The sequence below is a fragment of the Apteryx mantelli genome, chromosome 9 (genome assembly GCF_036417845.1).
Source record: "Apteryx mantelli isolate bAptMan1 chromosome 9, bAptMan1.hap1, whole genome shotgun sequence".
Lineage (NCBI taxonomy): Eukaryota > Metazoa > Chordata > Aves > Apterygiformes > Apterygidae > Apteryx > Apteryx mantelli.
The window spans coordinates 31,194,280-31,263,111 of record NC_089986.1 but is presented as its reverse complement, the minus strand read 5'-3'; the positions used below and the strand labels follow the sequence as shown (position 1 = coordinate 31,263,111).

Genomic DNA, 68,832 nt, shown 5'->3' with positions numbered 1-68,832 from the left:
CGATGCAGAACAGGCATTTTGATGGTGTGGGCTTTGTGGGGGTGGAGGAAAGACAGGGAAGGCATTTCTGCTCTCTTGGGCAGAAAACGTTGTCCACTTCACCAGCACAACTCTGACCACATTTGGCCACCCGGAGGGTTGGCAACGTTCGCCTTGAACTCTGCCGAAAGAGGAGAGCAGGAGGAATAACTCGGCAAGGCTGAGCTTTGCACTAACATCCAGCCCCCCACTGCCAGCCAAGCCGAGGCAAAGCCGGGCACAGTCGCGAGCAGCCACGGCCCCACGCAGAAAGAGCCCAAGCAAAGGCGCGGGCTGAAGCCTGCTCTGCACGGCGCTGTGCAAGGCCAGGGCTGCTGCCGGAGGCTGGGGGTCTTCTGGGTGTGGCGCCGAGAGCCCTGTGACGGCAGCAGAGAGCTCCTGTGACTGCCGTGACATCACTGTTGGAGGCAGCCGCACGGGCGGGACGCCCTCACTTTGCCCCGAGCTCCCCGCTGGGCGGCACGCGAGGCGTCCAGGGCCCGGCAGGGCGACCGACGGCTTTGCGTTTGGGGCTTTGCTCTGCGGCCAGCAGCAGCTCTGCCTGGCTGACTCGGGGGCTGTGGACCCCGCGCGGCTGCTGTGCTGCGGCCGGGGGCGCCCAGAGGGTGCCGGCGCTTTGGGCAGCCCTGCAGGTGCACGGGGGGTTCCCCGTTGGGCACGGAGGGACTGACGTGCGCAGGTGAGCTGTGCTGCTGCAAGGCAGGCAGGCAGCGTGGCCGGCAGTGGCGGCTGCGGGCGCTGCTTGGCACTGCCTCGATGCAACACTGCAGGGTGAGGATGGGGGGGGGGGGGAGATGTCACCCCCACAACGTAGCCCGTAGCCCATAGCCTGTAGCCCAGCCGGTCCCTTTGCCACAGCCTTGCTTGCCCTCGCTGGGTGGGGACGACCTTCTGCCGGGACCTCCCCTGCTTGAGGGGAAGTGTTGCTGGGGAAAGCCAGAGCCGGTTGGGGGGGGGGGTCTTTCTGGGGGGTCTTTAGGCTTCCTTGCAAATGGGCCTTGTGCTGCTTCATGGCAGCCTTCAAGAAGCCTGTGCAGCTCTTTGGCTCTCCCCTTCCACAGCTTTGCTGCTTTCTCCTGCCTTCGTCTCGAGGACAGGTCACGAGCTCTAGGTCTCTCTCCTTTGCAGAACATGACAGCATCAGAAGACTTTCGAGGCAACGGCGGCTCTTCCCCGGGCGCCAGCACGAGTCGGCTGCCTCAGGCAACAGCGCCGGATGCCTCTGAAGACCTGCTGTGCCCCATCTGCCTGGACACAGCGGACAACGCCGCCTACGTGGCCTTCTGCATGCACCGCTTCTGCTTTGGCTGCATCCGGCAGTGGTCAGCCACCAGAGCCGAGTGCCCGCTCTGCCAGCGGCCTTTCACCTCCATCCTGCACACGGTGCGAGCTGACAACGACTTTGAGGAGTACCGCCTGGGGCGCTCCCACAGCAGCTCGTCCGCTGGCCATGCAGGAGGGAGATTTCGTTCCCGCTCTGCGGCAAGGAGGAGGCACCGTTCATCAGTGCACCAGCACAGCAGCTCCTCCACCAGTGACATTGCCCACAGCAGCTCCTCCGCTGGCCATGGAGGAGGGAGGTCTCCTTCCCACTCGGCAGCAAGAAGGCGGCACCGTTTGTCAGTGCACCAGCACAGCAGCTCCTCCAGCAGCGACAGGGCCCACAGCAGCTCCTCCACCACTGACAGTGCCCACAGCAGCTCCTCCACCATCAACAGTGCCCACAGCAGCCCCTCCACCACTGACAGTGCCCACAGCAGCTCCTCCACCATCAACAGTGCCCACAGCAGCTCCTCCACCACTGACAGGGCCCACAGCAGCTCCTCCACCACTGACAGTGCCCACAGCAGCTCCTCCACCATCAACAGTGCCCACAGCAGCCCCTCCACCACTGACAGTGCCCACAGCAGCTCCTCCACCATCAACAGTGCCCACAGCAGCTCCTCCACCACTGACAGTGCCCACAGCAGCTCCTCCACCATCAACAGTGCCCACAGCAGCTCCTCCACCAGTGACAGTGGCCACAGCAGCTCGTCCGCTGACCTTCGAGGAGGGAGATTTCGTTCCCGCTCTGCTGCAAGGAGGCGGCACCATTCTTCAGCGCACCGGCACAGCAGCTCCTCCAGCAGCGACAGTGGCCATGCTGCAGCCTCCGAGAGGTCCCGAAGCAGGTCCCCGCCGAGGCACAACCAGGATGGCCACCGCCACCTCCGGCACGCAGCGAGGGGCTACGACCCCGCAGGGAGGAGCAGGCAGCGACGGAGCGGGGCTCACGCCACTGCTCCTGCTGGCCCTTGGGAAAGACCCCCAGGCAGCGGCCGATTGCGGCGCAGGTCGCGCAGCGCTGGCGGCAGCAGGAGACGGGAAGCAGCTTCTCCAGGCTGGCACCAGCACGCCTCCCCGTCGTGGCGCCACCAGGCCCCTGGGCGGGAGGACGCTCCGGGGCCCTCCTACGCCAGCGCTGCACGGGCTCCTGCGCCAACAGCTTCTCGCGGGGAGACCTCGGAGAGCTCTGCCCATGAGTCGGCCAGCTCTGCCCCCGCAGCGCACACCCGGCCCCCGGCGCGGGGCCAAGCACGGCAGGAGCAGCGAAGGAGGCGCAGCAGCAGAAGGCGGCGCAGCAGGCGCCCGGAGCCTTCCCCTGCCCGAGAGAGCCACCGCAGCAGGTCGCCCAGGCGAGGCGTCGAGCAGGCCCCCTCGGGGACGACTGAGCGCCGTCAACAGGGACGACTCCAGCAGAGCTGGGATTCCTCCGGGGAAAGGCGCAGAGCACAGGGCCCATCCCGGTGGAGGTCCCGCAGCCGTCCCAGGCGCAGGCCCTGGTAGCACAGCGTGCAAAAGGAGCAAGCCCAAAGCTTGGCCCTTGCCAGCGCACTCCAGGGCAGCGCAGCGCAGCGAGCCCCGGGAAAGAAAAGGACCTTGAGATGGTGGTGCTAGTGCTGCTGAGTAAAAAGGGTTTTCCTTATGCTTCAAAGGAATCGCCTGTGTTTCATCGTGTGCCCCTTGCCTCTTGTGCTGCCACTGGGCCCTGCTGGGAAGAGTCTGGCTCCGTCTTCCAAACCCCCAGCCCCCAGTGCTGTCCCAAAGCGGGCATTCGTTACTCGGTGTGCAATAAATCAACCTACACACAGAGTCGAGAGATCCTTTTATTTCGAGAGTGCGCAAAATCGGGGGCTAGGTGGTAAATCCACAAAGCTAGCACACCAAGGATTTCTGTATCATTCTAGTTATGCAGTTTTTCTCAGCCAGAAGCTGCCTCTTGTTCCGCCCCTATTCCATGATTGCTTAAATTATTTGCATGTTGCTTACACTGCAGTTCTCACTTAGGCATGCCCAGTGGGGAAGGGTCTCCCCACTCTTAGGGCTCTTCAAGCTAGTGCGTGTGATTTTTAGTATTCTAATGATATTAGAATGAAGATAGTTTACTCTCAGTTAGAACTAGATACTGCTTCTGCTGACTGATTAGATCTATACCTATTCCCTGGATGTTCCTAACGTGAAGGACAAACATCGTCGCCAGTGCTGATTAGGAGTTCCTCCCCTGTTCATTCCTGGCAACCTCAAGGATAGGTCCTCCGCTCCTAAGTCTTCACCATTAAAATTCCTTCCAAAGTGAAAATTGGCAAGTTCAGTTAATAATTCTCCCGACTCAGGTAACAATTCCCCCCTTTGAGGCATGCGAAATATATACATATATCATCGCAAGTCTCACCATTCAGTACTTACTTAAAGTATGAAGAACTAATTTTTTTGCACAACTAAAAGTGATACATGTTAAAACTGGGATTATTATTTACAACAATTAGGGATTGTAATAAGCTAGCTAGCCAACCAGTCAGGGAGAATCCAAATCCATGTAGCAGTTTATTTAGCCAACCATCGCTAATAGAATCTTGGGAGTCTCTACTAGCCTGGGCCACCAGTTTAACCTTCCCAAAGTCCCTTCTTTACTGTCTGGCTCAAAGTATGTTTCTGGTGCAGGCAGACTGCACCTCCTTAGTTACATTCTGGAAGTCTTCAGTTTTAGTGGTTGGACTTTCTCAGATATTCAGGTCCCTTGTGGAGCAAATTTTACTCAGGTATAGTGAATCCGGGAGTTGACACCTCGAACCTTAACAGCGGTATAAGTAGTCAACAATACTCGCTAAGGCCCCTTCCAACGTTCTTTTAAAGGTTCATCCTTCCATGTAGCCGTGGATAAGAACCCTGTCTCCTGGCCGAAACAAATGCACTGCGGTGTCCAGAGGTACAGGAGCTCTCTCATGCAAATATCTGTGAAGGGCAGATAAAACACGCCCTAATGATAGCATATAATTCGTTAACGTCTGATTTCCCCTTAGGTGCATCTGCTCACCTTTCCCTGTTACATTAGTCACCGGATATGGCTTACCATCTAAAATTCAAAGGGGCTTACTCCCTCTCTAACTCTAGGGGTCATTCCAATTCTCAGTAGTGCCCTGGGTAAAACATCAGCCCATTTCGTGTGTGTTTCTTGACAGAGTTTGGCAACTTGTCTTTTCAAAGGCTGATTCATTCTTTCTAGTCTTCCGCTTGATTGGGGTCTCCAAGGAGTATGCCCATCCCGTTGAAATCTTAAGCATTTCGCAACTTCTTGTACTACTTTGGCTACAAAATGGGGACCGTTCTCGGAAGATACACCTTCAGGGATTCCAGCTCTGGGCAGTATTTCCTTTCGTAAGATTCTAACTACTTCCCTTGATCTGTTGGTTCGACACGGGAAAGCTTCTGGCCAACCTGAAAAAGTGTCCACCAGTACCAGCAAGGACCTCTAGTGGCCACACCTAGGCAATTCAGAAAAATCAAGCTGCCAGTATTCGCCAGGAACACGTCCCCTTCTAACTTCTCCGAGAGGAGGTCGTTTTTGTATTTGCGGATTCTTTTTACAGCACACCAAACACTCTTTTACAATCCTGTCAGCATATTTTTGCATTCGTGCACCTATAGCCTATTTCTTGATGCTGGTTAGCATAGCATCGGCTCCCGTATGTGTTTCTTGGTGGCTCCTCTTCATTCATTCTCTCGCCAATGGAGTAGTCACGATCCCTTGGCCCCTCTCAGTAGTCCACCATCCATCTTTAGACTTTGTGCACTTCAGTGATTTGGCTAGTTGATCATCTTTTCAGAGGTTTTTTTTTTTTGGGGGGGGTGGGGGTGGGGGGCAGGTCCATCAAAATCATCTTGGTTGGAACCTGTAACAGTGTCGGAATCTCTGGCCCATATTGAACAGGAGTCCCTTGGGAGGAGAGGAAACCTCTCTCCTTCCATATTGCTCCATGTGCAATGAACCACCCCGAAGGCATATTTAAAACCTGTATAAATAGCAACCTTTGTCCCTTTAGACCGTTCTAAGGCTCGACTTAAAGCAGTCATTTCTGCTTTCTGGGCAGAGGTATTTGGGGGTAAAGCGGATGATTCTGCCTCCCCTTGCAAAGTCACCACTGCATATCACTGCATATCAAGGCAGCTTGGTATTGAATCAATCTGCTTGGTGAAAGCCAGTGATGTCCTTCTGGGTCTAATACCGCGAAAACGGCATGAGGCACCTATCAGTTTCCGTGCCTCTTTAATCAAGAACACTGTTGCGCCAACTGCTCTGAGGCATGCTGGCCATCCTTTACTCACATCATCCAGTTGTTTAGAAAAGTAGGCTACTGGTCGGCTCTTCCATTCTCCCAAGGTCTCTGTCAAAACTCCTATTGCTACGTGTTGTCGCTCACGCGCTTATAACACATCCACATACTGCAGCAAAGGAACAGGAGGATTCCTACCTTGCCAGTCCTCCAGTTCCTTAGCAAGCCCGTTACCAAAGAGCCTTGGGCTCTTCTTAAATCCTTGCGGTAGCACACTCCAGCAAAGTTGAGTTTTCCGACCCGTGCTAGGGCTTTCCCATTCAAAGGCGACTAGGTTTTGACATCAACAGTTACTCGGTTGATTTCTCTTCAATCTTCTCCTGACTGATATTCCTGGGTGTGGGGTTTCTTTGCTGCTAAAATAGGGGGATTAGACTCTGACTGACATTCTTGCAATAATCCATTTTGGACAAAGGCATTTATCAAAGGTTCCAAACCTTGCCTGGCCTCTAACTTAATAGGATATTGTTTTTTTCTTACCGCTTGTGCTCCAGGTTTTAATTCAACTTTTACCGCTGTTGCATTCGCTGCTCGTCCGGGCTTCCCGGTGGCCCATACGAAGGCCTTTACGGCACCCAGGATTGCACTGGGAATTCCCGCCCTTTACAACTGCTTCTCGCTTATCACGCAGAACTGGGCTCTCCAAGCCCTTTCCTTTGGCACATGGAACTGTATCAATTGATCAGAAAAGGTTAGCTGAGCCCTTGGTTCACACAACAAATCTGGTCCGAGGAGAGGCAAGGGGCACTCTGGCAGACAGAAAGACTTATGAGTTCAAGTTGTATCTCCAGTTGTGCATTCCATGGGCTTTAAAAATGGTTTCAAAGCACGCTTTCCCGTGACCCCAACGACTGCCAGATGAGTTTTACTTCAAGGTCCTTTACAACTCGTAAGCACAGAGTACCTTGCTGCAGTGTCTATTAAAAAAGTCTATAGTTTCCTTCCCCAGCTTTCCTGGAAGCAGGGCATCGGCTGGGGACACTTCAAAAAGTTCCCCCGCTTCCCTTCAATCCCAATTGAAGGGTTTCTAGCATAATTAAATGCCCTCCAGGACCCGGCCCCCCTTTCACCATTGCTTTCTGAAATTCCCTCTTCTGGGGGCCTTCTTTCTCCCACCGGACACCGTCTGCACTTTGGGGACGCTCGCTCTTCCAATGCCCTTCTTCTTTACAATACGCACATTGAGTTGGTCCTCATGTTCCCGGTCTTCTAGGGCTGCGGTTATATCCGCGACCCCTTCCTCTTCCTACTAATCCTCCCTTACCTCGTCCTCTGCCTCTTCCAGAATTTCCTGCAACAGCAGCTGCTAGTAGAGAAGCTTGTAACCTTCGATCCTTCTCTTTCTCTTTCAGTTTTTCTCCTTTTCTCTACTTCCTCCCTAGTATTCTATAAGCTATTTCTATTACTTGTGAAATCAACATACCTCCTACCCCATCCACTTGCTGTAGCTTTCGCCTAATGTCTGCTGCTGACTGCCCGATAAACAACATAGGAAACATTTTCCTGTTGGCTTCATCCTCCGGATCCAAATCAGTCCATTTCCTAGCACTTTCACAGAGTCTGTCATAGAATGATGAGGGGTCTTCACGCCCCCCTTGCCTTCTTTCATACAACTTGGACACGTTCTTTAGTCTTGGAACCCTGTGCCTAACTCCCTACAGGATCAACTGTTGATATTGCTTGATCATTGCTTTCCCAGCACCGATATTGGGATCCCATTCTGCTCCTGATTTGGGCATGTGTCTTTCAGGCTCATTATCAACATTTTGTCGTTCGTTTTCCTCCCTAGCCTTTTCCAATATTAAACGTTTCTCCTCCGTAGACAAGAAAGTGTTTAGTAAAGCCTCGACATGGCTCCAATTGGGATTATGTGTAACCATAATTGTTTCTAACAACTGATGCATTTTCTCTGCGTTTTCTCGACAAGACCCTACAGGTTGCTTCCAGTTTAGCAAATCGGGGGCTGTAAAAGGCACACGCACAAATACTGGCAACCCTTCTGGCCCTATCGCTTGCTGAAGCGGTGCCTGCGTTACTGGTCGTTGTGCTCTAGTTCTTCCTGCTATTCCCGTTTCAGCATCCCATGGTGATTCCTCATCACTCTTTGATTCTTCTTTTTTACTTTTAGCTGCTAACATTTGCACTTCCTCTGGTTCCTCAAACTCTTTAATACAACCTTTCCCGATGTCACATACAGAACAACATTCCCACCTCCGTTTCTCCTGCCCCTTTTCAGCCAAGACATATAGACCATTAGAGGCATTAGCCATCAATTTACAGTTTTTCCTCATCTCATAATCATTTTGTAAAGTGAAAAACAAATCCACATATGGTACTTCATCCCATTCTCCCAACCTTCTACAAAACAACATTGACTGCAAAGTAGTATTATAATCCCAAGTTCCATTGTCAGGCCATTTTTCCTCGTCCTCTAAGTTATACATAGGCCACCATTGATTACAATACCGTTTCAATCTGATTTCCATTAGGGCATCCCCACCAAAGTTTTCCAGTTTTTCAGGATGCATCCTAAGGGAGAACAAAGGGCTATCTCAGCAGAGCAAACCCACCCCAGGGCATAATTATTTTCCAGAATTCCTTAACCAAGACTTCGTATGCTCGGCTATTTAGGAAGAGAGCCCCCTGCTGCTTCTTCCTCCATGTCTACCTGTAGAAGCCAACGCTACTACTGCACTCCTTCAATGGAGCGACTTACGTAGAGCTACAGAAACACAAACAACCTTTGTTCCCTCTATCGATATCTCTCTTTCAGCGTTGCACCGTCGTGTCGTTCACTGTCCCGCCACGGAGCTGGAACCACCCGAGTCCCCGATCAAAAGGTCGATGCGTGCTGGAGTCCACGCAGCTCTTGGGCTCCCCGGCAAGCGCAGCGAGTCGAGCCGGGCAAGGCTTGCCCCATCTGTATGTGAGGGCTTATGGGCCTGGCGTCAGCGGCTCAGAGCCTGGGGCTCGGCTCCCAGCGCCTTGGAAGACCTCTCCTGACAGCCCCCCAGCGTGGGCACACACACGACCATCACCGTGCTGAAAGCATCCCCTGTTCCCAGCCACCCCACGACCCTGAGGACACAGATCTCACTCGGCCACCAGCTCCCACACGACCTGCTCCCAGCTCCTACACGCTCAGGGCTCAGAGCAGGGCTCGGGCACAGCAGCAGCCCCATGTGCCCTGCTCCAGGCCCACCAAGGCTTTTCCTTCCTGCACTTGGGGCCAGACGCCTCCTCTCTGGGGCTCCGCTGTGGCTCCCGGCCCCAGCACCAGCCACCACCTCCCCAGCACGGCCGGGCACCCGGGAACGGCCCCCCTGCTGTTGGCAGAGGAGGGAGGACTTGCCAGGGGATGGCGGCCTTTTGCCTGGAGCCAGCAAAAGCTACTGCAGCAGGCACTGCTGGAGGAGGCCACTTGAGATCTGCCCTGCCCTCCCTTTCTCAGCACTTCTAACCTCGACTAGGGAGGCTTTGGGGGTTTTCCCCTTGTGTCAAATACAGCCGCAGACACTCGACAAGTTGTGCTTTTCTTGAAAAAAGAAAAAAGAAAAGGGAAAAAAAGCCCCAACTCCTCAATGCAGAACAGACATTTTGATGGTGCCAGGGTGGCGGGTGGAGGAAAGAGAGGGAAGGTTGTGCTGGACTCTTTGGCACAAAAAGCTGTCCGCTTCACCAGCACACCTCTGACCGCATTTGGTCCCCCTGAGGGCTGGCAACCTTCGCCTTGAACTCTGCCGAAAGAGGAGAGCAGGAGGAATAACTCGGCAAGGCTGAGCTCTGCACTAACATCCAGCCCCCCACTGCCAGCCAAGCCGAGGCAAAGCCGGGCACAGTCGCAAGCAGCCACGGCCCCACGCAGAAAGAGCCCAAGCAAAGGCGCCGGCTGAAGCCTGCTCTGCACGGCGCTGTGCCAGGCCAGGGCTGCTGCCGGAGGCTGGGGGTCTTCTGGGTGTGGCGCCGAGAGCCCTGTGACAGCAGCAGAGAGCTCCTGTGACTGCCGTGACATCACTGTTGGAGGCAGCCGCACGGGCGGGACGCCCTCACTTTGCCCCGAGCTCCCCGCTGGGCGGCACGCGAGGCGTCCAGGGCCCGGCAGGGCGACCGACGGCTTTGCGTTTGGGGCTTTGCTCTGCGGCCAGCAGCAGCTCTGCCTGGCTGACTCGGGGGCTGTGGACCCCGCGCGGCTGCTGTGCTGCGGCCGGGGGCGCCCAGAGGGTGCCGGCGCTTTGGGCAGCCCTGCAGGTGCACGGGGGGTTCCCCGTTGGGCACGGAGGGACTGACGTGCGCAGGTGAGCTGTGCTGCTGCAAGGCAGGCAGGCAGCGTGGCCGGCAGTGGCGGCTGCGGGCGCTGCTTGGCACTGCCTCGATGCAACACTGCAGGGTGAGGATGGGGGGGGGGAGATGTCACCCCCACACCGTAGCCCATAGCCCATAGCCCGTAGCCCAGCCGGTCCCTTTGCCACAGCCTTGCTTGCCCTCGCTGGGTGGGGACGACCTTCTGCCGGGACCTCCCCTGCTTGAGGGGAAGCGTTGCTGGGGAAAGCCAGAGCCGGTTGGGGGGGGGTGTCTTTCTGGGGGGTCTTTAGGCTTCCTTGCAAATGGGCCTTGTGCTGCTTCATGGCAGCCTTCAAGAAGCCTGTGCAGCTCTTTGGCTCTCCCCTTCCACAGCTTTGCTGCTTTCTCCTGCCTTCGTCTCGAGGACAGGTCACGAGCTCTAGGTCTCTCTCCTTTGCAGAACATGACATCGTCAGAAGACTTTCGAGGCAACGGCGGCTCTTCCCCGGGCGCCAGCATGAGTCGGCTGCCTCAGGCAACAGCGCCGGATGCCTCTGAAGACCTGCTGTGCCCCATCTGCCTGGACACAGCGGACAACGCCGCCTACGTGGCCTTCTGCATGCACCGCTTCTGCTTTGGCTGCATCCGGCAGTGGTCAGCCACCAGAGCCGAGTGCCCGCTCTGCCAGCGGCCTTTCACCTCCATCCTGCACACGGTGCGAGCTGACAACGACTTTGAGGAGTACCGCCTGGGGCGCTCCCACAGCAGCTCGTCCGCTGGCCATGCAGGAGGGAGATTTCGTTCCCGCTCTGCGGCAAGGAGGAGGCACCGTTCATCAGTGCACCAGCACAGCAGCTCCTCCACCAGTGACATTGCCCACAGCAGCTCCTCCGCTGGCCATGGAGGAGGGAGATCTCCTTCCCACTCGGCAGCAAGAAGGCGGCACCGTTTGTCAGTGCACCAGCACAGCAGCTCCTCCAGCAGCGACAGGGCCCACAGCAGCTCCTCCACCACTGACAGTGCCCACAGCAGCTCCTCCACCATCAACAGTGCCCACAGCAGCTCCTCCACCACTGACAGTGCCCACAGCAGCTCCTCCACCAGTGACAGTGGCCACAGCAGCTCGTCCGCTGACCTTCGAGGAGGGAGATTTCGTTCCCGCTCTGCTGCAAGGAGGCGGCACCATTCTTCAGCGCACCGGCACAGCAGCTCCTCCAGCAGCGACAGTGGCCATGCTGCGGCCTCCGAGAGGTCCCGAAGCAGGTCCCCGCCGAGGCACAACCAGGATGGCCATCGCCACCTCCGGCACGCAGCGAGGGGCTACGACCCCGCAGGGAGGAGCAGGCAGCGACGGAGCGGGGCTCACGCCACTGCTCCTGCTGGCCCTTGGGAAAGACCCCCAGGCAGCGGCCGATTGCGGCGCAGGTCGCGCAGCGCTGGCGGCAGCAGGAGACGGGAAGCAGCTTCTCCAGGCTGGCACCAGCACGCCTCCCCGTCGTGGCGCCACCAGGCCCCTGGGCGGGAGGACGCTCCGGGGCCCTCCTACGCCAGCGCTGCACGGGCTCCTGCGCCAACAGCTTCTCGCGGGGAGACCTCGGAGAGCTCTGCCCATGAGTCGGCCAGCTCTGCCCCCGCAGCGCACACCCGGCCCCCGGCGCGGGGCCAAGCACGGCAGGAGCAGCGAAGGAGGCGCAGCAGCAGAAGGCGGCGCAGCAGGCGCCCGGAGCCTTCCCCTGCCCGAGAGAGCCACCGCAGCAGGTCGCCCAGGCGAGGCGTCGAGCAGGCCCCCTCGGGGACGACTGAGCGCCGTCAACAGGGACGACTCCAGCAGAGCTGGGATTCCTCCGGGGAAAGGCGCAGAGCACGGGGCCCATCCCGGTGGAGGTCCCGCAGCCGTCCCAGGCGCAGGCCCTGGTAGCACAGCATGCAAAAGGAGCAAGCCCAAAGCTCGGCCCTTGCCAGCGCACTCCAGGGCAGCGCAGCGCAGCGAGCCCCGGGAAAGAAAAGGACCTTGAGATGGTGGTGCTAGTGCTGCTGAGTAAAAAGGGTTTTCCTTATGCTTCAGAGGAATTGCCTGTGTTTCATCGTGTGCCCCTTGCCTCTTGTGCTGTCACTGGGCCCTGCTGGGAAGAGTCTGGCTCTGTCTTCCAAACCCCCAGCCCCCAGCACGTATTTATACACCTGGAGAAGATGCCCCTGAGCCTGCTCTTCTCCAGCCTGAACTGGCCCAGCTCCCTCAGCCACTCCTCAGGCGACCGAGGCTCCAGGCCCTTCCTCAGCTGTGTGGCCCTTGGCTGCACTCGCTGCCGTTCGACCCTGTCTCTCTTGTCCTGGGAGCCCAGAACTGCTTGCAGGACTCCCGTTGTGGTCTCCCCAGTGCTGTCAAGGCAGGTCCTGCTGGGGGGGGGGCTCCAGCACATCAGCCTCCTCCCAAGCTGGCCCTGGGTGCCTCCCCCTACCCCGGGCCCTGGGCTTTCTTGAGCAGGGAGTGGGCAGTGGCCCCGGGTGGTGAGAGCGTGGGGGGACAACTGTGGGGAGCTGCGATCCTGTGGAATGGGAAGTCCGTGGGGCTCATGACTGGAGCTGGACTGGGGACAATGCGACAGCTGGGCTTCCTGTGAGAGCTCTCCCCATAAGCCACCCACTTCTTCCCCCATAGCGCACACCCTGTCCCTGGCGCAGTGCAGCGCAGCGAGCCCCGGGAAAGAAAAGGATCTTGAGATGGTGGTGCCAGTGCCGCTGAGGGGCACTTCAATTCCGGTGCTGAGAATTTCATTATGCACATGCCTCAGACTCTGGTAGTCGCAATGAGGAAGAGCAATCCAGCTGGCACAGACATTTGCCCTTGCTGTGGTCAAACTGCATGGACAGCACCAGGCCCCCTGGTACCTTCCCCCAGGCCTTTGCCTGGCTGGTGAGTTTGCAAGGAGAGCGCCAAAAAGGACTGCCTGTGGACACATCCCTCTTGGAAGGCCGGGAGGAGAACTGGTGGCTAGCAAGGATCTGAAAGACTTTCTCCAAAGGAGAGCACACTTGGAGGAGCCATCCTTTCATAAAGCGATCCTCTCATCTGCCCTTGTGTGCAATCACAGAACCACTGGGGCGGGAAGGGACCTCTGGAGATGGCCTAGCGCAACCCAGCCTGCTCAAAGTAGGGTCACCTAGCAGTCTGCCCAGCACCGTGTCCAAGGAGCTTCTGAGTAGCTCCAAGCAGGGGGACTCCACCAACTCTCCGGGCAAGCTGTGGCACTATTTGATCACCCTCAGAATAAAAAGGTTTCTTCTGACCTTCACAGGGAATTGCCTGTATTGCAGTTTGTGCCCCTTGCCTCTTGCCCTGTCATTTTGCACCACGGAGAGGAATCTGGCTCCATCTTCTTTATTCCTGCCCGTCAGGTGTTTACACAGGAAGCAGATCCCTGCTGAGCCTCCAGCACGCTAAACAAGCCCAGCTCTCTCCGCCTCTCCTCACATTTCAGATGCTGCAGGCCCTTAAACATCTTCATGGCTCTTTGCTGCACTCGCTCCACTCCAGCCATGTCTCTCTGGCCTGGGGAGCCCAGCACGGGACACAGCCCTCCAGACAGGCCTCACCAGGACCCAGCAGAGGGCAAGGATCACTTCCCTCCACCTGCTGGCAATGCTCCTTCCAGTGCTGCCCAGCATGCCGTGCCCTTCCCTGCTGCCAGGGCACAGTGCTGGCTCACATTCGGCTTGGTGTCCACCAGGAGCCCCAGCTCCTCTGCAAAGCTGCTTTCCAGCCCGTTGGCCCCCAGCCTCTCCTGCTGTACGGGCTAATTCTTCCCCAGCGGTAGGATTTGGTATTTCCCTAAGCTCAGCTTCCGGAGGTTCCTGGCAGCCCATTTCTCCAGCCTGTCGCAGGCCCGCCCCATGGCGGCACAGCCAGCAGGTGCCTCAAGCCCTCCTCCCCGTTTGCTATCATCTGCAGACCTGCCGCAGATTGGTTCTCTGTCCCATCCTCCAGGTCATTAACGAAGGTGTTCGGCAGCAGTGGCCCCAGTATCCACCCCTGGGGTCCTCCACCAGCGGCTGGCCTCCAGCTGGCCTCTGCGCCACTGGTCACAAGCCTCTGCGCGCCACAGTTCAGCTGGGTTGCAGTCCAGCTCCCCGTCCTTCTCCCTAAGCCGGACTTCATCACGTCTCTAGGGGGATGTTATGGGAGACAGGCACCGAAAGGCAGACTAAAGTCAAGGCAAACAACACCCACTGCTCTCCCCTCGCCCACCAAGCCAGGCATCTCCTCACAGGAGGCTATGAGGATGGTCAGGTCTGATTTCCCCATCCTAAACCCATGCTGACCACTCCCAGACGCCTTCTGGTCCTTCATATGTTTGCAGCTGGTCTCCACGATGCCTTGCTCCATCGCCTTCGCAGTCATCGAGGTGAGCCTGACCGGTGAGTAGCGTTGTGGCGCAGCGAGGCCCGGCTGTTGCCTGGGGATGGGGAGCTGGGAGCTGAGGGCAATAACACCTGCCGGCAGGGCAGCGGCCTCGCCAGCCAGGCCCTGAGTAGCACCCGAGCGAGGCGAACAGGGCAAAGCCAGGGATCAGGCCAGGATCTACCCAGAGTGCAGAGGGATGAGGCTGGACTGAGGTCAAGCTGGGAAGTGAGTCTGCAGGTGCGGGCCAGGATCAGCGGGACCACAGCTGGGCATGGGCACGGCAGTGGCTGAGCTGGAGACCAGCCGTCCTCCCACACAGCTCAGGCAGGCACTGAAGGCCACGTACTGAGCTGAAATGGGCTCTGGGGCCCATGGGCAGTGTGTGGGGGAGGCCCCAGGTGAGGCCGCTGCAGGCCATGAAGGCCTAGGAGTGCACACAAGGCCCTGGCATGTCCTTCCCTGCACCCTCTTTCTTCCCTTCTTCACAATATGGGTGACATTTGCCTTATGCCAGTCCTCAGGAACCTCACCTGACCACCATGATCTGTCAAAGACAACCAGGAGTGACATCAACCAGCTGTCTCGGCAGTCGTGGGTGCTCCGCGTTACATCTCATTGTCCCATTGTCATTTTATAAAGCCTTCCTGTCATCTCCTCTTGCGTCTAATATATCCCAAGACTCTTCCCAAGTTACCTTTCTTTAAAAACAAACTCCAACCCCCCCCCACCCCAAACTCTTCAATGCTGAATGTGCCTTGTCAGGATGCAGGGACTGGGCATGGTGTTGCTCTTCTTTTTGGCAGGAAAACTTTTCTAGTTCGCAAACCGAAATCCGGATGTATTTTCCTCCACTTTTAGAGGGGAAGCATCCTCAGAGGAAGTAAAAGTTTGCCAGTGTGAAGGGCCTTTAACTACATGCCAGGCACTGCCCAAATTCCCAGCCAGGTGCTTCCCTCCTGAGGGCAGTGCTTTGGGCAGGGGGAGGAAAGCTCGACCAACTCTCCCAGCTTCGGGAACTGGCAGAGGTGAGGGCATAGACATTTGGGACAGGGATCAGTGCACAAATGTGGGCCCTCATTCAAGGATGGGGACATGGTGCAGGCCCCGAGCTCCTCCACTGTTAATTCTGGTGAAACCCACAGTTCAGATTAATATAGCTTAATATATCTGTCTATATATTCACATCTTAACCTAGATGATCTGAATCACACTCTTTCCTTCTTCCTTCACTGGCCATTGCTCTGTGTTGGACAATACAATAGCAACCCAGCAGTATGTAGTATGCACACCTTTTTAACTTCTGTACAACTCCTTATTCTTTGAGTGACATGTTTAATACAAAGCAACTGCATCGGAGAAACTCCACTGAGGTCACAAAGTAAAAATGTTTCCTTCTTTTCCTGCAGACTTAATTTCATTGCGAGTTTGATGGCCTTTTCTTACCAGATCAAATGCTATTTATTTGATAAGATTATTGCTGTGCTGCTAACGTATTTATTTTTGCATCAGAAATCCTGATAGCCCATCAACTTCAGCTATGCTTACAGTTGCAGCTGCGCTTGAAACTTTTGAGTGAATGACTCTGGGAAACTGCCAGTGAATCAGACTTACTCTGAAAGAAGATGAAGCCAGACTCTTCTCAGTGATATCCAGTGACAAGAGGCAACAGGCACAAACTTTCAGTTCTCCTAGGCTGTAGATGGGCTACTAGAAGATGCAGTGGGAACCATCCCAGAGCACCTAGGCTCCATGCTAGGCCCCTGCTGGGCTGCAGTGGTTTTGGCCTGAGCACAAATGAAATAAAAGCTATGGTCTCCAGAGAGCTGTCTAGCTGAAAGTGGATAAGTGTTCCCATTATTGTGTAATGGCACATAATGCATTTCTGGCTCATATTCTTTTGGCAGTGCAGAGTTAATTACAACCGAACTGTTAAACATTGCACTTGGATTTCATTTACTGCCTTATTAATGGCATCTGTTCTCCCAGCCAAATGTCTCAGCTGTTTGCTCTTGTTCAAGGAGACTAGAAAAACTCATTGCATAGGTGGCCTATGCCAGCTTACATGCTTTGGCTAGAAAGAGAGTTAAAGGACATGATCAAAGCACTGTGTTTTCATTTGGACCGTACTTGTTTGTTTAATGCATTGCCCCACCAACGCAATGTGGCGTGGGGGTGGGGACGGGGCACATGGGTTCAGTGACCAGCTCTGAAAGATGTGCCTGATAACTAGCAACACCTCTCTTCCCACCCGTCTCCTGGCACTGACCCATGATCTTTTACCATCCTCACAGCTAGTTAAGAAGGTACAATCTTCTCCAGCAAAAGTCATTTGGGATGATTGGGGCTTGGTGCTGCAGGAGCCCCAGCTCGCTCGGAGCCAGGGCTGCCTGACATACCTGCTGCTTCCTCTGAGTGAGGGCTGAAAAAAACAGAGGCATGTCCAGCTGCGGCAGTATCCAGTGCCTTGGCTTCCTTCCTGGCCTGGCTTTGCTGCTTAGCACAGTTACTAAAGAAGCTGAATGCTGGTTTTGTTAAGCAAATTTTGTGGCAATTACAAGTTAAGTGGCTGTAAATCCAGTTGAGAAGTCACTCCATTTAGGGCATGGAGCATAACAGGAGGAGGAGAGCATCTGAAATGGGGAGGCAGGAATCATCAGCCGTGAAGTCTTTAGTGCCGGTAGTGAACAGTGAGACTCATTCCCCGGAGTCAGGGAGCTGCTGGTCCTTTCAGGCAGCACCCATGCGCAGGCAGGCCCTGCTGTTCCCTGAGCAGCCCCTGCTTGCTGAAATCTGCCAAGAACGGCTCACACACGATTTTCTCCCCCCTGCGTTAGAGTGACAGCAATGAGAGACTGTGCGCTTTGAGACTGGGGGTGGAAATCGCCGCTGCAGGCAGCGAGGAGCGTGACTCAGCCAGTCTAGCAAACTCAGGCTTGCCTTCACGCTGCAGCTTCTCAGCAAGGCCCGGGGACTGCTTCTGCAGTCTGATTAGCTGGGAAGCTGCCAGTCACTGTGCCATCCCCTCCTCTCTGCAGTCAGCTCGCAGGCAGCTCAGCCCTCTTCGCTCGTCACCTGCATCTCAAGTGATAAAATGACCTGCTGGAGGGGGATGAAAAGCTGACTTCCCCGTGACGGGCACAGAGCAGAGGAGCAGGCGATGCAGAAGGAGGACACTGCGGGGAAGGTATGGGTTGTCATGTCCGTGGCTGGGCTGGGGGACGGCAGCAAGGGCGAATGCGGTTCATAGCCAATTTTCAGCACCTGCAGACAGGATTTTGCATCTCTGTCTCCATGGGTGCTGTGACCTCCCTGCTGGAGCTGAGAGGTGACCTGATGCCTGGAGCCGGGGTGAGGCGATCTGTGCTGCCTGCAGTGATGCAGGCTGTCAGGCACTTTGGGGTGCAGCCCTCTTCCCGGGGTGCTTGCCGAGCAGACTGGGGGGTGCAGCACGTGCGATGGGAGAGGCTTTGCCTGTGGCCATGGATCTCCTTATGAACAGGTATTCTGGGAATTTTTTCAGCATAGCTGTGTCCAACCCTAGGGTGCCCATGGAGGACCCAGTGGGAGAGTCCTTCCTGCATGTGCTTATGAACTGCTTGTGAGCATGCCATAAATCCCCACCAGCCCACCTTATGGGGCCAGGAGAGTTAGAAATAAGAATTAGGGGTGTATTTGATTTTATTTAGGCAGCTTTTTCTCAGGCAATTAGATCTGCTTTCAGTAATGTTGATGCAGAAGGCCAGTGAGACTGACAAAAAGCCCTTTCCTCCCTGCTCCTTGGCTGTGGCAGTGCTGAGCCTTAGGGAAAGTCTCCTCACCCACCAGGAGGTCGAGACAGGAATGAAATACAGTATTAGCCGTGATCTTGCTCTGCCGCCCCTGTCTTACAACAGGAAGTCCTCACTGTTCCTCCCAACCTTTATAATTTTGGGTGTGATGCAGAGTGTGGTTTGCAGAAAGTCAGAGTCTTCATTAAACACAGGCCCGCTGACCCCACAGATTCACCACTGCATTACCTGAAGGCTTTGCTTCCTTCATTACCTAATCACAACTCCCCTGAGAGGTACTGGGCACAGTTTCTTTCTTTTCTTTTCTTTAAGATGGAGCTTTTCCACCCTTGCTCAAAAGCCATAGCTGGGGCTTGCTCAACTGAGGACTCAGCAGTTCAGGAGCTCAGAAATGCAGGCTGTGAGTGTTTGGGAGGGCTCAGGAGCTGATTTGTGGCTGTAGCAACAAGAGGTTTGTGGCCTGGTTTTCTGAGGAGGCAAGGCACATGTGATGACAGGCCATAACTTTTAAATCTATTCACCAGTTCAGCCAAATGCCACATAAGGCGGAGCGTAGGGGTTTTGTCATGCCCTGTCTGCAATAGGCTGGGCACAGTGACTGGGAATGTCCCGTCCAGACCTAACTGGAGTTGACTCTCCCAACCCTTCCTGCTTCATTCACCATGCCCTTTCAAATGCGTGAAGTAGACTTACCATGCTGTAGCCTCACTTACCCCTCAGCACACAGCACATCGTGTGGCGGCATGTGCAAGAAAGGGTCATTACAGACAGTGCTATAATGCCTGCTGGGCACACCAGCAGCTGTGATGCTGCTGTTTCATAACCCTCACTATGCACCATGCCTGTGTGCACTCTGGTTTTAGCTCTGGGTTCCTGGATGACCTCTGCAGAGGACATGAGACCCCCATATGGAGGAATTCAGTCAGCACATCAATACAGAGAGAGGGCACCATTTTCCATGCAGAGCCATGCTTGCTCACATGAGAGACCTGCTTTCTGCTCTCTCTGCTGCCAGAAATAATGCAGCTGTCTGAAACGGAGAGCAAGCAAGGAAAGCTGCAGGCTGATCAACCACCAGGCAGCAGAGCTGGCAGGCTTGGGAGCTCTGCACTAGTGGGCAGGATGCAGCAGGCTTGAGGGGCAGAGACTGACAGGCTGATGATGGGACAACATCCCTTCCATGGGCTGGGAGCCTGGGCTGTTAAAGAATGCCCTGTTCACCTGCACAGTGCCATGCTGAGTGAAGCAAGTGTCCCCCAGGATCATAATCAGAAGTTCCTGAAGGTCCAGTTCAGTTCTAAATCACTGTCATCTGCTGTTATTTTCCCAAATGTCGCTTAGAAAGTCCTTGCTTGGCTTTGAGTCTAACAGGTGCACATGAGCTGCTCTGGCTCATTCACCCTCATGAAAGCAACCTTGAGGATAGGCAAATTGGATAATCTGGGGAGAGGTTTGGGGCAAGGGCCTCTGGGACAGCACCTGAGAGCAGTCAGGGACCAGAACCAGCTGCTAGGTGTAGCTGCAGTGTGTCTCTGCAGTCCTGGACGGGATCCTGGCTCATTCGACTGCAGGGCAGCTAGGCAGGGAGGTGATAAAGCTGGAGCCATGCCATTAGGTAAATGAACCAATAATGAATGCTCCCTGTCCTGCAGAGAGGTGTTTGATATGTAGGCCCAGGGATGCACTGAGGCTGGTTTTCCAGTCGGGTAGCTTGGCAATGGCTCAGAGCACCAGGGTGGACAGGACATGGCAGAGCCCTTTAGCCCTTTGTGGGGCCTGCAGCACTCCGGGGGGGACTGCCCACTGCATTAGGACCCTGAATAGGGTGCAACTGCTTTCCCACCCCCTGGACGACTCGGAGGACATGTCCTGGCCGTGTAATGAAGCTACATCTGGTACTTCAGAGCTATGTATTCCCTGGTTCCAGGTTTAAGCTAGACATTCAGGAATTCCTAGCATTTGGTGGTCCCAGTCTGCTCTGGGAAGCCCTGCCACAGCTCTGTCCTAGTAAACTTTTCTTGGGCCTCACAGAGGGAGAAGGCTCCAATACTTTGGGAACAGTGACTGAGCCTGGAAGGGATAGCAGGTATCTGAGGTACCGGGTCCAGTTCCCTGAGCAAAGCAGGTCGAATTTCTTGTGGGTAACAAGGCAGGTATCGGTGTCCATATCTAGTGGCAGATGGCCATCCATAAATTGTGCCTTTCTGTTTTGGAGGGCACCTGACAAAGATGTTTAAACCCCCCAAAGCCTCACTCTCTGTCAGAGGCATGAACACAGAAGTAAACACGTCTGTCTGTAGGCAGCACATCCTGCAGGTTTTTATGGAAATCTCTTCTGTCTTCTTGCTGGCATGAACAGCAGCAGGGGAGTTTAAAATCCAGTCTGAAATGCCAGGCCAGCTTCTCCTTTCTGAGCCACCCCAGAGTGGGCTGTGGCCAAAGAACATCCCACGACCACCACCACCACCAAAGGACTGCCACACAGGGTACTTTCAGTCCACATTTATCTTTTTTCTTTTCCGCTGCACTCAGGATGGAGATTTGCAGGACCTGCCAGCCTAGGAATGCAAGGAAGGGGGCAGAGAGGGGTGAGACATCACTGCCATGGCTGTGCGCAGCCGACGCATCAAGGTTCTACCCTCCGAACTGAACAAGGTGTGCCCTGAGAGAGGAGACAGCCCCACCACGTATCCCAGGAGGATGAGTGACTTTGAGGTGGTCCCCAACCTCCGGCAGAGCAGTAGCAGTGTCTCGAAGAGCAGGCGGAAGGCACATTTCCCCACCGGCAGCAATGAAAATGCAAGGGTAGGAGGCATTGGAACAGGTGGGAGCTGGCCACACACAGTGGAAAAGCATTACCAGGTTATCCCATGAAACATTACTGGTGAATCTCAGGCTGGGGCGGGGGGAGCATTAATAAAAGATCACTTTAGTTTTGGGGATATGCAGAAAATCCCAAACATCTGGGGTATATTTGCATGCCCAGCACTTGTATCTTCATTCCACGGAGGACACATGGCTTTGTCCTTGCACACAGTCATGAACTTTCATCCTTCACATCACAAAAAGTATCCAGATGTTATCCAAGCACCGAGGTGTCTGGGCCCTGGCATATCTTCTGGCCCTTAACAAAAGCCCTTAACACCTGCTGTTCTTTCTACTCCCTCAGGAAAATCTCATCTCATGGATTCCTGAAAACATCCGGAAGAAAGAGTGCATGTACTTTGTTGAAAGCTCCCAGACATCAGACTCTGGGTAAGTCAAACAGTTCCTTCATATCCCTCCCTTGGTAGGAAAGCAGAAGGGGCATTTGGTGAAAAACCTACAGCACTAGAAAATCCCACATTTGCTGCATGGCTGACATCCAGTTTCGCAGTGTGTAGCCCTTCTGATGCTTTTGCATGCAAACATTTCCATTCATACTTCATCCAGACTAGCCTTTATATTTCTATCATAAACCTCAGCAAGTGGAAATAAGAATTTTTGCTTATTTTTTCCCCCCAAACAATGCCTTTGTTTCTGCACAATATCTGAGCTGGAAGGCAAGCTGGGTGGGAGATGCTGGTACCCAAGGTATTCTTAATGAAAATGCCACCACTTCCTACCTGAGCTAACTAGGTGGGCCACCTGGGTTTTGCCCTTTGGAGTTGGCTTGTTTTTGGCAAAGCTGGTTGTGCACATTCCAGGAGGATTGTGTGCGAGTGCGGCTACCTCAGGGAACAGCACATAGAAGATGCTGCCAAGCCTCCCATCTTCCTGGGGAAGGAATGGGACCCCAGCAGGCACATCCAGGAAATGCCGACAGATGCCTTTGGTGATATCTGCTTCACAGGCCTGGGGCAGAAGATGGGAAAGGTGATCTGCTTTTCGCCTCTGTGGTGTGCTGGGAGCCAGTGTTCAGATCTTGTCACTTGGGGTCCATGGCAGATGAAATGCGAGCATTTCTCTCCTGAATGAAAGGAGATGGTTGAAAGCGTGCAAATGTCCCAAAGGCAACACTGACCCAAGCACAGAAAGGAGGTGTGACAGGATCCCTCCTCTTTTCCAACCCTGTATCCAGTCCCTTTATGAAGCCATGAGACTGGCCTTAATGTTGTGAGGCCCATGCCTCAAGGAATGACTGTTCCCTGTCCTAGTCTTTAGGTGTGTCTCAGTCATGCTGAGCCCAGAGAAGTGAAGGGAAACAGAGTCCAGCACCAAGACCTGGGGCAGCAGGAACAGGGCTTTGCTGGAAAATGGTCAGAGAAGCCCCTGGTTCTTTACTGGGACAGGAGAAATTGGGGTGAAAGTGCTCTTTTCCCCTGCCCCTGCTTGTTTTACCCTGAGTACATGTACGATCCCTTTCTGCAGTATGTGCGTGTCTCCTCGGATACGCCCCCACGGATCATCTACCACCTCATGACACAACACTGGGGCCTCGATGTGCCCAACCTCCTCATCTCAGTCACTGGGGGAGCCAAAAACTTCGTCATGAAGCCGAGGCTGAAGAACATCTTCCGGCAAGGGCTAGTCAAAGTGGCCCAGACCACTGGTAAGAGATGTACAGGTGGTCCTGGAGATTGCAGTGGGAGAGGGGCCTGTTGTGTGACTGTGCAAGCTGCAGTGAGTTTGGCTGCTGTGGAATTATCTGAGCTGGTCCAGAAGGACTGTAGGTTCCTGCCTGAAGTACCAGCATCAGGAATAGACTGTCCTTGCTGCAAACAGTCTCATAGGGATTGGGACTGAGAGATGCCTTACTGTGAAGAAGAAGACATCTCTCATGCTGCCAGGGCTTGGTGTATTGGGAAAGGAAGGCATTTTCTGGGGGATAGAGCATTGCTGAGGGCTAGGTCTTCCTACTGCTATGTAGGGGGATGGGAGCAGATCACTGCGAGCAGACCCCCTCCCTTCCCACATCTCTCTCTGACCCCCAGGGGCTTGGATCATCACAGGGGGATCCCACGCCGGTGTGATGAAACAGGTGGGAGAGGCAGTGCGAGACTTCATCCTGAGCAGCAACTACAAGGACAGCGAGATTGTCACCATTGGCATAGCCACCTGGGGGACTGTGTACAACCGGGACACCCTAATCTGTCCCATGGTGAGATGGGCTGAGTTGCAGATGCCTTCATTTTGCCCATGCCTCAGCCACCAGTGAAGTCTTACCAGGGATCCTGATGGGAAGGGGTGCTTCAAGAGTGTCTGTGGCTGGCAACCCTGACAAAATGCAGCTAGATCAGGAGTGATGGTCCCCAGCTGTTGCTCTGCAAGCAGCCCCTCCACCATGCCCAGTCTTCTGCATAGGTGCAGTGCTTCTCCTGGGAGGACCCTTGTGGGTGTGAGAGAGCAGTCTGGGAGGGCAGATGGAGCAGAGACAGAGAGGCACCAGATAAGGCTGACATGAGGATGGGAGAGATAGCAGGCACGGTTGTTTGGCCAGACTGCCCCAGCATGCTAACCTGTTCCCATTCCACATGATGCTTGCTTTGGGCATGCGGTGATCCTCATTAACTCTATCAGACTTCGCCTAGTGTCTCTCCTGTTGCACCTTGCAGGGTGGCTTTCCAGCTGAGTATGTACTAGATGAGGAGAACCAAGGGAGCCTGTCCTGTTTGGATAGCAACCACTCCCACTTCATCCTGGTGGATGATGGGACCCACGGGCGGTACGGTGTGGAAATTTCCCTGAGGACCAGGCTGGAGAAATTCATTTCTGAGCAGACCAAGGTGAAAGGAGGTAACAGCAGCATATCTCCAGGCCTGAGGCAGGGGAGGGAGCGAGGTGGGATGCACTATCCATTGATAAGCACTGCCCATCCAGGCCTCTGGTGAGAGGGGAGGCCGTGAACTGGCTTCCCTGGAGGGTGGAGTTTGCACGGAGTTTGAGAGGATGCTCATGATAAACAGGGAACATGGTTCCTGTCAGGTACCTCAGTGATCCAAATCAAGGAGGATTTTTCTGACAGAGGATGGCTCCAGGACAGCCCTTCCCAGCAGCATGACTGCCAGGAATCTTCTCCTCTCCCTTCTGGCATCTGGCATGCATTGGGCAATGTCTCCACTGTATCTTTTACACCTCACTGCTCAAGGAGGACCTAGCTCAGCTGCAGGGAGGGTCTGCCCTGCACAGAGCTGACCCTGTGCTCTGCTTCTCTGCAGGCGTTGCGATCAAGATCCCCATCGTGTGTGTGGTGCTAGAAGGAGGCCCAGGGACACTCGATGTAAGTACTTTGTCCTGCCCTCTCCCAGCAGAGCTGAGAGGGTGCAATGGTAGGGAATCATCAGGAAAACCTGTGAAATCAGCAGCCAGGGTTGAGTGCAGCAGGACTGCGCCTTCCTCGGAGGTACGGCTCCTCTGGTGTTGGTAAAGAGCTGGTGCAACCATGGTGCTACATTAACTGAAATGCAGTCAGATAGGAGTGCTGCGGTGAAGCAGTGTGTGTGGGGGGGGAGTTCAGGCTCAGTGGGGGGTCTTCTGGTCTCTGGGTGGGACTGGGATCAGTATTCCTGCTCTGTTGCAGACCATCTACAATGCTATCAACAATGGAACTCCCTGTGTGATTGTGGAGGGGTCTGGGCGTGTGGCCGATGTCATTGCACAGGTAGCCAGCCTGCCTGTCCCCAAGATAACCATTGCCTTGATCCAGAAGAAGCTGAGCGTGCTCTTCCATGACACCTATGAGTACTTCACTGAGGGCAAGCTGGTGGAGTGGACCAAGAAGGTGAGCCTCTCATGGGCAGACAGCTCCCCTCCCTGAGCATATGGTGATCAAAGGGGACCCAGGGATTCTTGCCCATGAGCAGCAGGTCTCACCATATGAAGTTTGAGGCTGAGCTTCCCCCCCCAGCACGCTGGCTCCCCTGGCCATGTTCAGCACTGTCCAGGTGGGCACCCTGAGGGCCCAAGCTCTGCCCCTCCAGTGCCTGACCCCTTTGGTCAGAAAGGTGCCATGTGCGACTAACTCCAGCCAGGCTGGGAGACACAGGTCAGGGGGCCTGCAGACAACCCAAGAAGAGCAAGGCTTGCCCCAAGCAGGACAGGGGTGCACAGAGGGCTATGGGAAGCAGCAGGGAGGAGATGTTGCTGTTGCTGCTGTTTAACTTGCCCATGGCTTTCCTTGCAGATCCAAGACATAGTGCGGAGCCGGCAGCTCCTAACAATTTTCAGAGAGGGCAAGTATGGCCAGCAGGATGTGGATGTCGCCATCCTGCAGGCCCTGCTCAAAGGTGAGGGGCTGGGAGTTGCTTGGGTGCATGGGGAGAGGAGAATGGGACAGGGGTCGTGAGGCACCTCCTGCAGCTACCTGGCTTATGGGCTTGCAGAAAGGCTCCCCAAACCTTGCGATGATGAGCCAGGCAACTCATGGGGCTTCCCCAGAGGCAGAAGTGTCTGCGTGTTGCAGGCAGGACAAAGGCACCTCAGCAGTGTTCCCCACCTCCTTCCCTAAATGCATTGGGCCTATGCAGAGACCTTCTGGTGCGTGGTGAAGATGCCATTCTCAGAACCAAGTGCTTGGCTCGGTTAGTCTGCAGGGAATGTGAGGCAGGCTGGGAGATGTAAGGGCTGAGTGAAGAGCCATTTCTCCCAGCGGGCCCACTTTCCACAAGGGTTTCCAGGGAGCATCTTCTTGCTGGGTAAATATCTTCTGTTCTAACCCATGCACTTTGCATGCAGCATCCCGAAACCGGGACCACTTTGGCCATGAGAACTGGGACCACCAGCTGAAGTTAGCTGTGGCCTGGAACAGGGTGGATATTGCTCGGAGTGAGATCTTCACGGATGACCATGAGTGGAGGGTGAGGCGGGCCTCCTCACATACCTGTGCTACTTGCCTGCTGCATGGTTTCCACGAGAGACAAAGAGCTTGGGGGAGTGGAGGGGCAGGGACACATGGGTCAGGTCATTTCTCCCTATTCCTGACCATGCAAAAGCTTGCAAGGGCCTTGATGTAAGGCTGCCTGATCAGGCACCCCTGGCCAGGCAGAGGCCGGGGAGGTAAGGCTGAGCTCCAGGGACAGCTTGGCACTCAGTAAGGTGCCCGCTGAGTGTCTCCCTTCTCACCCCATCCTCCAGCTGCTGTCTCACACCCAGCAATGCCCTGTGCTCTGGAATAACACTGTTCCCCCCCCCCCCCCATATGAACAAGGAGCATGGTGTGGCCCAACTCTGTGGCCCCAGAGCCCCTGACTTCTGCCTCTGGCCTGACAGCCCACAGATCTGCACCCTGTGATGGCAGCTGCCCTGATCTCCAACAAGCCAGAGTTTGTCAAGCTGTTCCTGGAGCAGGGAGTGCGTCTCAAGGAGTTTGTCACCTGGGATACCCTGGTTTACCTCTATGACAACATAGCACCATCCTGCCTGTTCCACAGCAAGCTACAGAAGGTCCTCCTGGAGGAGAAGGAGCACACAGCTGGCTCCAAAATGCCGAGAGTCCAACTGCACCACGTCTCACAGGTGCTGCAGGAGCTGCTAGGCCGCTCCACGCAGTCCCTCTACCCCAAGCCCAAGCCCACGGAGCGGCCCCGGCTCTCTATCCCTGTTCCGCACATCAAGCTCAACGTACGCATCTCCAGGTTATGTGGTGGTAGGGTTGCATTTGGGAGGGGGACTCCAGCTCAGGAAACAGCCCTGGGGGTTGCAGTCAGGTTGCTGACCTCTTACCCACTCAAGAATCCCACTTAAAGTCCCTTAAAGCTCTACCCAGGTGATCTGCCCCACATCCAAGGTGCAGTTCCCACCCCATTATGATGACCCTCATGACCCTGCACCCCTGTCCTGCACCCATGGCACTGTGTGCCTCTGGTGGGCAAGACTCAGAAGGGTGTAGGACAGAGAGGCTCCTTGTGCACTGCACAGGCTGGGCATACTCCTAGCCCTAGAAAAAGTGTCATTTGCTGGACTAGTCCAGCCTTGGTCGCTCCCATTGTCTGCAGGAAAGGCCCTTCCACAGGTGGTGGTGGCAGGCACCCAGGGCTTAGAGAGGGTTTTTTGTGGAGAGGGGCATCTGCTCTCTGCTGCCTGTTGGCAGGTGAACGGGTCTGAATGCTGCATGCCCTGCAGGTTCAGGGGTCAAGTCTCCGGTCCCTCTACAAGCGTTCTGCCAACCGAGTCGCCTTCACCATGGACCCAGTCCGTGACCTGCTCATCTGGACTGTGGTCCAGAACCGCAAGGAGCTGGCAGAAATCATCTGGACGCAGGTACCACAACCCAAGGCTGTTGGTCCCAGCTATAAGGCTCAGATGGAGCCAAACCTCCCAGCCCCAAGAGGCAAGATATCACCTGCTGGGATTCAGGATAGCAGGCGAGTCACCCACAGGCCTGTGGCAGTGCCCAAGCCAAATGGGAGCCAGCTAGCAAGCCTGTGACAGCTCTCCTGCCCATGCATGCTTGAAGTTTAGTCCCAGCTGCATACCATGAGGCAAGATCCCTCCTTTTACAGCAAAAATTCAAGCTGCAGGCAGAGATGACATTCCAGGCTGGAAGCACGTTCTTCCTTACAGAGGCTGAGCAGGGGCTCGGTGCATTGCAGGCTGGGATACCCTGAGGCATGGCTGAAGGGGTAGAGAACGCTTCCTGCCCAGAAATAGCATTGCTGTGCAAAATGCATTGTGGCTAGCTGCCAGCTGGGGAGACATGAGCATGCCATGCACAGCAGTAGGGTCACCTGTCCCATCACCCCCAGCTTCCCATCACAAAAGTGCAATTGTCCCCAGATACCCCACAGCACCGGGTTACCTGCTCCCAGAATGGAGGACTGCTCAGCCCTAGGCATGGAAATCTGTCCTTCCCATGCAGCGATCAGCTTGGGAGACCCTCTTTCCCTGCTGCAGGAGACCTGAAGGGCTCAGCAGGACTCCTGGGGACTTGTAGGATGGGGCCAGAGCCCCACACTCTCTCTGGTCTCTTCTGTTCTAGAGCCAGGACTGCATGGTGGCTGCTCTGGCCTGTAGCAAGATCCTGAAGGAGCTTGCCAAGGAAGAGGAAGACACAGACACCACTGAGGAAATGCTGGCCCTGGCCGAGCAGTATGAGCACAAAGCCATCGGTGAGTGAGAGGGGGACTGGCAGTACAGAACTGCTTTCTTGTCCTGTAGTGCTAGCTAGCTTTGCCCATCTCTGCAGGCTGTATGTTGGGGTGATGGGTGGGGGGGGACAATGCCAAACAGGGACCCCCTAATCATGGCAGGAGTGTGTCAGGGCTGTGCTCCAGCTGACCGTGCAAGTGCAGAGAAGGAAATGCTGAGGGCAGGCCATGCTGCAGTGTTCAGATCCTGCTACAAAGGATGACTCTATGGGCTTATTACTGAGTGCCAAGCTGGCCCTGGAGCTCAGCCATGGCTCCTTGATCTCTGCCTGGCTAGGGGTGTTCACAGAGTGCTACCGCAAGGATGAAGAGAGAGCCCAGAAGCTCCTTACCCGTGTCTCCGAAGCCTGGGGGAAGACAACCTGTCTGCAGTTGGCACTGGAGGCCAAGAACATGAATTTTGTGTCTCATGGGGGTGTGCAGGTGGGTTTCCAATGGTGGTGCATGTGGAAGAAGTGCCTAAGTGTCCCTTGCTCCAGATTAAGGGTTTCTCATTTGCAGAGGTGAGGTTCAGATGGATGGGCTGTGTTCTGTACCCCCATTCCCAGGGCTCAGAGATTGATGCAACACTGCATCCCATGGTAAACTGTGCCAGGGTCTGTGTTGGGCCTGCTAATCTCCTTCCTGCTCTGTGCTGCTGGGGATCACTTGTCCCCAGTACGCCTGCAAAGCTGGCCTGGGCTCCTCAGGGGTCAGCCCCAGCCCAGTGTCTGTCCCTCAGCCAGACTAGCCAACCATGCCATGAGCTGTGCCCTGTGCGGAGAGGGGGCTGTCTGTAACCGTTGCTCCTCTTCCTTCTTGCAGGCCTTTCTAACCAAAGTCTGGTGGGGGAAGATGTGTGTGGACAATGGGCTCTGGCGGGTGATTGTGTGCATGCTGTTCTTCCCACTTCTCTACACCAGCCTCATCACTTTCAGGTACCTCTCACAGCCAGGATGTGTGTGCGTTGAGGCAGGGGTTTCCTCCAAGCCTTACCATTCGGCTGGCTCACTCTGCTTCCACGGGCCATGGTGGTCAGGAGCCTTCTGTTTGTAGAGCCAGTCCAACATGCGCCTGAGAGCACCCTGTGTGCCATCACCTTCAGCCCCGCTGTGGTGTCTGTAGGTCCCCTTGGGAGGCTAAAGTGACCCCAGGACCACATGGGACAGCCTGGTCAGGAGGGTCAGTCTACATGGGGCAGCACACAGGCTGGGAGAAGCTATTGTAATGTCTCCTTGGGCAGCATGTGGCTTGGGGAGCAGATGAGCCAACAAGACGTCCCCAGCAGGCTGGCATGGGAGATCATTATTAGCAACACAAGGCATGGTTGGAGCAGTGCTCCTCAGGTGCTTTGCTGGCACATAGGTCTCAGATGGCTGAGCCAAGCATTCGTCCCTTCCTCCCTTCAGGGAGAAGAAGCCGCAGCCCATGGGCTGCCTGACACGTTTCCGGGCCTTCTTCACGGCACCCGTCGTCATCTTCCACATGAACATCCTGTCTTATTTCACCTTCCTCTTGCTCTTTGCCTATGTCCTGATGGTTGACTTCCAGCCATTGCCATCCTGGCGGGAATACCTCATCTACTTCTGGCTCTTCTCCCTGGTGTGTGAGGAAACCCGCCAGGTACAGAGTGGGCAGGGAGAGGCGGGTTGGGAGGAGGTGACAGGATCCGAGCTCTGCAGCCTAAGGGAAAGCCACCCCTCTGGGTGTTCCTGGAAAGTCTCCTGTGTAGCTCATGTTCGTGTGCTGCCTCTTGTGTACCCATCCGTTCAGAGAGGTGCCAGCAGAAGGAACTGCCAGATCTCTCATGTCTCCCAGGTCACAGAATTTCCTCAGCTACAACTGGTCTGGCCCTGGGTACTTGCAGAAAGACACTGTCTAGAGTTGAATATGTCAGGAGATGAAGGGACAACCTCCTTCCTTGGGCATTTGTTGCCAGGAGCATTTCCAGGCTTTGCTTTACATTTCTTTTTTTCAGTTTTTGCTACAACACCTCTCCGCCTTTCTTCATTAGACAAAGGAGCTCCTTTTCTCAGATACCTCTTTCCAAGCTCCTTTCATGCCCCTGTAGAAAACCCTGTAGGCTAAGGCTGACTCCAGGTAAGCAAGGGAGTCCAGCGATGGTCAGCTGATCTGTGCAGTCCTCATTCTCTACAATGTGCATGAATATCCTACAAGGCTTTCACTAAAATACTAACCTCACTTCTCTTCCCGATAGCTATTACATGACCCAGATGGGTTTGGGATCCTGAAAATGGCTTCCGTGTACTTCAAAGACTTCTGGAATAAGTTGGATGTCTGTGCCATTCTGGTCTTTATCGTAGGGCTGACTTGCAGGTGAGTTGTAGGGCTGTTTTCCTGGCAGCACAAAGGCTCAAGCCACTGTTTTAGGCTACAGGCAGCCCCAAATTGGGGCTGTGGAACTGTGCACATTTTTTAAATTGCAATTTCTTCTTCAAAAGGCCAATGAAGATTTTCATGGTCACATGATTAATTCTGACCAACTTCCCTCTGTTTTCAGCTGCTTTTAGGAGTGATGTTTTCCATGCTGCAGTTCTCACCCAGCACTCTGGGGAAGCTCAGTAGTTTTGCAGAGGTATAATACTGTGAGTTCAGAAGAAAACCTGGTCTGGTGGCACTGAGATGTTTCCTTTTCTCTGTTCTGTGCCCAGGCTGATCCCATCAACTTTGTATCCTGGGCGGATCATACTGTCACTGGCTTTTATTATTTTCTGCTTGCGTCTGATGCACATTTTCACAGTCAGTAAGACACTGGGGCCCAAGATCATCATTGTGAAACGCATGGTGAGAGTTCCCCTCCACTCCACCAGGCCTGGGCTCCCAGCTAGAGCATCCAGACGCCTGCATGGGATGTGCCACCCATGTTATCCTATTTTGGAGAGTAGTTTGCTCCAAGACACAATTTTGCTTTGCCTGTGTCTTTTGCAGATGAAGGATGTCTTCTTCTTCCTCTTCCTGCTAGCAGTGTGGGTGGTGTCTTTTGGGGTTGCCAAGCAGGCCATCCTGATCCACAATGAGGAACGTGTGGACTGGCTTTTTCGTGGAGTCGTCTACCACTCCTACCTGACCATCTTTGGGCAAATCCCCTCTTACATCGATGGTAAGGGACACTGGCCTGTAACAGCATGTGGCATGAGCAGAGTGGATCTGTGACAAGGCTGAGGGGTACCACGCTTATGCAGCAGTCTGCCTAGCTCCTGCCCTGCTTGCCCATGGGAGTCCTTTGCAGGACTCCTCTCCAAGCATAACACAGAGCAGGAGACCAGGAGAGAGCAATGATGGAGCATGGGGCTGGAGCCCTACTCTGGCGCATCCTGAGCGTTCCTGTGATGCCAAACCCAGGGACTGAAGCTGCCCAACTGGTTGAGATACCACATTAGCAAATGCATGAGAGCAGGTGCCCAACTGGCATGAATTGATACAGTTCAGTGTCACAGCTATAAAGCTGGTGGGAGTGAGCAGAGCACTTGGGACAGAGAGGACAAAGCAGATCAAGCTCGGAAACCCTGTGTGTATGGCAGCTGCTAAAATCTCTGCAAGGTGCTGAGCTCCCTTGATGCTGGGTACTGTCAGTACAACATGCTCCCTGAGATACCACAAGGTTTGGCTGTGGCGGAGTTGTGCTGTGCTCGCTTGCAGGGGTCAACTTTAACATCGATCAGTGCAGCCCCAATGGGACGGACCCCTACAAGCCCAAGTGCCCAGAGACCAATAAGGACAGCAAGGAGCCCATCTTCCCAGAGTGGCTGACGGTCATCTTACTGTGCCTGTACCTGCTCTTCACCAACATCCTCCTCCTGAACCTCCTCATTGCCATGTTCAAGTGAGTCTGACCTGGCCCCATGGTCCTGAGGGTGCATCAAGCTAGCTTTGCTTGCAGGCAGGGCCAGGGCACCACATGCTGAGAGAATGCAAGGAGGGGCCTGGGGCACATGCTGACCAGATCTTGAGGGCACTTTGTGGGGGGAGGGAGGAATTTATAGACACAGTGGTAGTATGGGGAGCTGGCCAGGACTGATCAGGGAGATGGGGTAGGAGCTGTGGCAGCATACAGATGGGCCGTATGTCCTCACAGCATGGTTGATGCCCAGGATCTGCCCCTACAGCTACACGTTCCAGCAGGTCCAGGAGCACACGGACCAGATCTGGAAGTTTCAGCGGCATGACCTGATCGAGGAGTACCATGGCCGCCCACCTGCACCTCCCCCCTTCATCCTCCTCAACCACCTGCAGCTCCTGGTCCGGCGGAGCCTGCTCCGCAGGCCAGCCACACGCCACAAGCAGCTCAGTGAGGAACAACACCTCTCCTCCCTTCCTTCACTCCCTCCCCGGGGCATGGCACCGTGCATCAAGGCACACAGCTTGGAGTCTAGGCTGTGGTACCAAGGCCTGAGATGCTCGGGGATCGGACAGTTCCCCGCTCTGAGCACCACCATTCCCTTCCTCTGGCAGAAGAGAAGCTGGAGAAGAATGAAGAAGCTGCCCTCCTCTCCTGGGAGATGTATCTGAAGGAGAACTACCTGCAGCACCGGCAATGTCAGGAGAAGCAGAACATGGAGCAGAAGATCCGAGACATTGCGCAGAGGTATCAGCACTCCCGAGACAGGGAAGTCCTCCTGTCCTAGGGCAGCCTGGGCAGAAAAGAGAAAGATTAGTGCTCTGAGGTGGCTGATGTTGTACTCATGGCTGTGCATCCAGGCAAGGGAGGGAATGCTCACAGGACTCCTGAGGATGTGGATGCAGTAACATGGAGTGGGCTGCTGGGCACCTGCACCAGGCCCAGCTTCTAAGGAGTCTCCTCTTTGTGCTGGCCCTCCAGAGTTGATGTACTAGCAGAGCTGCTGGACTTGGATCAGGTGAAGAGGACAAGGCTGGTGGAGCAGAGATTGGTTGCCCTGGAAGAACAGGTGAGCCAAAAGTTGTGCAACTGCCCTGGAAAGGTGAGGTTGTCTAAGGGGCTGGGTCAACTGAACTACAGCACTGGGATAAAGTCCCTCTGGATCGCCTCTCCCTTAAAACAGTTTGGGTTTCCTTGCCAAAAAAATAGCATCAAAGGAGAACCAGGTTGATGGGAAATGTTCTGTTTGACCCCAAAATGAACAGGGTGAAGGTGGGATGATAGGAAGTGGTGGGATGAGGCCCTGCCTCCACTGGTCACCCAAGCTGCAAGATGTGACTTAGCTCTTCTCCTTGGCCCAGGATGGCTTTCCTGACTCTCTAGGCATGGGATGGGCTCTCAGCCTTGTCCCCATGAAGCTGTTCCATGCAGTGCATCAGGAGCAGGGTTCCTGGGAGCAGGAAGGGACCCTAGCATCTCCTCTGAAGCAGCTGCATCATGGCTGTTGTTTCCATTTCTGTTTCCAGATGCTTTAAAAATTCTTCCCTTAAAGTGGTTTTCCCAGCTAAGTGTCAGGGCACAGTGAGGGTGGCTGCTCCCTCAGGGACAGGGAGCTGAGGATGATAACACAGTTGCAGGCCCAAGATGGCAGTCAGGTTTAATCAAGAGTTAGGCAAGCTCATGGTGATGACGCAGCTCTGAAGTCAAGCCAGGAAGTCGGGTCAGGATCGGGTCTGGTGATGGTAACCAGGGTCAGATACAATTCAGTGATCACCAAGTAGGTCTGTGGTGACCTGGAAGAATGGGACCATGGTGACCATGGTGAATAGGAAGCTCATCCACAGGTCAGGGTCTGGATCAACGGGGCCACAGCCAGGTCCAGGCATGGCAGTAGCTGAGCTGGAGACCAGCCGTCCTCCCACACAGCTCAGGCAGGAACTGAAGGCCATGGGCTGAGCTGAAATGGGCTCCAGGGCCCATTGGCAGACTGTGGGAGGAGGTCCCAGGTGAGGCTGCTGCGGGCCATTAAGACCAGTCAGCGTCCTCAGGGCCCAAGACAGCAAGATCTTCTGCTGACACTGACCAAAATTCAGAAATAGTTTTGTGGTACTCCATTTGTCTAAGCTCCATTTGGTATGTCAAGAGGGGAGCAAGATGGGCTGATCTTCTGGTGTGTGGGGAGTGGTTGTGCTTGGGATCAGAGGCTCTGCTGAGGCACTAAGCAGCCAACCCCATTCACACTGCAGGACTGCCTTGGGCTATCTCAGGCTTAGGCCAGTCCTGCCAAGAGCTTGGGGACCAGGTGCTACAGCCCTGCAGCAAGACACCACAGAGATTTCTATGGTGGGAGAAACAATCAGCACAGAGTCCCACTCCTCTCCTGAAGAGCCCTTTCTGAGCAATTTCTTGTCCAAAGCTGAGCAGTGCAGTGCTGAGAAGGAAATGCCTGTGTGCACCAGTGCCTACTGGCTCTAGTAGCATGGGAAGGGGCTGATGGCCTGTCCTATCCCATACAGATGCATCAGAGCGCTAAAGCCTTGAACTGGATGATGCAGGCCCTACATGGGAATGGCTTCGGTTTAGACAAGGACACGCCGCCTTTGGGTAAGCAGAGCCAGTCTCCACCTGCAGCAGTATGTGAGGAAGCTCTGGGTCTTGCGTTGTCTCCAGCCTGTGACCAGGACAGAGCAGACCCTCGTGTCCCTGTGTTAAACAGCAAAGCACAGACTCCAGGCTCCTTTGGCCCAGGGAGGTTTTGGGGCCACCTTATGTGACAGGTGCCTGGCCTGCCTCCTCCCTCAGTCCACCTGCAGGGCTGAGGTCTCTGTGAGATCATCCAGCCTGTCCTGTGACCATTCCCACCCTACCTCCCCCCCCATTTGGAGCCCTCCATGGAACCCATTACCAAGTCTTTTCATGGCCAGCAACCCCTCAGCAGAGCCACAACCTACAGCACCAATATTGCTTTGACTCAGCACCCTGTTTTGTGGGGTCTTGCTCTCCGTGTCTGCCTTGCAGTCTCCAGCAAAGCCTCGGAGATGAGGGAGTTTGACCTGGAGGACAAAACTGAGGAGATGAAGCCCCCATACCACGTGCTTGCTCGAAACCTCCTATATCCAGGGTCTTGCACTGTCCGCTTCCCTGTGCCAGATGAGAAGGTGCCCTGGGAGGTAGGAGCTCTGACCATGGGGAGCAGGGCCTGGCAGGCTCAGCACTGGCAGGAAGGGGCTTTGGACTGCTCCAGCAGACAGAGGACAGTAGGAGGTGGGAAGGTGTTAAGGGAAACAAACATGTCATTGCACCTACCTCCAAAGTGAAAAGGGTCAAGTTTGGGAGCTCCTGTTCTTGCCTGTCCTGGGACAAGCAGCCTCCTGGGGATGCTGCTAGGACTCAGCAACCCAGAGCTGAGTCTTTGCTTGGCAGAGGGCCTATCTGTGGCCTGAGATACCTTCTTTGGGAAATGCTGCAGTTGAGCTCAGGAAAACAGGGCTGGGACTCACTTGGCATGTCCTGGGCTGCTCCACAAGGGAACAGCCCTGTTTTCACTGTTAGTGGAGCTGCCCCAATCTCTGAGGTCCTGCAGGGCACCCACACTGGGGAATGGCAGTTCCAGTGAGACTCTGCTCCTGGGCAAACAGCTCCTCCAGAGCGCTCACAGAGATAAGGAGGGGAAGCAGGCATCATTCCTGCTGGGATCTGTAGTGCCAGGGATGCCTGGGGATACTCTGTTAGGAGACACAGCCGGGGGGGGGCGGGGGGAGCATCTGCTACCTCATTTCCTGAATCAGGGCCTGCTTTGTGCCCATGTGGGCCAGGGGCAGGATCTGGCACCAGCCTCTGTGGGTGCACAAGTGAGGCACCAGTCCTTAGCCAAGACCCTGAGCTCAGCCCTGGAGAGGGCAGAGCAGGGTCCAGAGCTCTAAATGCCTCCAGGATGGGTGCCAAGAGCTAGACAAAGGAAGGGACTGGGAGAGAAAGTTTTCCTGTGAGTCCTGGTCCCTGTCTGACCCCGGACTGATGCCGTCGCCAGAGTGGGGACATGAGCTGGGCCTGATGCAGCCATATGCTCTGCAGGTGGACTTCCCACTCTACAACCCTCTCTCCTACTCGGCCAACCATAAGGACATGGCTGTGCAGGACCCATTCAGCCTGTGAGTGTTGCCCCCAGCCCTCTCCCTGGAGCTCTGGCCCCTGCCCTTTTCCCCTGCCCTGACTGCTTGCTTCCTGTTGGCCAGGTCCTTGGAGTCTCTCCTGAAGATCAATTACAATGCCATGGATGGGCTGATCAACCGGCAAAGCTTCCATGGCCTCTATGCAGTGCAGGATGGGCTGCCACTGTGAGTATGCTGGCCATGGGGATGGATGGGTGAGGTAGGATTAGGAGGATGGGAAGCATGTGCCCAGGGCTGGCATGCCTGCCTGTACATAGTGCCACCAAGCACCCTTGCAAAATACCATTAAGACCAAGAAATTGCTGTCCTGGTCATGTGTGCCAGGAGGACCTGGGTGCATCAAATTCCTTCCAGCTTCCAAGCAGCTAATGATGGGGCATGGAAATGACACATTTTCCTCAGGGCCTTCCCAAAACATCCCCAGAGGCCCAGAACATCCACAGTGCTGTGCTGGGAAATTCTGGAAAGGGTCTGTGACTTTGATCAACATCACAGGCTGAGATGAGCAATTCTGATGCCTTCCCAGCTTACGTGCTCTCTCCCTGCTAGGAATCCCATGGGCAGGACGGGGCTACGAGGCCGTGGGAGCCTGCACTGCTTTGGACCCAACCATGCCCTGCACCCAGTTGTGACCCGGTGAGTGCATGGAAACAGTGAGGTATCCTGCTCCAGGACTGGGGTGGGGAAGTGATGCCAGGGATACAGATGGAGAAGGGGACACAAAGCCATTACAGGGAGATTTGGGGGGGGGGGGGTCTCTGGCAAAACCCATTGCTGCCCACTCAAAGTGGGAACCTTTGCCAGCATGCTGGGAAAGGGGGAGCCAGGTCCTCCTGCAGCATCACATGGGTCTCTCTCACAGCTGGAGGAGGAATTCGGATGGATCCATTATCAGGAAGAGCTTGAAGAAGATGTTGGAAGTCTTAGTTGCCCGGTACCCCCTGTCGGATGTCTGGGCTCTGCCTGGGGTAAGAGCTAGTAGAAACCAGCTGGCTCAGAAGGGTCCAGGTAGGCTAGGCAGGCATCTGAGCCCAAGGTCTCCTGGCCTAGACAGCTAGATGCACCATGGAAAAAAGGGAAATGGAGATGGGTTTCACAGCCCTCTATCTGGGGAGGTATCTTCTGCCCACAGCAGAGTGCCTGATCATGGGGCCTGTGCTGCCAGGACCTCCCGGGGGAGTTCAGTGATCAGGTTACAGTAACACATTTGCCACCTGCCCCAGCTCTCTAGGTCATGCTTGTGCCTGGAGGCACAACCCTTTTTCCCCTTCGTCCTTAATCAATCAACGCTTCAGTTCTCACTTGTCCTTTGGGACATCTTATTAAGCTATTGGCATAGTGTCCTGTGGCAGCAAATTACAGAGGGTAAAACAGTTAAATACAGATACATTTTCAGGCACAGCTGAGGAGTTTTGCAGGAGGAGGAAGGAAAGGGAGGTCCCTCCACCACTTACTCCCCCTCTAACATAGCTTGTGGTGGCATCTCCTGTTGCCATGGCAATGGAGATGCACCACACTGGCAGCAGTGAGGGAGGGCTGGTTTGGCCCGCAGGCAGGCCCCTCTGGTGACATCTGCTTTGGTGCAGGGGTCACTGGAGCCGGGTGAGATGCTGCCACTGAAGCTCAAGTGGATCCTGCGCCGGGAGTTCTGGCCCCAATTCCAGAACTTGTTGAAACAAGGCACAGAGGTACGGGGCCATGCGGTGTCACGGTGGTACGTGAGGGTTACAGCAGTAGGACAGCAGGGTGCAAACCCTTTTGCCCACACTCACGCCAAGCCCTCAGGCTAGGGTAGAAATAGTTGGTGGAGGTGGAGGAACAGCATAATGGCCTGAGACCATGCCCAGGGTCTGAGATCATGGCTGGGGACCTTGTGGACTTGGGCCACATGTACCACCCCACCACAGATCCCGAGGCAGGCTGGTGGGTGTCTGCACCTGCTGCAATCATTCTCCATGACTGTAGCTCAGAGGACACAAAGTGGGAACAGATCACAGTTCTCCAGCAGAGGCAGAGAAGTGGTGGAGCAATATCCCCCCCCACCCCCAGTCCTTTATGAAACATCCTATAGCTGATGAGGCACCTGGGACCTCTTCGTGCCATCAGAGAAGTGTCCGGGGCTCCGCTAATGCAGCAATCCCCTTCCATGCACAGATACATAAGGGATACCTCGACGACCCCCGCAACACGGACAATGCCTGGGTCGAGACTGTCGCCATCAGCGTGCATTTTGATGATCACAATGATGTGGAGATGAAGCGGATGAATTCGGTAAGGGCTTCTTGCCTCCGTGCCTCCTTGACCCGGTTCCAAGCAGGCATAGGGCAGGTGAGACCACAAGCAAGGCAGATCCTCCCACCAAATCCATTTGGTTCCAGACCCAGAACTTACCTTAATCGAGAGTGGGTCTCTCCAGCTGCATGCAGCAGAACGTGGGGCCAAACATGGGGTAGCATAGCAACAGGGACCCCAAAAAGAACGGGCAGGAGGCTGGGGGCTGGAGGTGCTGCTAGATGTGCCTGGCATGGCCCCTTGCCTGCACATTTGCAGTGTCTTTTGTCCCTTCCAGTTCCTCCAAGGCTGTGACCCAGAGCTGTGCATCCGCTGGCAGGTGCTGGACAAGAGGATGCCCCTGCATGCCAACCAGAAGGAGCTCCTGCGCAAGGTCTCAGCCCTCCTAGGCTCCTACTTCTGAGTCCTTGAGCACAGGCCAGGGCTCCTGCTGCCCTGGATGAGGATCCTGTCTGGGACTTGCAGCTCTGCCCCCAGCTCCCCTGTGAGGCCATGGGCAACTGCTGGAGACCAGATTTCTCATGGTACTTTGGGTCCCTTTGTGAAGGTACATCTCAGGTCTCTGGGAGGAGGAATGCCCCTCCCCTACCACCATACACTGCAGCCATCAAGCTCCTGGGGGCAGGGGCTGTCTGGGCAGTGCCCATGCAGCATGCTGGTCACTGCTGGGGCAGGAATCCTGTGGCCCCATCCTTTGAAGGGGCTGAGCTCAGCCCCAGCCCATCTCTTGGTGCTTCCTCATCAGCCAAGTCACTAGCCCAGGACCTGGGGGCAAGCAGACTCACAGGCTGTTCCTGCAAGGATTTCCTTCTCTTAGCTCTACCTTCTGTTTGCACTGGGGATTCTCCTGCCCCAGCTCCCTTCCACCCAGGGCATCCATCAGGCATCTTTGTTCCCCTGCCTATGCTCTAGGCCCTGGCAGCCCCATTGCCGTGGCTCCATTTCCAGCCAACCCTGACGCAGCAATATGGTCCCAAACTGTGACCCAGTGCTTCTTGTGAAGGTGTGAGTGCCTTGTGGCTTTTATACTTATAGCTTCATACCTTCACGCAGGTCCCCCGCACATCCCATACTGTTACCTGACCCTGCCTGCGTACACTGAGTGCCATGTTGTAGCTGAACTCCTTCCCTCTGTGCGAGTCAAAGCACCAATGTCCTGTGCTAAATGTCACCTGCCTGCCCCATCCCCTTGCACACATGAAGAGAAAGGGGCAGCTTGCTGGGACTCGGGTGGTCCATGTTCTGTGGCCCCTTGGGCAAGTAGGGACCAGAGTGAGGACATTAGTGGGGCTATCTCAGACATCTCTGCTCTTAAGGGGTCCTTCACTTATCTTTTCTGTTGCCTGGTGCAGGGAGAACAAGGCACAGTGGGGACAGTATCCGGGGGCTCTTGATAACCCCAGAACAATCCCATGGTGTCTTATTATGACTGGACTGCTCAGGGAGGTATTTTCATTCCCCTGAATCCTCCCAATGGATTGGACATTAGGCAGCCAGAGCTATTCTTCCCACACTGGTGGCCATCACAGCACAACCGCAGCTTCACTGGTGATGCACTGGGGCTCAGCAAGAGGGTCAGACTGGCAATGCAGTCAAACTAGCTCAATAAACTATGTATTAAATAATTAAAGGCTGTGGTCTGTTATGGCTGTTTAACCAGTGGACATTCCTGGAGGCCACGCTCGGAGCGCACTTCTGGGATGAGCCCAGTTTGCACATTCCTACCTTCAACCTCGTCACACAAATCCAACTTGCTTGCAAACTCATCTGCCGTGCTGGGCACAGAGATGTCTTGGCACATTTGGAGTGAATGGGAGGAGCTGCTGGAAAGAGTGTTGTGCGAAGGCTGCAGCATGGTGCCTTTCTTCATTGCTGTTGGCCTGCTGGGTCTCTGCCCATGGTCTCCTGTTGCCACTGTCCAGAACCAGAGCAGGAGCCCAGAGGGCCAGGTCTGGGGGTGGGGAGTGGCTGGGTGGAGAGAGGAGATCTTGCATTAGAGCAGCCCATAAAGCTTTTAGGTCCTCAGGCCATGCATCAAAGCTGACAGGAACACAGCAACCGCAGGCTAGGATGAATCGCTGAAATCTAATTAGCATCACTCAGTTATAGCACAGATGGGGTCCAAGTGGCCCCTCGCCTACACGTGCTCTCGCTGTGCTGGACCTCACAAAGGAGTCGGGCGCCCCAAAATACATCTTCTGATCCCTTCCCCTGGCCCTGCCCCCGGGCCGTGAGGTAGCAGGGCCGGGCCAGTGCCAACCCTGCCGGTAAATACCCTGCTCCGGGAGGCAACGCGGGCTGCGGCCGCTGAGGCCGGGCCGGGCTGCGCCGCTCTCCCCGGCCTTGCGGTGTCCTCCCCAGGCCCCCGGCCCGAGCCCCCAGCGCCGCCCCGAGGCCCCGGCGCCGCCCCGAGCCCCCAGCGCCGCCCCGGGCCCCCGGTGCCGCCCCGCCGCCGAGGCAAGGACCGCCCGTCCCGGGGGCACGGGCGGGAGCAGCCGCAGCAACAAGTGGGGACGGCGCGTCGCCTCCTGCCGCCACCGCTGCCGCCACCGAGCCGGAGCCGAACGGGAGCCGGAGCCGCACCGGCGCCGAGCCGAGCCGGCCGAGCAGGTAAGAGGCTGCCCGGGAGCCCGGGGCGGCGGGGGGCCGGGCGGTGCCTCGATGGGGGGGGGGTCCCGGTGGCCGGATCCCGGCGGTGCCCGGAGCCCTGCGGGGACCACGCGGGGACCACGCTCACCGGTGCCGGCGCAGCCGAGGCGCACAGCCCGCCCCGCACCCGGGACATTTCGGCTCCCCGCCCCGCCCGGCCAGTCCCCCAACCCCAGCGGGCCCTCGCCCCCAGCCAGGGGCGCTGGGCCGAGGCTGGGCTTTGCTCCCGCACCCCCCTGGCTCTGGCTGGGTCAGTGTCAGGACAGCTGCAGAGGAAAATCTCCCCTGGAAGAGTCAGCTGCAGTCGCGAACCCCCTCCGCAGGCAGGCACCTGAGGGGTGCTGGTACCCAGGGGATACTGGTATTTAAAGGATGCTGTTATCAGAGGGATGCCATTACCAGAAGGATGTGGTACCTGAGGGACGCTGATGCCTTATGAGTGCTGGTACCAAAGGGAGAATGACTTCTCCCACAAGACTTTCTGCATGTTGCTAATCTAATGAGATCTAATGAGATCCCCATGGGCAATTTCATCGCTGGGGAAAAGGCTCCCTGGGTCTGATGGGGTCCCTCCCCACCAACACTCCCCTCCATGGAGATCTTTTTCCCCCCAGCCCAGCTGCAGCAGCAGATGTATAGGTAGCACTGAAGGGAAGAGGAAAGAGGGCCACCTGCTTCATCTCTTGCCTCATCTCCAGCAGGGCTGGGGTGAGGTTTATGATTCCTGGATCACCCCCCTTACTGTTTTATTCAATGGTTCCTCTCTAAGATCCAGCTCCTGGAGTCAGGTATTAAACCATATTGTTCACTTATATATAAAAAATGAAGAAAGGACAAACAGTCACTTCCTAATCCCTCCTTTGGCAAAACCCCTCAGAAACGTGACTCGTACCAGCTCACAGATGGAGAAAGCAAAAGAACTCCAGATCTTGTTATTTAAAAACCTGGTGGTGATTAAGCTGGTCTGATGATCTGGGGAGTCTGAGTCATCAGTTTTTTTAACACTTGGAATTTGGTGAGATCGAAATTTGCTGCTGCCATTTCCCAGCAGCAAATCACATCCCATGTAGAAATTGGCAGTGGGCTCCCAGGCTGTGCCCGTCTCATCACCCCCATTCCACAGCACCCTTTTGTCCATCTGGGTGGGATGTGCAGAGACAGGGTTGAGAAAGGGGTTTTCTCTGTAGCTCTCTGTCCAGGTGCAATTAATCTTAAGCCTAATTAAACTGCCCTGGAAGAGATGGTAGCCAGCATCATTAAGCCCTTGTTTTCTGGGCTCCAGAGCCCAACCTCTCCCTGCTTTTCCAGGGCACGTCATGCATAAGACGTAAGCAGTGTTCAAGGGAAATAATGCCGTGTCACCCCCTGCCCTCCACTTTCCTCCAGCAGTAAGAGAGGCTTTGCAGGAGTGCAGAGGAGATGCCCTGCCGGCCGGGAGCTCCTGCAGCGACCAAGGCATTGTCAGCAGCCATGCCGAGCTGCCCAGGTGCAAGATGACACTCACCATCATACCGGCAGCCAGCGTCGCCCAGGCTTTCTTTTGCCTCCTCCTGTGCGTCTCTTGGGGCAGCTCCTGCCCCCCGAGTTGCCAGTGCACGGAGAGGGCAGGGGCGAAGGCCGTCCTCTGCAGCTCCCGGCACTTGGAGGAGATCCCCAAGGACATCCCCAAAGATGCTGTGTTCCTCAAGCTGGATGCCAACAGCATCACCAGGATCCCCAGCAATGCCTTCAGGCACCTGTCCCACCTGGAGGAGCTTGACCTCTCCAGGAATGCCATTGAGAAGATTGACAGGGCAGCTTTCAAAGGGGTGGCTGCTGGGCTGCGCACCCTCGACCTCTCCAGCAATCGCATCCGCAGCATCCCCAAAGAGGCTTTGCTGATGCTCAACGCCAAGCTCCGGCTAGCCAACAACCCCTGGCACTGTGAGTGCGCCTTGCAAGAGGTCCTGTGGGAGGCACGGCTGGACCCTGACTCCGTCCAGGACATCACCTGCCACACAGCCCCACGGGAGGAGTATGTGGGGAAGCCACTGCTCCAGGTCTTGGATGCTGGTGTCAACTTCTGTAGCGTGCGCCAGAGGACCACGGACGTGGCCATGTTCATCACCATGTTCGGCTGGTTTGCCATGGTCATTGCCTATGTGGTCTGCTATGTCCGGCACAATCGAGAGGACACCCGCAAGCATGTGGAGTACCTGAAATCGTTGCCAAGCACCCAGGACCCTGCAGAAACCATCAGCACTGTTCTGTAGCGCAAGATTGGGGTGCTTTGTTCCCAGCTCCTTTGTGGAGAGCCAGTGGCAGCTTGGTGGGCTTCAAAGCTTCTTTACAGGATTTTCCTGAGGAACTGTATTTTGGCATAAACTCAGCAGCAGCCATCCCTTCCTGTGCAACGTGCAGGCCTTTGCGTGCTTTATATTGCTGCTAGTCCTGGGTCCAGATAAAGTGTGACAGGATATGGCCTGCTCTCTGCGCAGAGCTCCTCAGTAGAGAGCACCCAGTGCCTTTGGAGAGCAAGAGCTCCCAGGCTCGGGCAGGAAAGCAATTCCCAGCCAGGCATATCTCCAGCAATGCCAGTGACCACCCGAGCAAGGATGGAGGCAGGGCCTAGAGCCAACTCCAGCAACCCCAGACCAAGCATGGGAGAGTGACATGGTGGAGGATGCAGATGGGAGGTGCAGGGGACACCCCTGATGCAGACCTGCCTATGGAGTGCAGGGACCAGAGGAGAAAAATCTCCCTGGCGTGGAGCACCCCTCTCCCCCACAAGAGTGCCCACTGCCAGCCACGCTAACGGGGAAAGCAGCCCTAGCCACACTGCTTGCAGTCCACATGGTTTGGAGAGAACAGGTTTATGGGGACACAGATGGCGCCAGAGGCACTTGTGGGGCCCTCTCGCTTTGCTTTGCCTCTTCAAGGAAAGCTGTGGTCCCTGAAGCCTGCGGTGGAGAGGGACAGGCCAGTCCGTGCAGCAGGATCATCCCATCATGGCTCCAACGAGAGACCAGCGTTGCAGAGAGCAGGACGTCATTCCCCAGCCCCCATGGCATCTTGATAGCCCCCACTTGCCACTGGCAGCCTCGGAATGTTCTCCTAAGCCTTTTTCTCAATAAAGCCCTGCACCTGGGAAAAGCCCCTGGAGTTTCCTTGCGCTGGGAGCTGGGTATCTGGGAGACAGTGTGCAGATTGGGAGCTGGGGGTCTGAACCTCCCCTGCAGCCAGATCCCCAGGCAGCCTCTCTGCCCTCGGCTTATCCTACTTCCAGAGGTGAGTCCTCCCTCACAGGCTTGTCCCAAGCTCCAGGCTCAGTCCTCAAGCTTTTGCATCAGCCTACACCCCAGCTGGAAAGAGAAACCAGGAGTCCTGCCCCAGAGATGGTGAGGGAGGGTGATGGTGCTCTGGGGGGCGTTGCCCTTGTCTGAATTCAGTCTCTTCTAAATAAAGTAGACAGCCCTAAATTCAATGTACCAGCTCAACTCCCATTAGATTATATCTTCTCTACCTGCACCCCAGCCTGCCTCAAGCAGGGGTGACAGGGGCCAGCAGACTTGCTCTGCAGACCAAATTGTTCCTCTATCTCGCTGGGTAAGTGCAGGGACATCTCGCCCTATCTTGCCCTTCCTCTGTCTCAGAGCTGAATTAAAGATGCTGCTCTTGGCTCAGAGCAATGGAAGCAAATTTAATTCTGCCTCATTCACAAGCAGGAGGAAATGAGCCTTCCCGGCAGAGCAAGTCTTATCTGCCGCTGGGCCAGGTGGGCTTGTTTGTCAGACAGAGGTGATGGAGAGATCTGCAGGGGCTGCACAAATGGGCTCTCTTTGGCCTGGATCCCAGGGCAGATCAGGCAGTGCTTCCTCCCCAACCCTCTTCCCCAGGGATTTGCACCTCTTGCAGTCTTTCCATAGCTGCTAGGGGCCAGGGTAGATGTTTCCAGCCCTGAGCAAGAAACTCAGGGGCTGGGGAAGGGCTGAGCAATGCTCTGGACCAGTTGGGAGAGGCAGGAGGAGCCATGGTGGGTGGAGGCAGAGGGTCACCGTCACCCCAGCACCCCGTTGTGCTCAGGACTGCTTCATCCTCGTAGGCAACCAGTGGCCCAGAAGTCATGGATGGGCCCATACAACTGTGGTCACTTCCTACTTTGGGGGCAGCTTGATGTATGGAGGAAAGAAGTATTTCAAAGTGGCCAGTGCTGGTTTTTGTGTGTGTGTGTGTGTGTGTGTGTGTGTGCGCGCGCGCATGCGCGCGCATGCATGTGCACACAGGGGTAAATGCACCAGCTCCCACTCACCCTTGACGTACCCTGCAGCCCTGGGGCCCTGGTCAGAGCTGTCTGTGGGCAGCTCTAGGGCTGGTCCCTGGGAGCGCGCTGCATGCTGATGGGCCCAGGGCAGCCCTTGGAGAAGCTACAGGCCCCTGTGGGGTGGTACAAGCCATTCAGAGACCTGCAAGCCCCCCTCTGCTAGGTGGACTGGAGCCAGCTCAGGGATGGGGGTTACCGTCTGAGCCCAGGTCAAGAATAACACAGACCTTAGGTTGGGTTTTGGGGCACTGGCACTGTTACCCATCCTCACCTTTTCCCCACAGCCTGGTCCCAGCCCCTGCCAATCCCTGCCAGAGCCCAGAGGAGACCAAGAAGCACAGAGATCCCCTGAGAGAGGCTGCACGGATTGAGGGAAAAGCCTCCACTGTGGGCAGAGCAGCTCAGGTACCTGCAGCATGTGTGCGGCATGTAGGCTGGTTTATTGCGCGCATGGTTTATTAGAGCTCCAGTTAAGCAGAAGTCCCCCCTCCTCCACCACAAAGAAAGGTGAGGAAAAGAGGCTGCATTTTGACCTGGAGCAGTTTTTGGTCTTTCCCATACCAACAGCAGCCAGATCAGTCCTGCATGGCAGATTTGCCTGGGGGTCGCTCATCCTGTGGAGAAGGGACTGAGGACCAGCGTAAGATGGGGTGGTGGATACCAGCAATATCTCAAAGCAAATCTATAAAACCCTTCAAACTGAGTGCAAATGTCATTGCTCAGGAAGACCCTGCCCCACCACCTATGTGATGCCAGTTGTGACAAACAACAACTCTGTCTGCCAAATCTGGCTGTAAAATATATCTATGCATTTGTACAATATACACACATTGCTCAGCGAGGACAACTGAAATCAGCCGTGGTGGAGCGGGAAGGTCTGCAGGCACCATGCAGCAGCAGGGCACCGGAATGAGGTTTGGTGTAGTGTAGAAGATGCTGGCACAGTCGTCAGCCAGCGTGGATGGCTGGAGATGCAGGGTGTCTCAGGACAGGCACCCCGCAGAGACAGTCCGAGAATTGACACAAAGTGTGATGGCTCAGACTGGTCCTTGGCAACGTCATAGCCCCAAGCACTGGGAAGCTTGAGCCTGAAGCCACTTTTTTTCGCAATTTCTGACATGCCATTTCCTCCCCGTCACCACATGCTCATCCCAATAGCATGTGCTCTGCTTGGCCTTTTTTTCCCCTGGCCTTGAGTGAGCTCTCACCAGTCCAACAGCAGCTCTGGGACACTCCTGGCTGGAGAATGTCTAGCGCTGGGGTCCCCGGTGAGTCCCTCGTGCCACATAACTGGGGAAACTCTTTTGCTCCAGGCACCTTGGGGAGGACCTGGTCCTTGTGGCATGGCTCTGGGGCATTTTGGGAGAGTTGGCTCAGGAGAGGCTGCACAAAAGCAGAATCAGGGCCTCTTTGCCAGGCACCTGACCAAGGCTGCAGGGAGCACCTGGGAGCTCCCCTCCTCCTCTTCATCCTGCAGAGCACCCAGGCAAGTGGCCCCAGGGCTGACACTGAGGCCACCATTACTGGGCTCCTGAGGCGCCATGGTCCACCCACCCCAGGCAGGGGGTCTCCTCACCTCGGTGCACAGTTTGCTCTGGTCTTGGCAGTGAGCTGAGCATGTCTCACCCACTTCAGGTGGTTTTCAGCTTGAGCACCTTGGAAAGCGGCTCCTTGGCACTGGAGTAGAGGAGGTAGGAGCCCTCGCTGGTGTTAAACGCCTCCCAGTCTCTACAGCCCACTGTGGGGAGGTGATGAACTGCTACGAAGCCTTCATAGCCTTGCCACCTGCACAGGGAGGGTAATTAACTCTCGGGGCACGGGCCGGGCACCCCAGCTGACACAGACTCAGGGGTAGGAAAGACAAGTTGTGGGGCTGGCATCCTCCACCCCCACGCTGTGGTTTGGGGCAGGGGGATGCCCCTCGCTGGGGCTTCTTGCTCGTGCCTGTACGAAAACTGAGAGCGCTCCTATCTACCTCCTCTGGGCAGATGCACCAGGTTCTACAGGCACTGCATCTTCTCTGCCTTCTCTCCAGGAACCGCAGGGGTAAGCACGAGTGGGAAGCAAGCTGGGAACAGCTACCCATCCACCTCTCTTGCTGCATCTTCCCTGTGGGCTGTCCTGCACCCTCCCAGTGAGTGTGGCCTAGGCCTCTGCCACAGCAGGCACAGAGCTGGGTACAGCTCCACGGCGGTGAGCAGAGGTGCCTCGTGTCCCGACTGCTGCCCTGCAGGCATGTCTGCACTTCTCCTCCCCGAGTAGGGCCAGGCCTGGTGGAGAGCTCACCCTGCCCTGGCTGTGCAGCAGTACCTGTAGATAATACTGTTAACGGAGAAGGTGAAGCCGTCAAAGGAGTTTGCAACCACCAGAAAATAGTCGTCTCCCACCGAGAAGAACTCCCAGTCCAGGGCACTGTGGGATGAAGGAAGCACAGGTGTAGGTAAGATGGTCCCTCCGCGGCCAGGCTTGGCCCACAGGGCTGAGCCCAGCCTTCACTGACCTCTGCTGACCCCACTCTGCTCAAGGTGTTTGGCCATTCTGGCCTCAGTCTCTCTCATCTTCCCTGAGCAGGGCCCATAGGGAGAGGTGGATATAAAGCCGCAGGCTGAGGGCTCCCAGCATGCTAGGTCCTTAGCCTAGGCAAACAGGGTAGGTGCTTGCACGTGTTACATCTCACACGGTGCTCACACAAAGGGGGGTCGTTGGCGCCAGCTGCTGCGCAGACTGACAAGAATGCCACCACCACTCCAGTGACAGGTGACAATGTGTGTGGCCTGGGGGTCTGTGCTTTGCTGCTACAAAGCCCTTGCCATGCCATCCACTGTCACCTCCCTCTTCTGTCCCAGGAGCTGAGAACAGCTCGGGCAGCGGCTCAGTACAATGTCCTCGTAAGCAAGATGAGGTCTTCAAGCAGGATGCTCTGAGACTACTGATGATAGATAGAAAACCCTGCTTTCCCCAGGCTGTTTCTAAAGGGAGATCCATCCTTGCTCCAAAATCCAGGGAACTGGGTGCCCAGGGCCTGTCACCCATTGCCCTCCCCATCAGCCTTGTCCCTTCAACATGTAAGCTTGTGTGAAGCCCCTGGGCCCACCATGAGAACCCTTAGTTTGGGGGGGGACTCGTGGGAGGGACATGGGCTGAGGAGTGCCTCAGCTCTTTTTGCACAGGTACCTGTAGGTGAGGAGGTCCTGGAATTTGACAAACATCTGGGCAGTGATGTTCAGCTCATAGATGGAGGAGTTGATGGCATAGAAGTTGGAAGGCACCGGTGTCCTGCTGTCATAGCTGTGGCTGTTCGCCACAGCCAGGAAGACTCTGTCCCCAATATGAAAGACCTCCCAGTCAGCAGCACCGAATGTCTGCAGGGAATGAAGCCACATGAGAAGCTAAGCGCAGACAAACCTTTGCAAGCCAAGTGCACTGGGAAGTGTGGCAGGCCTGCTGGAGGTGCAGTGGAGAGGCTACCCACTCTTAAAACTCTCTGAGGGAAAAAAAGCAGACCTCACTTAGTCAATCCCTAGGGGAGAACCAGTGGGAAACTATTGCTCTCTTTCCAGAGGACTGCCTCTGTAATTATTCTCTGGCCTTACCTGAACCCCAGTGAAATGGATTCAGAGGGGACACTGAGGGGCAGAGGTTGACTAGTTGCCAACCCTTACCAGGATAGACTGGAAGAGCTGGAAAGAGCCATTGAGCCAGATGTAGATGTGAGAGTAGATCTTGGTGGATGTGCCATTAAACGTGTTAGCCACGGCCAGGAAGGAATATGGCCCAATGGTGAAAAATTCCCAGTCGTAGGCTCCGGAGGTAGGGATGGTCTGGTTGGTCTCAAACTGCCCTGTTCTGGGGTTCCACCTGTATATCACGCTGTCTATGTTGTGATTATTTCCTGGGGGAGACAGAAAGACATGCATGATAAGAAAAAGCTCCTGTGAGAAATGAGACCCAGAAATGGGTTCAGCTATGCAAATACTTGCCAGCACATTGCAAGGCTGTTTGTTAGGGACTGATTGCTCCCCAAGAAGCAGCCAAAGAGCCTCCACCCCTTTGAAAGACACTGGCAGTTGGTTCCCAAGCACATGGTGACAGCTTTGCAGCCGCCCTTCTCAGCAGAGAGAAGCAAGGGTTCTATTTCCTCACACAAGCAGCATGCAAACCGGGAGGCACTGTGCCAGCACCCCGAGGCAGCCAAGCTCTGTGGTTTGCCCCATGGAATGGCTGTGTGCAGTGGAATCAGTCCCTAAGATGCAAACATCATGGGCTGCTGTCACCCTTTGCATGCAAGCTCACACATCTGGGAGGATGCCACAGCTGGATTGACGCCACACTGATGTTTTTCAGTGCTCCCTGGCTAAATCCCTGCATTCAGCTCCCAAGTGCTGGCCAGAGACTTCTCTGGGCTGATCACCATATACTGCACCAACTCCAGAAAGAGCAATGGGAACTGTAACCTGCAGTCCTGCAAGGCCCTGAGCACTCGGTTGGAGGCCATCAGGCACCAAAGCACATGCTCTATCCCATTCCTGAGCTCAGTTCAAGTGTTCTGGCCTCACGCCCATGTCAGGCCCAGCTGGCATTTAAAGCTAACAACCTTTTTGTGCCTTCGGTCTGGCATTTCCACCCAGCCCAGGCTAGAATCATTCTTCCAGTAAAGAGCTGGCCTCACCCTGACAGGAGGGGCAGCATCAGCAGCCCTTTTCCACCCCACTAAGCATTGTCACCCTTGGCTTGGTCCTGCTGATGCTTCTGATGTCCAAGCAGCAGCTGGACCATGTGTTTATGGGATTTATGGGCAATCCTCACGGGAGGGGAAGAGGATTTGGCAAGGACTCTGGGGAGCAGGGGGTGTGCAGGAAATGGCCACATGGGTGAGCGGCACCTCTTCTGGGACTGACTCTCCAACACCTGCAGAGTGGAGCACCCCCGGTTTGGTTTGGCCATGGATGGTCTTGACCCTTGCACAATGTGCATGGCCCCCAACAGGACCCTCCTCCCCACTGCTGCAGGAGTAGGTCACATGTGATTTGGCCATGGTGGGGGTCCGACAGGTGGGATGGGATTTCGCAGCCCAGTCCACAGCGACTGGTACCCAAGCAACCAGCTTTAAGCCTGGTGCTGGAAGAGGGGAGGCCCTGGGAGCCAGCCCACCTGCAGGGAGAAGGACAGGCTGGAACACACCCGCCTGGGGTCCAAACCCAGCTGCAGGCACTCTGGAGAACCAGGGCCAGTCATCCTCCACATGGGGGATACACTCCCCAACCCAGCATAGCTCATGGCCTGGGAGGGCAACAAGGCTGAATCGTGTCTGCAGGGTGTCCAGGGAGGGAGGGCATGCCAGGTGGGCTGATTTGGAGGGAGCAAAAGTCATTCCCTTGGTTTTCTCCATGCACCCGCAAGGCTGATGCTCTGGCTTCTCCAAAGGCTCAGTTCCTGCAAACCTCTGCGGCTGCCCTAACTACCCCACCATGTTATCTAGCTTTGGGGAAACAGATGAAAAGAAGCAGAGATATTCAGCAAAAACACTGCCCCTGCTCCTGTCCTCATCCCCCGCAGCTGGAAGCAGAGAGGGAGATGGTGTCAGACACTTCCCCAGATATTTTCCTCTCCCAAAATCAGAGGGTCTGTGAGGGTTTGGGTTTCCCAGGGGACGCTGCAGTCCAGTCTGTGTCCACTGACTCCCTGGCTTTGCCTTGTGCTCCAGGCAAGGATGCGCCTGGCATGGGGGGAGCCTCAGTGTCGCCTCAGCCACAGGAGGATGCTCTGAAGCTTCGTCCCTGCGGCGAGTGGCGGATGAGCTGCAGCGCTGCGGGCCCCCTGCGAGACCCCTGCTGAGCCGCCTGCCCTGGCCATGCACCCGGCTGAGCCGGGCCAGAAAGGAGTAAGGGCTGGGTACCTTCTCTGTGGTTGACCACCGCGAGGAAAGCCTCTCCCTCAATGACAAATGCCTCCCAGTCCCTAGCGCTGTGCGTGGTGATCCTCTGGTACGTGACGAATTTCTCTTTCCTGCGGCTCCACTTGTATATTACAGAGTACTCCTGACCCCTGTCATTCTGCTCAAAATTAGCCACTGCTAGGAAGATCTGAAAAATAACAAGCCAGGACATCTTGGTTTTCTCCTCTTGCAGGGGCACAGTCAAGCACAGGCAGGGTGAAGGCAGGATGCGGGGCTGGGAGGGCCCAGGGCACACGTCTGTGGGATGCAGGGGCTGGGGACCGAGGCAGCTGCCGCAGGGCAGGACAGCCCCGGCTGGCAGGAGCGTGGGCAGGGTACTGCCCTTGAGCTGCCGCACAGCCTACACATCACAGCCAGAGCAGGGACAGGGCCCCAGCAGCTTGTGGGGGACATTGGAAAGGGACGAGCCGGTTGGATTTTGCTGGCAAAGCTCTGGCTGCCACTGAGCCGGGCTGCAGGGACCTCGGTCTGATCAGACAGCTCGCTCCCTGAACGGAGGCCCAAATTCGGGATAACCGCCTCTTCCCCCAGCCTGGCGGCCACCCAACACCGAGCCAGCACTCAGCAGAGCCCCATGGTTCCCCTTGCCTGTGCACAGCCCCCAGCCCACACGGCCCCAGCAAGCTGCTGGCTGGCTGGCGCAGGGTCAGAGACGGCTCGATTGCAGCAGGCAGACACATCACAGGGGCCTGCCTCCGCCCGGCCATGGGCTAAGCTGAGGGGCTCTTGGTCCACGCGTGTTGGACGTGTGTCTACAGAGCCACATCCGCACACCTTTGCAGTCCACCCATGGGTTGGGTGAGCTGAGGACCTGCACCTTCATGACAGCTGTGAGAGCACAAGGCCTCTGCTCCCCAGCAGCTGCTGTGCAAGCTGGTGCAGGAGGCAGTGGCCGTCACAGACGCCCCAGGGCAGGGGGCCTCTTGAGGAGGAGGCAGTTTTCAGCCACAGTATCAGCAGCCCGGCAGAGGCAGAGATGCCCTGCAGTCACCCAGGCCACAAGGCGCCAGGGGAGCCCCCAAGCCCACACTGGCTTTGGGGAAGGAGAACGCTGCCAAGGGAGCGAAATGGGCCATGGGTGGGCAGGGGATCTGCGCTAACAAACCTTTCCCCAAAACAGGGTCTGTTGTTAGGAAAAAAACTTAGAAATAATAACAGTAATAATGATTATTTTGCTTCCCTGAGAGAAAACAAAATATTTTCCAGACCCCTTTTTCTCCTTTTGGCATTTGGGGCTTCTCTTTCTATGCAAAGGCCAAGTACACCCCCAGAAATTTTGCCAGAAACAGAAGGAATTGGGCCTTCTTCTCTGCAAACAAACCCAGACCCTGATCCCCTGACACCAAACCAGGACCCAGGATGCCTTCAGATACCTTTGCTCCCCACAGGCCTGCTGGGACCCACTGGTTTCCATGTCCTTCTGCTTTCACTAATTGCTGCTGTGGGTTTCCCAGTGTTCAGGAAGCACCTGGTGCCTTTTGGAAGATTTGGCTCACGCAGATGCTGGGGATTTTAATCAGAGAGAGCAAGAGGGAAGGCAGAACATGCTGGCTGGGCATGGAGGTGCAGATAAAATGGGTGCTGTTTCCTGATGAGTCGTGGTCCATTGTTCATCTTGTGACCCAGATTAAGCACACACAGCAAGATCCAAAGCAAATGGCCTGGCTTTCTCCAAAAGCCATCAAAGACTCTGAGATGCAAGCACCCCAGCGCTGGGGACAAGCAGCTGGAAAGTAGGCTGCAACAACAGAGAGAGACTGCTGCTAGCACCAGGCCACAGCTTTGTCTGGCCAAGGCTTGAACTTTTCCAAGGATGCAGACCTTCCCCTCTATGCAGAGGCCTGTTCCAGGTCTTCAGCTCCCTCCAGGGAAGATATCTCCCCAGTGTCCAATCAGCCCTAGGCAGCTCTCCTGCACAAACCAACAAGCTCCCACTTCAAGGAGAGTCCCTTCAGGGCATCTCCAGAAACACAGCTTTAAAGGGAAGAGAAAGTCCCAGATCCCACACAGCAACTCAGGAGCCAGACGTCCCTCGCTCTCCAGTGACACATCACATGTACCAAGCACTGGGAGCTGAGCACAGAGCACTACAGCCACATGTGCCTCTATATCCTCCACCTTCTCCTGAGTGCTGAGGCTAGCCCCAACTAGAAAATCTGTCCCAAGGTGTCAAGGAGAGGGGGCTCCCCTGTCTAATAAGTCTAGGGCCAGTCTGCTTCAAACATCATATACAGATACATAGATCTTATATAAGGATGAGTACATGCCTTCTGGAAATATGTTCTAAGCAAACAGGGAACAGTTCTGTCATGGCAGGACAGCTGAGAGCAGTGAAGAGCTGAAGGCAAAGAAGCACATTTGCCTTGGTTAGTACCAACGTGTGGGGTTCACTGTGCAAGAACCACATGGAGGAGGGAGGAGGGGAGGCCCCTGGGTGCTCTGGCCCCAGGCTGCTCTTGGGAACCACCAGTCTGGTTTCCTTCTCTTGACCTGCAATGATAGCTCCAAGGGGGTGCTGTGGGTCTGGACTGACAGTAGGAAACCCCAAGTTGGCTCCCACCAGTGCATAAATGCAGCCACGGATGTTCCTGTGTTCTGCCCATGAGGATGCAGACAGAGCTTTGCACAGCCAGCAGAGCTCTATCCAAACAGCAGGGCTGTCAGTGCCAGCAAAGCCTGGAGGCAGGATTTCTGCCCATCCCTCCATATCTTGGCGCACGTGGCTCGTGAACAGGGAGCCTGCAGCCACCCTGGGTGGCGTTCAGCAGCAGCACGGCAACAAGCCAGGATGCATCATGCTAGAGGGGGAGTGATCTGAATTACCCTGGGAGCTCTGCACAGGGCTGGCTCTCAGGAAATGTTTGTTCGGCTGGCCTGGGGCTCGTTGCAAGGTGACGAGTAACTCCCCAGGGAGTGAAGCCAGGCAGATACTCTGCAGAAGTCATGTGGTAGATTGCCTAGGGCAGGAGAGATGGATCCAAACTCCTGGAATGACTTAAAAGCAAAGGGGCTTAAAAATGCTAATGGCTGGACACACTCAAGCTCTGGGAGAGCAGCCATGTGCTCTGATGACTCTCTAAGACTAAGATCAGAGCAGGCCATGTGCATGGCAGGTCTTCTGCCTTGCGGATGGTCAGAGGGATTGCCCTCTGTGCTCCCATTTCAGGCACTGTGTGCCCCTGAGGGCAATGCCACAGCTGCCGTGTGGGGAGATTCCTGCCTTGCTTCATGTGGCATACTGGATACACCAGCAAAATGAAGATCAGGCTAGACCACAGCTCCACATGATACGCAACCACGTGTGAAGGACATTTTGATGCTGGCATTCATAGGCACACCACATCTGAGGCAGGAACAGGCAGAGACTGCTACAAATGAACACCGACACATGGGAGGGTGTCAAACTCTAAAAGGTCACTTTGGAGACTGACAAAGAAAATCATTGTCTGTGGGGCGTCCTGGAGAGCTGCACACCCCGGGAATGAGATCTGAGCAATCTGGACACATGGTTATCTATGCTACGAGCATCAGTTGCTGAACATGGAATGGATGGATGCTGTTGTGTCTCGGCAAAAATACTAAAATACAGAGAGCAGTCAACAGTGTGCACATAGATCATCAGGCAGCCCCCAGAACAGACCCTTACCTGCTGAATACGTGTATCAGTGGAACTCCATCAAAGACAGCAGAGAGGAAGATTTACCCACAAAACCATGCCTGAGACTCAGGTTCGGTCTGGGGCAGTGTTTGGCATTTGCAGTTTATTACAGCATTGAAATAACCTTCTAGACAGACTTACCTTTTTTCCTATGGTGAAATACTTCCAGGACTGAGCTTGGTAGGTGGGGATGTTCTGGTAGGGCACGAACTTTCCATCAGTCCACTTGTAGATAGCTGATCCAGGGGGAGTGTACCGGTTGGCAGTGGCTGCAAACAGTCCCACCTTTGGGATGGTGAAGACCTCAATGCCCATCGTCTCAGAGTTGGTCACCAAATTCTGGTACTCCTCCACATAGTCGAGCCTTTGTTTGACTAGGAAAAAAAATGAGAAGTCAGGCTAAAACTGGAACACCCGGCATTCAGATGTGCCCCATGTTGCACAGCTGAGCTGGTTTGGCGGCATTTGCTTCTGCATGGAGCTTTATGATGAAAATAAAGGCTGTGGCATCCGGGGCATGGAAGGGCTTAAACCTGAGGGGCTGGTGAATGGACTGACTCTGTCTTATTGAGCAGCACGTTCAGCCCCATCAACCCTGAGCCTGCTCTTTGTCTGCAGGGCGACACTTCAAAATGCTCTGCCTGGCACTTCTCTGCTGGGAGTAGGAAAATAGAAATTAGATTGCTGCTTAAGAAGTGTTTTTGTATTTTTATCCTAAAAAGAATGGTGAGGCGAGGAAGAGACATATAGCTGTGACAAATGGTGCAAAAGGGCCTGGACAGCTGAGACCATCTGGGTTAATCCGTACCCCCCTGCAGCAGCCCTGCACCACATCCTCTCTCTGACCTGATTCTGTATGAGCTCTGGAAAAAGATACTGGGAAGATTTAGACAGAACTAATGTGAGAAATTGGAACAGAAATGCTAAGACTGGTCCCAATGGTGAATGGGTGGGAAAGTCTGGGAGACATCAGAAGGGATGAACGGCAGAAGGACTACAGGTGTTGGTGGCACCAAGGTTAACAGGTCAGCAACATTCCAGCACAATGTCTCCCTGAGAAAACAAGGACATGGTACTAATCCTGGTGACTCCCAAAGGTGGGACAGGAGGGGGACACCAGCCACTGCCAGCTCCTACAGGGGACAAAAGGCATATCCAAACCCAGCGTGGGGTTGCCAGCACAAGAGAAACCCGAGAGGGGAGGAGGATGACTTGGTGGCTGGCATACCTCATCCCTTGTGTCCTCACAAGGGACCCTGGGCAGACCACCTAGATACACGAATCTTGGTATTTGTGAGCATGTGGGGGAGCATGAGTGGACAGAATCTGTTTTGTTTTCAAATAATATTGACCCCCTTTCCTACAGGAGCTGGTTAGCTTTGCTTCATTTTTCCTACAATGCTGCAACATTATTTTCTGCCCTAAGGCCAGCAAAGCTATAATGACGTTGTCACGGTCCCATTGCTCACTCAGCTGATGAGTCTTTCTTGTCTACCCTGCAAGCGCTTTGGCGCCAGGAGCACCTGCAGGTTCAGGACCCCACGGCAGGGTGCATCTCCGCAGCCTGGGCATCACTGCAGCACGGCTCTTGGCAGGCCAAGCTGCCCTGCTTGGATGAGGTGGCAGCTCACTCCTGACCAGAGAAGCACTGGGAGGACAGACAAGACGGACAGACAACATAGACAGAGTGTGGGTGATCAGGGAGCTGGCTCCCGGAGGTGCTTGAGCCAAGAGCTACACTGAAAGTGTCCATGTGGCTACAGAGAGCAAAGACCTGCCAAACAGGAGAGAGCCATGCAGGGACACCACAGCTGTATCATACTGCCCTGTTGTTTCTTTGCAGACTTGGTTCCTGCCCCAAAGTGCTGTCAGGGCAAATCTCTGCTCCTCTCCCACTGCACAAGCCCCCCCTGCAGCCTAGAAAGCTGTGCAGACAAGGCACACCATTACCTTCCAGCATGGAAATCCAGGTGCTGCCGTTGCACAGGTACAGCCCTCTCTGGGAGGCATTGAACCAGAAATGTGCCTTCTCATGCTTGGTGCAGGGCGGACGGGACCCGAGAGTCACCTTCATGTCAGTCTCTGGACACAGAGAAGAGCAAGGCAGGCACCTCTTAGCGCATGCAAAGGAGGAGTGGTGTGACTCACCCCAGCACACAATGAGGGCTGGACAGTGGTGCTCACCACCATGCCCTGGGATATCCAGCTTTCCCACCCTTCCCCATCTTCCTGAGCTCAGACTACCCCAGATATTCTCTCTGGTATCTCTAGGTTAGACAAAATCCCCCAGTGGAGTCCAGAGCCCAAACACACTTTCAGAAACACAAGGTATTTGGGAAATCCTCTTTCCCTCTGCCCCAGCTCTTTGCCCAGCCATGAGCAAAGAGCCCTTCACAACAAAAGCGGAAAAGGCCAAACGCTCTAAGCCTTCACTGTTGTTGTATTACTGACCATACGGGTATTTCAGCACCTCATTGCTTGCCGGCTTTGCTGGGAGATCCTGGAGAACAGCAGGGACAGAGAGCGTTGCTACTTTAAAATTCATGGACGTGCATATTCGGGGGGTGGCATCAGCTCCTGGCAACAGGACAAGCTGCCTGAGTAAGCCCTGGAAAAGAGGAATAAGCATGATGGAGAGCAAGTCCAGCAAGACCAAGAGGCAATGGAAATTGCAGGTGATTCATGACCTGAATATCCCTCCATAATCTTGCTTGTTTCCCTCGATCCTGGGCTTTGAAAGCCTCCACATGATTCATGCACATATATCAGATCCTTGTTACATCTTCAGCCTGCCAAAATCTTGGGCTTGGGCAATTTAACAGCTGGCACAACAGGAGCATTGGCAAGAGGCTCGTACGCTGCAGACAGCTTTCACTACCACAGTCAGGATCAGACACAGCCCTAATTTTTCTATTAATGAGATTGTGCCATCAACTGTCTTTCTGCTATTACACAGCTGGTAATGTGCTTTGTCCCACAAAGTGACAGAAACAAGCACTCCACAGCCGCTCCTTCTCTGTTCGCCGCTGGAAAGTAGGAGAGGGTGAGCCTGACAGTCGGTCCCACCGGCCACTTCCCATCCACTCACTCTGCCGTCTGCACCATGTCCCAACTCCAGGGCAGAGCACAGGGCTCAGAAATGGCTGCACTTGATTTCTGCCTTGCTTTCCTTCCCATTTCCAATGTGGAATTTGGGAAGCACTGCTGGCCTTGTGAAGTGTATCCTCCGCCACTGCTGGGTGTGCAGCACCCGCTCCCCACCCCTGTCCTGGGTGCCTCTGTCCCACAGCCAGCCCAGAGGCCCACGGTGACGTGGTGACATCAGTGTCCTAGAGCAGCCAGATGCCATGGGGGACACTTACTGTAAATAAGCCTTTCCTTCTCCTCCTGTTGCCCAGGTAAAAGCTGGCTCTCTTCACCGACAGGGAGGTTGGAAATGGTGTCTCTACCACCCTGCAAACAGGCAGAGAGAAGGCAGAATATAATTTCACAGTCTCTGCTGGTGGCTGGAAAAAAAAAGTCAATCAGCAAGCTTGGTGCTCACTGTGCATGCATGACTGCTGAGAGCCACATCCCCTGCACTTTTGGCCAGAAGAGCATCTCCTGCCCACCACATGTCCTGTCTGCTGAGGAGCTGGCACCCCCCCCTACAGCCACCTCCAAGCCCCCAGCAACTGCCTCCTGCCATGACCCTTCCAACTTACACGTCATTGGGGACATTGCAGTCCACTGTCAGGGAGAAGGACTGGCCAGAGACAGCCAGGATGAGCGTGTGCCACTGGTTGTCCGACAAGGAGACATTGCGGAAGGTGACACGGGTCTGCCAGCCATTGGAGTGCTCTTGGCTCCAGAAGAGGAAGTGGAGCTTGTTTGGCGAGTAGCGCAGCCCCACCAGCACGCTGTGGCTTTCCTCAGCCATGAGAGTGAAGAGGTATTCATTTCTCTGCAAGAGGAGGTGAGAGGGAATGGCGGAAGTTGAGATCTGGACTAGAAAAGCTTCTGGGAGCAGTGCTCACTGGGGCTGTGCAGGCCACCAGCATGTGAACACAGTCAGAAAGGCACCAAAGACAGCAAGAATGGGGCCACTGGTGGTTCTTAGATGCCATGGTCAAATCTCACTGCCACAAGCTCCAGGGCCAGGTTGTGCCCACTCCTTTCCCAGCCTCCAATCCCAACTCAAGGGGCTCAGGCTGTACCCCCAGCTGGCAGTGCTTACCTTGGCAGGGACATTAAGGACTCGCAGTGTGACAATGATGGAGAACTCCTCAGGGAAGCGGTCACAGTGGATGAAGAGCCGCGAGGCAGGAAAGCCCAGGGCCCGGGGCCGCGAGGCAGTGAGCTGGAAGCCACGCACCCCCTGCACTTGAAACACCCTCATGCCGCGGGCCAGCCCACTGGCAGGGACCACCTCTGAAAGGATGTCCAGAGGGCGCAGGTCTGTGTGGAGAGATGACAGAGCACGTGATGGCCCCAGAGATGATCCCAATCTGCCCACATGACGTTGGACAGGTTCCTTGCCTTGTGATGGGGTGCTTTGCCCTCCCACTCACTCAGGGGCATTTGGGCAGCAAACCCATCGCCAGCTTTGGCTGGAGCACTCCATGGCATCATAGGGGTCTTGTGCATCCTGGGAACTTGCTTTCTCCCCACCCCTATGGTTCCCACTCACCCCCCTGCTGTGAGAAAGCTGGGAAGGTGCCTTGCCCTCTGCAGGGCGAGGCTGCCTTCTCTCTATCCCTAGATCTGGGACGTTGTGCCAATGGCACCAGGTACCACATGTGCAGGCTCACCCACGCAAACCATCCCACTGAGATGCATCTCCAGCCGCAGCTCCTGGGATCGGGACTCACCAGCCTGGCAGCCCCAGGGCTGCTCTGTGCTTCCTTGGGGCTGTGCTTTGCATCTGTCCAGCCAGCCCTAGCCATCATAACCAGAGACATGAGAGTGGGGCTGGGAACCACAGCCCGCAGCCTTGCTCCGTAGACAGACACTCAATCCTGGCTATGGTGTTGCTGACTCCAGGGTGCTGGGATGCAACACTCCCCTCCCTCTAGCCCAGGCTCCCCCAACCCAGCACTAATCGCTTACATACACGTACTCCACTGGCAGACACCATAAACCCTCATTAAATAATTATCCTCTCCCCAGAGGAGAAAACAACACGCACAGCCCCAGGGCATCGCCCAGATGAAAAAAGCACTGAGAGAAAAACTTCTGCTTGCACACATCTGGGAAGCAGACAATCCTGAGACACCAGCACCCATGCAGAGCACTGCAAAAATCTCCCCACGCGTACCCTGTGAGAACACCCTCTGTCTGATGTCTTTGCAAACAGCACACTAGCAGCCAAGGGGAAGGACTGTACCCGGGGCAGGCACTTGCCAGACCTTCCCCATATCAGCACCTTTGCAGCTTTTATTTTTTGGAACTGACCTTTGCTTCCCTGGCAGGATTTTAGCCTCTGTAGCAAAGATAAACCAGGTGCCTAGGCTTGTGCATTCAAGGAATTCAAGCTGTTCCTTACACATTTCTGCTACGGACTTACCCATACGGTAGCTCTATCCTTCTCATACATCACCAGCTGACATGCCACCGGCACGGGGCACCGTCTGGTCCTCCTCACACGGAGTGACATCCCACCCAGCGCATGGGCTTCATTCCCAGAGGACGAAGTAGTACTTAACTAGAGTAAAAATCCCTGACTCCGGCCCTTCCCTAGCAAAGACGGGCAAGCCCAGAGCCACATTGCAGGAGGCCAGGTGACGAGCCTCTGTGGGCACGATGCCAGCCCACAGCTGACACCCGTGTGCCCGGCCATCATCCGCAGCCCCACCTGAAAGCAGCAGCACGGAGGGGCACCCACCCGCTGGCCCAGGGCCAGGAAAAACAACTTTCCTCGCCCTTCCCCTGTTGCTCAGCCTGGCTGGGGCTGCTTGGGCGAGCAAAGGCTGAGAGCAGAGTGCAGTAAAAGCCCACAGGAGCGGAGCCCTCCCCTGACAGCCGAGCTGGCTCCCAGCCCGTGCTTGCACAGGACGGCAGCTTGCTGAGCGCCTCATCCCATCCGTCCCACGAGCATGTTTCCACAGCCTGATTTATGTGACAAGCCAGCAGCTGTCACACACACACTCTCTGAGCGAGGGGGAAGGAGAAATTAGACGGCATCTTTAAACACCACAGGCTCCACTCTCAGCTGGGAGTCCGCAGCTAGCTCTAGTTAAGATCCCCCTTCAGCAAATATCCACACGTCCAACTTAATGTATGCTTTTAGCTCCTATTTGTACTAATAAATCTTGGCTGCTTAGGCACAGAGGGAAAGCCAAGCAGGAGATGTTTGTGAGCAAGGCTGGACCAGCATGTGTTTGAATTCAAACTGGTTGGAGTTGGAAAGCATTTCCACCTCCATGTACCTCTAGCCAGCCCAAACTGAAGTCGTCTCCATCCTAGAGCATCTTCTAGAAGGAGCTGGAGGGCTGAATGACAGCAGACCCCATGCATGGGCTTTGCTGCTGGCTGGCTGCTGCAAAGCAGCGCTGACCTGGGAATGAGAAGTCCTCCCCTCCAGTATGGGCACCACACTGCCCCAGGGTAAGATCCACGCAGTCGTGCTGAACATGGGGAATGGCTCAAACAACAGCACGAATTGCAGGGAAGGAACCCAGGAAGGAACCCAGTAACACGGCTTTGTCTAGCATCAAGCAGACAGGCCTTTCTCAGAGCAGCAAGGAAATCCCATCTTTTCCAGAGGGAATGGCCAAGTTGTGACCTCAAGCACATCTGGCCTGAAGTCAGAGTGACAGTGTGCAAACGTGTGCGTGCATCTGTGTCCATGCATGGTGACTCAAACCCTTGCCCTGCTCAACATTTCCCAGCCCTTGTCATCGTCCCTGCACATCCGTCCTGCAGAGTGCTGCATCCAGCAGGGGACCAGGCTTGGACACAGCCCAGCTGCTGCGGAGAAGTGGTACGCTCCACGTGGCAGCCTGCAAGCCCAGCACAGCCTGGGACAGGACAGTTCAGCCTCTCTCCTGCTCCCAGTACACTGTGCTCAGAAAAGGAGCTGAAAAGCTGTAAAAATTTCTGATTTTTTTCCCTGTGGTGCAAAAGCCAGCTGCAGTATCTGCCCCAGGGACTCAAGAAAGACAAATGTCCCTTTCTGAGCACAGAGTAGGAAAACCAGCAAGAGTCTTCCAACCCTGCTACTTGTCATCCCTGCTGCCTGCCCCATTCCCTCCTTGTAGGGTGTGTATTTAAGCTAATTCCAAAATAAAGCCTTTGTAGGGGAAGGTTGACTAAAATGCCCTAGCTTGTAACAGGCCAAAAGAAAACACTTGATCCTCATGAAATGACCAGTTCCCATTTTTCTCAGCCAAAAGCGCAAGCCAAATTCAGGCCCGTGTTTGCAGAGGGGTTGAAGTACCCTTGGACTGGCCTGGGGGCAGGAGGGATGAACCATACAGCTGAAAAGAAGGGGTGGGGAGCTGTGCTGGAGGCTGCACTGCCTCTGTGTGTGCTTGCAGCCAAGGTGTCCTTAGCTTGCAACCGGCCCCAAGCTGGGAGGAAGGAGAGCAAGTCCCCTTGCGCGCTCTCCCTGCGGTGGGGACGTGTCAGCTCGAGGCCCTGCCTCACCAGCTTTGGGAGCCATTCCCAGCGCAGCTGGCTGCTTGCAATGCTGCAGTCCTCTCCCCTGAGCGCAGCAAGCCTGGGCCCGGTGGTCCCAGGCAGCTCTGTCCCCCCACGCACCCCAGCTGCGCTCCGGGACCGCCGAGTCTCCTGCGCTGCATCGCCCCGAGCCTCCGGCAGCCCCGCTCCCCAGAGCTGGCAGTCAGCTTGTAATAACGCTGAGGGACACTTCGTCACCAAGGCAGTTTTCAATTAAAACCAAAGACATGAGTCTCAAATTGCCTCCCACATCAGAGTCGCTGCTAATGATTAAAGCTGGGCTGGCAGTTGCACAAAACCTCCTAACGATCTGGAGAGCAGCCAGGAGTGTTTTAGTACAGGTTGGCCAGTGTAAATAGCTGGAGCCTGCCCGCTTTACAGTCCTGCCGCCTGGGGCCGGACCTTTGGCAAAGCTGGGCCCAGAGAAGAGAGGAGAGGTGCCATGAGGAGGAAATTCAAAGTTGATTAACTCCAAATTAACTCCAAATAACTGAGCTCCCGCTCCAGCGCCCTGCTGGTGAGGCCAGTCCAGCTGTCCTACGAGTCCCAGTCCCGGCACCTGGAAAGATTGGAGCAGCTTGGGAGAGAGGGTGACCAGAAATGTTCTACAAGGAGCAGAAAAACTGTGATTTCTCCTAGCTCTCCTTCTCAAAGCCATCCTGGCTGTAACAAAACATAAATGAAGAATCTTCAAACCAAGACAAGCCACAGGCACACCAAATTTGGGCCCAAACAGCCAAAAGCTTTGCCAAAGGTTTATGGCCAGACAAAGTGAGGCTGATGGGTGCACTGCTGCTTCCAGCAGGGACCATGTGCTGCACAGGGTGCAGAAATGAGAACTCAAACCCAAGAAATGCAGGATTGAGGGCTAAATGAAAAGTTCCTTTTTGGTTTAGGCTGTTCGTGGTGCTTTCCTGATGGAAATCCAGCTGAAGCAGCCTGCTCCCATGGCCAGAGGAAGATGGGACAGAATTTTCCTAGAGGTTTTGCCACTGAAATAGTGTTAGCTGCGTCTAAGAGAGTGCAAGAGCTCTGTTAGAGACCCAGGGAGCAACCAAAGAGTCTGGGATGAGAGGTACTTTCCAAGACGTCATAAAATTCCCCTACAGTCCTTCCCCACCCTTCAGTGCCACTGCTCCCTGTGTTTTGGCCCCCATGGCTGGCAGACCCGGCAGGCCCCGGGGCTCTCCTCTGGCACCCTGCGGCACCTCATTGCAGCAAGACAGGTGACCATGGGGGATGGACAGGCACAAAGCTCTCACCGTGACAAGGGCAAGGGCTCGTTGTTCTGTGTGACAGGTCCCTTCAGCTCTTTCTGACCCTGTGCTGCACATGGGGACTCCAGACCCAGGGACGACCTTGCTTCCTAACAGCATGTGGATATATGAGGGTGTCCAGACTGCTTATCCCAAGGGGTCATAGGGAGGAAGGAGGTAGCTCTAGCAGCACTGGGCATCACACCATGCATCACCTGTGCTATCACCCTAAGACTCAACCCATCAGTGCCCCACTGAAACGCTGGGGCTGGGCTGCCAGGAAGAGGCTGGCGACGTGCCCTACACAGGGCACCCCACTGTGGCCATGTCCCCCCTCCAGAGCAGAGCCCACCTGCTGGGGTCTGCCCAGGTTGGCCAGCCTGGTGGCTTGGGGGACACCACGTTCACAGGAGCCCATGGGCTCAGGAGCAGTCCCAGCACGGCAAGAATCACTCTTGAAGCTTCCCTCCCCATGCAACCTGCCCATCGGCCATGGCTCCTACCTGTGCAATGCTGCCACGTCTTCCCTCCTTGGACGAGGCTCCCATGGGCGGCCCAGTGCAGGAGGACAGCCCAGACCAGCAGCGGAGCCGACATCGGGGGACTGGCCTCACCGGGTCCATCCACCGGGACCCCCCTGCCTTCCCTTCCTCTGCGCCACTCTGCTTAGGCCCCCCCAGGTGTTCTCGCATAGTCTGCACGTGGGGCCACCCAAAGGCACCCCGAAGGGTGTTGTGGGGGCCCAGCGACCCTCCTCAGGGACGTGTCACTCTGCGGTGCTGCTTGGCCTCTCCTCCGGAGCCGGGCCGTGGCGCTAACCCCCAGCTCTGCCTGCCCACTGCACGGGCAGGGGGGGCACGGGCATCTTCCCCCAGGGGCCAGGTGAAGGCAGCGGGCGCTGGAGGGGGGCTGGCGAGGCCGGGCGCACAGGCGCGTGGGTGCCCTGCAGTGACGGAGCGCAGGCTCTCGTGCGGTGGCCGCAAAGGCAGTGTTGGCTGCAGCTGGCGCTTGCAGACATTTAAATGAGAAGTCAGTGGTGGGAGAGGAGGAGTCCCGTTTCCTTGGAGAGCTTTTATCTTTTGCCCAACCCTCTGGAAGGCAGCTTTGGGGAGGGATTTTTTTTTTCCCTTCCTTTCATTTTTGGTGATTCATTTTTCTGGGGTCACGTGGGGATAGGTGGGAGATTTGCCCCTGCCCAGAGAGGCCAAGGTGAGGAGCTCACTACCCCTAAAAGCCCTAGGCTTTTAGCAGTGTCATCCCAACTGATACTGGGGGAATCCTCTATCTCCTCCTGTTCACTCCACCCTGCCCAAAAAAAGCCAGACCCCACAAAGGTGCATTTTTCCCCTCCAAAATGCCTTGTGCAGGTGGTGCACAGCCACTGTGCTGGTGCCCTGGGCCACACTCCCAGCCCAAAGGCCAGACAACAGAACCGGATCTGCTACAAGGAAGGCAGAGACATACCAAGCATTAGTTTAGAAACCCCTGAGGTTACAATATTCAAACAGGAGACAGCAGTGGAAAAACTCCCTGCACACAGCAAGCTCTGCTTGGTTTCTCTAGCCACAAAACAAGTTACTTCCACTCTCCAAACAATTGAAATTAGCTCCCCCCCCCCCCCAAGTTCTCCCACAAGGCAAACTGCAGAATAGAAAGCTGATGGCCGGGACAAAATGCCAAGAAGTTGCGTTGCAAACCAGGGTATCGTCAGCAAGGAACAGCCAAAGGCGTATCCGCAAACATGCCTCGCCAAGGTCTGTCCCCCTACTCCACGGGGCCCTAAACCTGCCTGGCTGGGGATCATCCATGCAGGACTTGTCAGGACCGCAGAGGATGCAGCCCATGAGGGATACAGGGGTGTGGTGAAGCAGAACACCACTCGCCTCCATCCAAAATCCTGAACCAGGGACACCCAAAAGCTGCTGGTGCCACTGTCTTGGAGTTGAAAGCTCCCCGAAGTCTCGAGAGCAGCTGTGCGCATGCCCAGAGCTGCTCTGCACTGAGGAGAGCTCCCCCGTCCCTGCAAGGCCTGTGCCATCCCCCCAAATTAGGGGCTCCACCTAGATCACATGTAAGCAGCTCCATGTGGAGAGGGCTGGGCAGGAGAGCGCACTGGCTCTCGATCCCTCTTCCAAGCCAGCCTTTATCCCCAGGCTGGGGACAGCACCACGGGCACAGCCTTCCTGTCCACTGGCTGCACAAAGCCAGGGTGGTCCCCAAATGGCAGCCGCCAGCGGGGACTGCAGGGCAATAAGGGAGGTCCGAGGTGTAGGGGACAGCCTTACCTAATGGTCTCAGCTCATTGTGGTGCTCCCCATTGCCCCACAGATGCCAGCAAGCTCAGGGGCTGGTCATCTCACATCAATGGGACACCACCTCGGCGTTCACCCACCAGGATCCTGGCCCTGGGTCTGCCGGCGGGGGGAAACCCGGGTCCCGGGCCCGGCTGGCAGATGGAGCGACGCATTTGAAAGGAAACGGCCATGGACCAAAGCGTGCTCATTGAAAGGCCCCTTCCCTTCCGGCAGGTTGGCGCAAAGGGAATCGGCACAAATGAGAATCAGAGCCACCACATTTAACAGGACCGCACACATGTGTCAAGTTATGCATGGCTTTGAGAGCTGGCAGCACAGCCCCTCCATCCTTAGCGGGGAACTTACATAAACGGCCTGATTTTTGGAAGTCCCCCGAACACAGCGTCAGCCGCTAACGCCAACCAGTGCAGCCCTGGGTCTGAAAAGGTCTGTACGGGCACAGGCCCAGGGTGACCTGCCCCAGCGGGTTGGGACGTTCATGTGTCCTGGATCCACCTCCATGCACAACCCGCACAACTCCTCCTGGGGAGGGAGGAAAAGCCCCACTTGGGAGCTTGGCGTGGCTCACAGAAACACTGTTCGGGGCAGTCCCGTCCCCCAGCCAGGTCCCAATGTGACACAGAAAGGTACAGCACCTTGTGAGCAGCACCCTGCGCAACTTCAGCACTTCTTGAAGGGCATCAAGGCCTCCAGGCTTCCTGCCAGGCTTCTGCCCTCCCCACCACCCCCAAAAGCCATTTCTGCTCCCAGGTCTGCTGCGGAAGGCAGCGAGGGTGCTCCATCCAGAAGCGAGGGAACCTGGGAACTGCAAAGAAGGAGGTAGAGAAACAAAAATCCTTGTTTATGAGCATAAAGAATGAGAAAGATGATACTTAATCTAGCAATGTGGTCTGCTTTTCAGTCTTGTGCTATTAATGAATGGGATGGCCCCAAGCCTTCAGGCTGAAGCTCATTTTTGGGTGAAGATGGGGATGTTGATGGTTCTCAAGGATTTTTAGCATCCTTGAGCTGGGACCCTGGCCTGGCAAAAGATGGTTGGTGAGGTGGCTTGGACTGCGTCTGGGGCTTTTCTCCCTCATTGGACCTGCCTGGGGAACTGATCTGTGATGTTAAATAAGGACACCAGGCCCATCTCTTTGCTTGCTGTCATGTTCGGTCCAGGATCTGCTCCTTGTCCCAACAACACTAGGAAGTGGTCTGCAAAATCGTTTCTAAACACACACATGCGCACATTCCTATGCACACAAGCAAGTGAGAGAGGATGAAATAAAAGAGACAAACAAACAGCCAGACGTTTGCCTAATTCTTATGGGTTGTAAATAAAACCATGTGGCAGCTCTGAACAAAATGATCCTTGGATTTCTACCAAAAAGGTTTGGCTGTCCCTGGATTAGGAAAGGTTGAGAAATGCTTCTGTAGACAATACATTTCAAGCAGAGCTCACATGCAGAGGACGGTGTGAGAAGGGCATCTAATCAAGACCAGGGATACGCTGGACCCTGCACACAGGATAATGTTTCTACTTTTCCAAGATCATAACTCATCCCTTATTAGTAGCAGATGCAAGTCATTTTTCAGGGCTTGTTATGCCCTATTCACTTCAGTCTTTATTCCTGACATTTGCAAAAGCTCTTTCTAACATAAAATGTCGCACACACATAGAGACCATTGGTGGCAAAGCCTTAAGGGACCCTCTACCATTGGCTGCACAGACAAATATGGTCTCCCAGCTCCATTACCTAGGATTTGGGAAGGGGCTGTATGGCTGTGGACCACTTTCCAGGTCATCTTTTCAAGGGATGCTGATCATCAGCTCACACTCCACAGATGTGCCCACACGTTTTGTGGGGGTTCCCAGCCCGGCCTTGGAATGGAGGATTTGTCATCAGGACCAACCCACTGCTGTAAAGCAGAGCTGGGGTGCAAACTTTGGCCAGCAATGTCCTCCTTTCAGGCAATCATCAGACTCAGCTGCTCTACAACTCAAAGTCGTCCCAATCTCAGACTCTCATAATCAGTTGACCAGCACGGAAGGGCCCATCCTTTCTAAGCAGGGTCTCAGTTATGGCCAGCAGTGGGCAGCAGGGCATCCATCCTCCTGCACGGCATGGCAGTGCAGTGGGCAGCCAAGCTGTGCCTTCCCTGCGCCCCATGACTCTTGCATCGCAGAGCTGGGGGAGCCGGCCAAACCTTGCTGGCTACTGCGCAGGTGTCATCTTCAAAAGCTGCTCTCACAGCAGCTGGGAAACTTCAGAGGGAAGAAAGAAGCATCAGGGAAGGAGGGCTTGTTTTTGTGGTAGTGAATAAATTATAGCAAGAAGGGCTCCAGAACTCTTCTTGGAGCTGCTGGCCTTGCTCCAGGGCTGGGGGCAGAACAAAGATCCTTGGGAGAAGTGGGAGGCAGGACCTCCTGGGAAAGGAAGCCCTTTCCAGGGGAGACCACAAGGTGAAGGAGTCAGCAGTGAATGCTGAACATGTAGAGCTGGTCTCACCTTCATCCCAAAGTGCTAGT

General features: G+C 55.5%; 3 protein-coding genes across 3 annotated transcripts; 2 read left to right on the top strand and 1 right to left on the bottom strand.

Moving 5' to 3' along the window:
- Positions 1-20,765: 20,765 nt before the first annotated feature.
- TRPM2 (transient receptor potential cation channel subfamily M member 2) lies at positions 20,766-38,930 on the top strand. The gene is made up of 32 exons (XM_067301498.1): positions 20,766-20,960; positions 21,331-21,416; positions 21,848-22,016; positions 22,512-22,692; positions 23,075-23,241; positions 23,696-23,876; positions 24,299-24,360; positions 24,661-24,861; positions 25,264-25,366; positions 25,815-25,936; positions 26,349-26,699; positions 27,201-27,338; positions 28,057-28,186; positions 28,503-28,648; positions 29,030-29,142; positions 29,614-29,827; positions 30,423-30,541; positions 30,877-31,009; positions 31,154-31,325; positions 31,865-32,048; positions 32,332-32,513; positions 32,678-32,810; positions 33,045-33,132; positions 34,580-34,667; positions 35,082-35,233; positions 36,138-36,214; positions 36,299-36,400; positions 36,785-36,871; positions 37,098-37,203; positions 37,822-37,923; positions 38,390-38,506; positions 38,805-38,930. The coding sequence occupies exons 1-32, from the start codon at positions 20,766-20,768 to the stop codon at positions 38,928-38,930; spliced, it is 4,527 nt and encodes a 1,508-aa protein (XP_067157599.1).
- Positions 38,931-42,526: 3,596 nt separating this feature from the next.
- LRRC3 (leucine rich repeat containing 3) lies at positions 42,527-44,183 on the top strand. Its single transcript, XM_013944019.2, is given in 2 exon segments — positions 42,527-42,536; positions 42,539-44,183. Coding segments are annotated over 2 exon segments (900 nt in total). The 3' UTR covers positions 43,429-44,183.
- Positions 44,184-46,303: 2,120 nt separating this feature from the next.
- On the bottom strand, positions 46,304-64,602 carry TSPEAR (thrombospondin type laminin G domain and EAR repeats). The gene is made up of 12 exons (XM_067301497.1): positions 64,509-64,602; positions 59,307-59,527; positions 58,795-59,033; positions 58,453-58,543; positions 57,542-57,698; positions 57,041-57,172; positions 55,232-55,464; positions 51,373-51,559; positions 49,139-49,368; positions 48,651-48,838; positions 47,787-47,888; positions 46,304-47,261 (listed from the first exon to the last, which is right to left on the bottom strand). Exons 1-12 carry the CDS (start codon positions 64,600-64,602, stop codon positions 47,108-47,110), a joined length of 2,028 nt encoding a protein of 675 aa, XP_067157598.1. The 3' UTR covers positions 46,304-47,107.
- Positions 64,603-68,832: the final 4,230 nt, after the last annotated feature.

Coding starts and splice junctions, on each gene's coding strand:
- TRPM2 (XM_067301498.1), top strand. CDS start 20,766: ATGGCTGTGCGCAGCCGACGCATCAAGGTTCTACCCTCCGAACTGAAC. Junction 22,693..23,074: donor CAAAGTGGCCCAGACCACTG/GTAAGAGATGTA, acceptor TCTGACCCCCAG/GGGCTTGGATCATCACAGGG. Junction 24,862..25,263: donor TGGTGGAGTGGACCAAGAAG/GTGAGCCTCTCA, acceptor CTTTCCTTGCAG/ATCCAAGACATAGTGCGGAG.
- TSPEAR (XM_067301497.1), bottom strand. CDS start 64,602: ATGTCGGCTCCGCTGCTGGTCTGGGCTGTCCTCCTGCACTGGGCCGCC. Junction 51,560..55,231: donor ATTTCACCATAGGAAAAAAG/GTAAGTCTGTCT, acceptor GTTATTTTTCAG/ATCTTCCTAGCAGTGGCTAA. Junction 47,889..48,650: donor CAGGACCTCCTCACCTACAG/GTACCTGTGCAA, acceptor TTCATCCCACAG/TGCCCTGGACTGGGAGTTCT.